Source organism: Gossypium hirsutum, chromosome D10 (assembly GCF_007990345.1).
Source record: "Gossypium hirsutum isolate 1008001.06 chromosome D10, Gossypium_hirsutum_v2.1, whole genome shotgun sequence".
Taxonomy (NCBI): domain Eukaryota; kingdom Viridiplantae; phylum Streptophyta; class Magnoliopsida; order Malvales; family Malvaceae; genus Gossypium; species Gossypium hirsutum.
In genome coordinates, this window is record NC_053446.1 from 3,667,542 (window position 1) to 3,737,562 (window position 70,021).

Here is a 70,021-nt window from a genome sequence, read left to right on the forward strand (position 1 = left end):
ATACATTATTTCTTTTTTATATAAAAAATCATCAATTTCCTATTTTCTTATTTTCACCCATCATTCACATAAACTAAGATATAATTATTACATTTTTAAAGCTTCGTACTTGAACTTGACCTTTTTTCTTAATTTGGTACTTAAATTTAATATTTTTTTTCTTAATTTGGTACTTTAGTTTTTTTTTAGGTTCAATTTAGTACCTAAATTTATTAAATGTTATACAAATTACGCAAAACACTAATAGTGTTTTTTTTGTTATGCTACAAAAATATTGTCAGTGTTAAGAGGAAATTCGTGTTAAAAAAATAAGTACTGAGCTATACTTAACAAATTAATATTAAATAATAAAAAATATTTTTAAAACCTCGAATTAAATTCATTTTCAATTTGATTTGATTTTGATTTGATTTGATTCCAACCAAATTCATTTTCAATTTGATTTGATTTTATTCAAATTAGTTTAAAGGCTCTTTTAATACAGATTTGTATCTTTATACATGAAAATTTCTAAAATTCCTCCATATTGATTGCCTATAAAAGCTTAAAAAATACTGCAGAACCATTCAGAGACGCAACGAATTTGCCTTTCCAAATTTTCAAACGTTTCAGTGATAAAAGAAGATAAGGTTTGTTCGTTGATCACTGTAGAGGTACTACTGCCGCGATCATTTTGTTGTTGTATCTTGGGAGACAGACGACCAACGTTTTTCCAAGTATCATAGGAGCGACCAAATTTGTATTAAGAAAACTGTGAAAACAGGCCTCAACATTTAGTAAAACTCAATTCCCTTGTTCGATTTTTGGTTTTTCAAGATCTTGTTTATTTATATTTTTTTCATATTTGATGTTTTAAATAAATAAATAAATAAATTTAATTAATTTGTTTTGTTTAGATTTGACATTTTTTACATAAATATAAATATTTGTTTGTTTGATCAGATCTTGTATTTAATATAAATATTTATATATTTATATTTGTTAGCTAACGTGTTTTGTTGAACACCAAATTAGGAAAAAGAGTTAAGTTCAAGTTCTGATACCAAATTAGACCCCCCCAAAAGTTTATGTACCAAATTAAGAAAAAAATGTCAAATTTAGATACCAAATTAGGAAAAAAAAGTGTCTAGTTTGGGAATCAAATTGGGCCAAAAAAATTAAATACCAAATTAAAAAAATATCAAGTTCAGATACCAAATATTATATTAAGCCTTTTCTAAAATTCAAAAATTATCGCAAAGGATCGAAATACTTAAATTACACCTTAATTACCTTATTTTATATTCAAGAAAGTCCAAAAGATAAAATTTATGAAGCAATTGACAAATATCATAAATTCTAAATGAACTATAGATGGCCTCAAACTTTTTTTTTAAGTAAAAAAAGTGAAACATACGCTATTTGTCCTTTTTACAATAAAACTTGAGACTCTGATTAAATTTAACAAATGTCTAATCAATATTTGTCTAATAAATATTTTAGAATTTTAAGAAAAAATTTGAGGAACCCAAGACCCCTAGTATTATTAATGTAGCTCCATAATGGTCTAGAAAAGGCTTTAGTTGTTTGTTCTGGAACAATTAGGAGATTCTCTAAAAGAAATATGGGGTTCTGCTTTTGGCGGCAACATGCTATGAGGTGGTGGTCCTGCTTATGGGGTCAAATCAATATGTTCTAAGAAGAAATATTTGAATATTAATCTCATCGATATCATCAATCTCATAAGTATCATACCAAATCCCATCAATCGAATCATTATTTCGAGAAATACGAAACATCTAAGTCATACAAGTAAAGAGATCTATTCATTGATAAGAAAAAGAAAAAACGTGAGCGGTGATTGGATTGATGAGAAAATAGAATCCTGGGTCGCGAACAGTGATTCGATTGATGATAAAGAAAGAGAATTATTGGTTTAGTTCTCTACCTTAACGACAGAAAAAAGGATTGATCAAATTCTATTGAGTCTGACTCATAGTGATCATTTATCAAAGAATGACTCTGGTTATCAAATGATTGAACAACCGGGACCAATTTACTTATGATACTTAGTTGACATTCATAAAAAGTATCGTATGGAAGAACATGCATATTTACATCTTTAATGAGATATCATGGAGTGTAAAGGAGATTGTCAAAATTTTGCATAAGCTTGCAAGGGAGGCATTGTTGTGAGATCTACATCGAGAGCAGAGACGGTGGAAACAGAAAGGTGGATCTAAATAAGATTCGATGGAGCTGTTAAATCCAACACAGGTTACGTTGCGACGGGTGGCGCATTGAGAAATCATAATGGAAATTGGATACTCAGATACAATCGCAATTTAGGGAAATATTTTGTTTTTTAAGTTGAATTACGAGGCATACTCGGTGGTATGACTCTGGCACAAAGAAGACAACATGATAGAATTTTAATGCAGACAAACAATATGAAAGTCATTGGATCTATCAAGGAGTCACTTTCGAAGGGATCAAATTATGTGCTAATCAAACATATCTTACAACTTTTGTAAAATGAAAAAGTTTGATCAATTGAAAATGTTCCTAGAGATGAAAATATATAAGTTAATAGCATCACCAAGCTGATTTTTAACAGGGAGGAGGGCTTACAGTTATATGAAACCTCTCCTCTGATGTTTTTCTAATATTTTGTAATGTTGTTCTTTTTTTTTTTAATAGAAAAGGCTTTAACTCATTGCAATTATTTAGGATGGAGAAAGCAAAAAGGATGACTACAAGCCTTATCAATGCCTTTTATTTTCATAATTGTATAAATATCAGTCTTATCAAAGTCAATGCCCTTTTATTTCCACAATTATTCAAAGATTTGCTGCTCAATTATGATATTTCTGTGATGAGACATCTACCTTACATGCTATAAATATCCACTTAATTTAGCCTCCTTAATTTACCCCTCAACGAAACAACCCTATAAATCATCATTCCAAGCTGGCTAATTGTGTTATGATAGGTAAAAGGACCTTTTTGTCCATCCCAATATCAATATTAAACAAATTGATTCTTCTCGAGTCTAAAAAAGATTAAAACAATCTAATTCCCATCAATTTTGAATTTGAACAATCAAAGATAATTAATTTCAACGTCAATATTTTTCGTCAATTGTGTTTTTTATTAGTATAGTAATAAATTTAGTCGGCAACATTTACATATTCTGTTAACACTTATTTAGAATAAATTAACATTGAGGGCTAAATTGGTTAATATACCGATCAAATTTATATACAATTCACAAAAAAACATTAATGTCATGATTAATTATTCTTAATTGCACACTTTTGAAATTGATAGAGGTTGAATTGCTCCAATTTTTTTGAGAGGAGCCAATTTGCTCAATATCAAAATTGAGAGGGACAGAAGATGTCTTTTTACCATTACAAAAAATAAAGCGAGACTGCTTTATGAATACTCTTCATTTTTCGGTTTGTTTCCTGATTTTTGGAATCGGACTAGTGGTCAAACTGGTTAGGCTATTAGTTTTTGGTTCGATCAGTCTAGTCTCACTCTGATTTTAATTAAATAAATTATTAAAAATCATAAAATTAACAAGATATAAAAATTATTTAAAAAATTATAAACTCGTTGGCTCAACTAATTTTTTATTATTATCATAATTCTCTCTTTTATTTAAGATTGGTGTGTTGACCAGTCTAATCTAATTTCAACAATTATGATTTATTTAAGATTTTAATCGCTATATTATTATTAAAAATTAAAATTTCATTGTTTTATTATAGTTTAATATAATTTATATTTTTTTTAAAAAACTACTAGTAAAATGATTTTATAGCCTTAAACATTTGATTAATGATTGATTGAAATTTCTACATTGTTGTAATTATGTGATGAAATAAGTATAAAAAGTCGACATCATTCCTTTAACCATAATAACTAACCCTTGTATAATGGAATAATGATTTTAGTAGTATGAGTATGCTAGGATGAAATGGGGGTTCAACGCTCCAATTTTGTCTATCAAAGAAGGATACAAAAGAAAGGTATCAGCTCAAAAAGTTCCATTAAAGCTGGGGGGTTAGAGTCGGACCATATAAAACAGATCTTTCAAGGGATTTGGGACCGACTGTTGGTCGATGGAAACTCAAAGCTAATACCCCAAATTTAATGCTAGTGAGTAATAATAATAGTGGCTATGGTCCTTGGGAACAATATTTAGGACCACAGTTTGCGTTATGTAATGAATACTATAAGCTGCCCCTTTCCGATGCCATCTAATATCTTACCGCGTGTCGAAATTTTATCATGTGTCCAATACTCATGTCTATAGCTTTTGCCTTCTAGACTCTAGAGAGGATCCATCCCCCCTCTTCACTTCAATCAAAAATTTTTTAAATAAATTTGTAAATATTTTTTATCCAACGACAAAAAAATATAAGAAATTCCAATGTAAACAAAAGCTATATAGTAAAATCACTTTACACTCTAAACAATCTTAACACTTCTTAGTTGCATTCAAAAATTAAATGGTTTCTAGTCTCCATCTCACCATGACAAAATAACAATCATAAACTTGCAATCCCCAAGCCAATAGTCTATCATTCGTACGTAGTCGATTAAGGGCCAATTCTTCATTACTTTGAAAAAGTATTGTAGAAAAGTGCTTTTGAGAAGTGTTTTTAAAAAGTTTGGTTTAAAATTTGAGTGTTTAGCATTGCTATCAAAAAGTGCTTTTGAGAAAGAAAATGTCCATTTTAGACATGTTATTACCAAATAACAAATATGCATTTAAATAATATTTAAATTAGTTAATATTATTATATTTTAGTAAGAATATAAAAAAATTATTATAACTTGTTGTTAATATTTTAATATATGAAATATAAATTTCAAATATTTTTAAGCAATAAATATTAATTATTTATAAATTTTAATTAGAATATATAAACTATATTTTAAATATTTAAATGTAACCATTAAATATTTGTAATTATTATTTTAAAAAATATTTTTTTTATTTTTAATTCATGATTTTAACACAATTGTAATTAAGCACCAAGAAAAAAATACCATGTTATTGGAGGGGTGAAAAAGTAATTAAGCACCAAAAATACTTTTGGGAGAGGAAAAACTAAAATTTTTAGCTTCTCCTTTTCAGCTCATTTTCAGAAGTGCTTTTCAAAAACATTTCTGAAAAGCTAAAAATTTCAGCCAAAAGCAGCTTGTTCTTCACAGCTTTTCTTTCAAAAGTACTTTTGGAGTCAGAAGTATTTTTTTTAAGCAATGAAGAACTGGCCCTAAGTATTGCCATCCAACCCATCATTGAATGCTTTGGAATATGATAAGGACCACAACAGGTTACATCAATTTACCTTGACTGCTCGACCTATAAGTTCATGTCAGATTTCACTCACAGATGTCTTGGGACAATGAGTTTGCCCATTTGAGAATTTTTCTTCACCTCCAACTACTATCTAAGAAGGAGAAACTTGCATCAAATCCCTACCCCTGATAACATAAGCTTGGATTTAAGCAACCCAAAGAGACCCTGCTTGAATCAAAATAGACCACAAATTTTACATAATGCAAGTTTGGTTCCAACTATCAAGCTCCTTCAAACCTAACCCTCTCTTTTGAACCCTTAACATCCATATTTTGCCCTTTCTGGAAAAATCTCAAGCAAAGTTGATTAATAGATTTATAAACACTTTTTGGGAGAATAAAACAAACTGAATGAGTTGAATTCTTCTAGCATAAGAAGGACGTCTAGTTGTTCATCCATTAATCATGTACTTTATCTTCTCAATCAATGGAGAGCAATCAACCACTGTTTATTTTCTAGTTATTAATGGAACTCTTCAATACCTTACTGGAAGCATTCCTCTTTTAAACCCAGTAAGACTACAGATATGTTGAAGATCCACTTCTAAGATTCCTCAAGAAAAAATCTCACTCTTGGCTGGATTTAATTATAGGCCTGAGAAGAAATAAGTCTGCTGCAAAACACATTGTATGCCCACTACTGACTCCAAATTTGCTTTAGAGAAAATTAACAAGTCATCAGCAAAACTAAAATGAGACAACCTAAGCTTATGGCATTTTGGATGGCAGCTAAACAACCCAAAATTGCAGCAACATTAAGTAATTTTGACAAAACATGCATGGCAATCACAAAAAGGTAAGGGGAAAGTGGATCCCCTTATCTTACTCCCCTAACACATCTAAAATAGCCAACCAAACCCCCATTTACTGAAATTGAAAATTGAGGCTTAGTGATGCACCTCTCTATCCAACTAATAAATTGACTAGGGAATTCCAAAACAACCAAAACAAAAAGTTTAAATTGAAAATTAAGAGAGTTAATGGCTTTTTGGAGATCAATTTTCAAAGTACATCTAGGTGATAAGGTGTATCTGTGATAACTCCTAACAAGCTTTTCGGCCAACCGTATATTGTCATTAATACTTCTCCCAAGAACAAAAAGCACTTTGGTTTCTAATAATCATACTAGGAAGAAATTTGGTGAGCCTCTCAACCATTACCTAGGTGATGCATTTAGAAAAAACAGTGCAACACGAAATATGTCTATAATTCTTAATGCTGCTAGCATTTTGCTTCTTTGGGACCAAAACAACCACAATGGAATTGAAAGTTGGAATCATGTTCCCAGTTTGAAAAAAAATGCAACCTTGCTACAATAACATCATTCCTTGCCAAATCCCAAGAAACTTTAAAGAAATGTTGTAACACCCCTTGCCTAACCGATCATCGGGTCCAAGCTACAAAATGCTACATCTGTTGTCGAAGCAACTACAGTCAAGTTCACAGTAAAATAATCATTCACACATGTAATTCACACATTAGTCATGATCAAATTACAATAACAAATCATTTTCAAGTCTTATTCGAGCTTACGAAAGCTCTTTTATCAATTAGAGCATGAATCAGGACCAAATTGCAAAGTTTTAAAAGTTCAGGACCAATATCATGATGTCACCTCTTCCACATCATGATATTGTCAACCAGTATGTCACGCCACAACCTCAGGCCACTTGACGCCGCGATGTGACTCATTGTCAGTCGACGTTGCGACGAGGTAAATTGGTCGTCAAGACTTGGACCCTATTTTTGGCAAAATAAATGTACAAGTTGGTACCTAATTCATAGTTTCCAATTGCAATCAATCAATATATGCATCAAAAATTAACTTCAGCTTATTCAAAACATGCCAAAATCATGCCAAACAAGCTCAATACTCATGTTCAACTTTTTAGCAAGGGATTCACTACTTAAACATCAATTAAACTTAAACATTTCCATATCATTAGGGCATACCAACCAAATCATTCAAACATCAATCTTTACCTAATGCCTTACCATATTGAAACATACCATTTCATTTCATTTACATACACTTTGGAACATTATGCACATCTATGGCTTATAGGCCTCAAACATAACAAAAAAAATATCCAAATTAGGCCACATTTCTTCACCATTCATCATCTAAAACATATTTGATCCCAATTTTCCATCCAACTATGTCAATCATGTTTAGTCTAACTCACATTTGCATGCATACACAATTCAACATCAATTCATGACTTTAACTATGAACTAAGATAACCATTCATTAACACATACCTCAAGTATGGAAATCAAACATACCATGTCCAACATTCAAAATCATCACCATGTACCATATTCATCACAAGATACTAACGCATCAAGAATTTTATACATTAAGGCATGTACCAAGACACATATATTCATGCCACAACCCTTGACTCAAAATGATTAAATAACTACCAATTCGATGATAAGATACTAGGAGCGAGCTTCTAGACAATCTGGCTTGACGTGTTCCGCAAGGTGACAATTTACAAAGAAAAGGAAAACAAACTAGGTAGGCATATAAGATGCTTAGTAAGTTCATAGGCATTAAACAAAACTTATCTTATCTTTTATCTAACTACAATATGCTACCATAACTTGACATAGTTTGGCAAGACATGGCAATTCAAAACAACATTTATCCATTTGAACATCAAGCTCATATCATTCCTTTTCAATTTTTCATTTTCACATTAGTTGTTACGCCCGATGAACCTTAGTAAATGAATTCGGATACACAAGTATCTACATTACACCATTTGCTCGTCCGAGCTGAATATATATTTGTGCCATGTTACTCGTCCGGGATAAACTTTTATAACGACACATCCGGTTGTTTGTCCAAGTTGAATATATATACATGTCAGGTTCCCTATTCGGGCTAAACCTTTAAAATGACATCAGGTTACTCGTTTGAGTTAAACTTGTGTCACATGTATTTGAGTATTCGCAACAAATACTTGACATCGATAACATCTGTAATCAATCTCGTACAAGCGCGCACAAAATGTTATTGGAATTTCAATCGTATCCTAACCTTTACTAAGTTCACAAAGGCATGTATTACAATAAAATCATCACTTTTCAATTTAGTCCATTTCTCACATTTTGTACCAATTTACAACCAATTTAATTTACAATCAAGTATACATATATATAACTCAAATGCATGCAATATAAGTTATAAATACCATATGAACTTACCTGATCAAAACAACAAACAAGTTGAATCTTTAAGGACTAATCGATAATTTTGGCTTTTCCTCGATTATCTTCGATTTGATCCAATTCTCGATCTATACAATTATTCCTTTCTATCCATCAATACTAAACATTTATACATTATGCAATGCCATGAATGACCCTATGAAATTTCATTTTTCGATACCCTTAAAGTTTTACATTTTATTCAATTTAGCCCCTAAAATCGAAATAGTCATAATTTTCAATCTTAAGCCTCGGTATATAAGGTAACTTCAACTACATCCCTTATGGACTCTCTACTTACTATTTATATTGAAGTTTCACAACTACATCTCAAAATTATTTGCAGCAACTATTGGTCTGAAAATACTCGATTCGGCCCCAACCAGAGTAGGCTTAGCATAGCCATACATAGTACAAGGAGCAAGAGGTGTAATAGGGTTGATTATTTTGATTATCATCCATCTCCATAGTAATATCATTTTCCTCTTGATCATTTATTAAAACTTGTTGACCTTGCCTTGCTTCTCTAACCTCTCTACGATTTCTGCAGGTAGTTCTTTCAATCTCACTGTAAAAACTATTGGTTCTAACGAGTTGCCTCTAGTCATAAACTAAAAGAACCTATAAGAATCAAAGAAAAGAAAATTTAAAATGTAAAAATTAAATTAAAAATAAAAAATATTAAAATAAAAATAAAAATTGGCTAAATTAATAGAAATAAATTTTCTTCATATTTTAGTCCCCAACAATGACGCCAAAAACTTGATGCGTTGTAACCAACTAAAAATTTGACTAAGACAAGTGCACCTATCAATTAATAGTTAGCTATAGTAAGTAAAGATATCGTTCTCACGAATACTAAAAGTATAGTAATTATTGTCTTTATATTATTTAACTGAATAAATTGAATAATTGATTAAAAACTAAAATTACTAGGTTTTTAGGTTCATTCAAATTAGTCCAATTTATTACGATTTGGTCATTTATCCAAAAAATTAGCTCACCACATCTTCTTCCACCAACCCCCTTAAAGGTTTAGCTACTCATGCTAAAAATAAAACTAATAAATATGAAAATGAAAAGCAAGGAAGCCATTAAAGAAAAACTTAAAAAAAAGTTAAAAGTTGAGATTTTTTTGCAAGAAAATTTAAAAGGGCATGTAAAGAAAAGCATGTAAAGTAAAGCATTCAACAAGAAAATCTAAAGCAATAAATATAAAAGGAATAAACTTTAACAGGTGCAAAGTAAAAGAAACTGAAACACGTTAAGCTAAAGCTGAAAATGTCTTACAACCAAAGTACATTGACTAAAAGTGCAAATAACCCTAAGAACAACTAAAACAAGAAGAAAATTTGCAAAGAAATTTTAAATCTACAACTAAGGAAATGAAAATAAGAAACCCTAAAAGAAGAGAATGAAAAGCTAGGAGAAAACCTAGAGAAAACTAAACTTAAACTAAGCTAATGTGGCCCTCTTTTTTTGTCTCAGTCAAATTTTGATTGATATAACAGTTATTCTGACCCAATTCTTATGCCTAAAATACCCTTGAACGAGCATTCAATGATTGGTGCTTCGGGGGACAAAGATTACCCTTTTTGTTAATTTTTGTCCCCACACGATATCGGTATCACGATAACTCAAACACTCTTGATCTTAGGGTGCTTCTTGGCAAATGGATATTGCGATACCCAAAGTGGATATCGCGATACCATTGAAGATTGGTCTCTAATCTCGGGTCTATTGGAGGTATCGCAATTCCAATGTTTAGATATCGCAATACCCTCTTCTTTGATGTTGTTCTTGCTCGATTTCATCTTCCAACACATCCTTACATCACTTAACCATACGTTAGGGCCCCTAATGGCACAATTGGTCAATTTGGGTTTCAAAATAAGTAACAACAAGGCATTTACACTTATTAACTTAAAACCTAAAAAATACAAAAAAAAACTACGAAAAAGACGCTACTTTGCTTAAGAATAAGCTCCTCAAGTGTATCGGGAAAGCCTAATTTACCATATCAAATTACGGCAGATCACACTTCACACAAAACAACTCATGATGTAGAGTTAGATGGTAAACTTCCATAGGCAGCTAGTACTACCTTATTTCCTTTTTTACTCCTTTGAAATTTGCACATTTCTTTTACTCTTTAAGCTTTTTACTGAGTTAACTACCCCAACAACTGCAGCTCTAGGTTTCTTATTAGAAACACCCATATCAATAATATTTATAGACTCTCATTCCCCATGGCCAATTTTCCCAATCTCAGTATGTTCAAATCTCTCTATTTCGACTTTATCGATAATTTGATCTTCCACCAAATTTACAGTTTCAAGAATCGCAAATCTATTAGAAGAACCAGTCAAGACTTGCTTCCCCTTATTACTGCTCTTTTTAGTCTTCAAACTCCCATAGTCCTTAAACCTATTAGCTTCAAGTACAACTTCTTTTCCACATGCCACAATAGAGCCAACGTCAGTTCTTCTCACTGATTCTTCAGTCAATTTATTTTATCCATCGTTATTACTCACATTTGGAACCCACTTCTTAACTTGTTCTTCAACCTGTTTTATACATCCCTTATCCTCGTGCCCAAATATGCAACATTCGGAACATCGTTGTGGAATCCAAGGAAAACCAATAGAAGTAGTGGCAATAAAGTTATCCCTCAACTTAACATCAATTGACCTAGGTAAAACTAAGTTTGCGGCCATCTTAACATATACTTTCACATAAGAAATTCTTTGTTGCCCAGCTGTAATGCTATCCATGTATAGAGGAATCCCTAATGCACTAGCTATGTAACTCAGACCAATTGTAGTATACAATTCAAGCAACACATGACTAAGATGGATCCGAACAGGAAGTTTCTTCAAATCAAATTTCAGAGATTTTATACCTGGCTCCCATCTCCGAACGATAACAGGCTTGTTTTGATATGCCAAGGTCCATGTTCACGCACCTAACCCCTCACCTCAGTACTAGTCGAGAATTGAATTATGAAAACATTTTCCCCTGTTGATTTAACATCCACCAAACCATTTTTCCCTCAAAGCAATGAGATAAGCTTCTACATGTGACTGAAATTTGGTGGTTTGCCCAAACATAATCACTGATTCCAACATCAAATAACTCCCTCCAATCCATCAAAAGTTTATAATCTGAAAAATCACAGCTTAAACCCCTAAAAGAAACACAAATAGACATGCTAATTTGCGCCAAGAGCGTTTCCAAGCGTTTTCCAAGACATTCTTTCAAATAGACATTTTCTAATATTTATAGTCTTTAAACTATCAAGTATGGATGTAGAAATGATGTCATGCTCTTTATTCCCTTTTTCCTTTATCAATAATTTTAAAAGTAATTTTTTTTAAAAGATTATAATTATTATGTAGTATTTTAGTTTTTAAAATCGAATTGAATTTAAATAAAATATTAAAGATAATTGAATCAAATTAACTGCTTGAATTTTTATTTTTCTAAAATATTTTTATGTAGTCTTTTAGAGTTATTTTCTTTGATTTACATATAAAAATATAAATGTTTGTCTTTAAATTATAAATTAATAAAATCTAATTATGAATTAAATAGAAAATATAATTCAATTTGACTAAACTAATCGCAGCTTTTGACTTGTGAATTTGAATTGAAAGGAATGTATTTAAGTTGTAAATAATCAATCTAAAATTTAACTGAATAAATAAATTTGAATCACAATCAAACTGACATAATGCCGTTCAAATCAATTTCTAGTTTCTCTTTTTTCTAATTGAGTAGTGTTACTATATGGGCACAGACGCGTAAGTTCGGGTCGAATATATGTGTACGGTTAATATATTTTATATTTATTTAAGCGCTTCACGTCATAAAATATAGGTCTCAACAATTTTTAAATCTACTCAATTCTATAAATAGTTAATCTATACTCAATTATTATTTCTATTTTTTAAAATTATCCTTAATTTTATATTTGACAATTTAATTTTTAAATGTTAATAATTTATTTTTTTCCTTTTATTAAAATTTTAAAAATTAACAAATCAATAATTAAAGGCCTTCGAAGGAAATCAATTGCAACAGCTATCAAACTAAAGAAAAATAATACATTTCCTAACTTTTAATTTCTGTGTTTTCTGTTTCCTTTAATTTTCTTTCTTTTTCCCTAATCCAATTAAGGATTTGTTAGTGTGGTTCAAACCAATAATTATTTTTTCAAAATTCCAGTGTTGTATAATTTAATTTAATAGTCGAATATTTCACTTTGGAAAAATACACATAATATATAATATAATATAATTTATGCAACATATTATAAAATTAATAAATGATTAAAATCCACCTTAAATATTAGAATTTAAGTCTACTTTATATTTTAAACATGATTAATTTTTTTACACAAATCTAATATTTTAAATTCAACTCGGAATTATATCTTATAATTGAGATTTCAGAATTAAGTTATAAAGGTACAATCATGAGTTAAGAAAAATAATATCACTTTTAATCTTTTCTAATTTTCAAGCTTTTTTAAAATAAAGCTTTTGCCTTTAATGTCCCGAAATTTTGATATTTTCAATATCCAATCTTCACTTGAGTTTGGTTACAAATTCTGGAGGAAAAATGTGGTTCCCTTGTGTGCCCTTTAAAAACAAAACGAGCCCCTCAATTTTGGGGCCTTGTGAGATCAATGTTTGGGCCCATAAAAAAGTTAATTTCGAAACTAAAATAATCCATCATATAAATGGAGAATTCGGATATTAAAATTATTATCCGCTGTCAATTTAGAATAGATGCAAATAGATTCCCTCGAATATTTAACATATGAATTTATTAGTTATACATAAAATTAAGTTTTTTACCGGGTAATTTATCAAAAAAAAGCCCTTTTTTTTAAAAATTTACCGAAATGGGCCGATTTTTTTATTATTTACCGGAATGGTCCATTTTTCGGGAAATCGCGTCCACATCAGCGCGATGTCAGGGTACGTGTCAGGACATCGTGACGTGGACGCGATTTTCCGGAAAATGGACCATTCCAATAAATAATCAAAAAATCGGCCCATTTCGGTAAATTTTGAAAAAAATGGCTCTTTTTTTTGGTAAATTAGCCTTTTTCACCATCCATACTTCCTTTAAATATTAATTATAATTCACACAAACTAATAAGTGAAATATATAATAAAAAATATTCCCTAAATTAAATGTAATAATTAATAATAAAATTAAATATAATAATTTTATTAGAAAAAGATATCTTCCTTGACATATCATTTTTCTTAAAATCTCATTTAGGTTCTCTTGAACTATATTCTTTTGTATTTGTAAACCTAACCGAACAATAAGAAGAGATCATCGAAATCCCTAAATTTAAATTTTTTAATTAATATTTTTTAATAATGTTGAATATAATTATATTTAGTACATATTATATTTTAAAAAAAGTATACATATGCACTTAACTACATATAATATATAAGTAAATTACAAATGTATAATAATTAAACAATTATAATATTATAATATGCATTCTTTTATTAATGATATGCAACCTAAACCTTAAATGTATAACCACTTTTATGGTAGATTATAAAATATACAATTAATATTATATAATTAAGGTAGGTTATTAACTATATGTATCTTATATATAATCCCGATAATTATATTAATGATATGTAAGCTTAAACCCTAAATGTATAACTAGCTTTATGGCAGATTATAATATATACACGGACCATTGTATAATTAAAATAGATTATTCATAATATGTAAACAATTATGATATTCTAATGCACATTATTATATTAATGGTACGTATTTTTTTTGTAGATTAATGGCACGTAACCTTAAACCGTACCTATCTATCTAAATTTATAATAGATTATAATATATACAATTAGCATGGGTTAAGTAATTAAACTATTTCGAATTGTTATGGAACTTCTAATATTTTTGGAATTATTATTTTTAAAGTATTTGATATATTTAAATTGTTTTAATATTATTATGTTTAATTTGTTTGAATTGTTATTTAACTATTTTTGTTAATTTGCATTTATTTATTGTTAGTTATGAATAAGTTTTTATTTAAAATTAATCTTTTTTGTTTGATTTTATATTATTTTGTGGATTCAAATATTCTACGTATTGATTGAAAATGTTAAATTTGGAATTTTTTTGCAGATTGTTATGGAACTTTCAATTTGTTCAAAATTCTTATGTTTAAGTTATTAAGTATATTTAAATTATTGTGAAATTATTATGCTTAATCTGTTTGGATTGTTATTTAATTATTTTTTAAATTGCATTTATTTATTATTAATTATAAATAAATTTTATTTAAAATTAATTTTATTGTTTGATTTTAGATTATTTTGCGGGTCCGAATTCGGATTTTTGCAGATTTGGATATCCGACATTTGATTGAAAATGTAAAATTTGAATTTTTTGTTGATTTAGATATTCGACGAATAATGGTATTTAATGCGGAATCAAATTTGGATAGTAATACTTGGATAATTTGCGGATTCAAATTTTTCGGCAGATTTACAGAATTGTATTAGGATAATCCAAAAATTGCATATATCTGACCCGCTACCATTCCTACTTCGAGCGTAGAAAGTTTTTAGGAATGAATCGCAAAATTATACATGACCTTAAGTTTAATGTGCAATTTTATACATGAATGTTGATTTTGTGTAATTTCATACATGAAATTTTGATTTGATTCAAATCTCACAAATTATTAACACAATTGTTGCTATAGCATCATTTTATATTTATATATTGCATACATAAATAATTATATTTATCCAATATATAAATAAATTGATGTATTTATTTAAATGTGAATGATTGAACCAAAATAAAGTTTCATGTGTATAATTGCACTAAATCAAAGTTCACGTATCAAATTGTTCATTAAATCAAAGTTAATGTATAATTTTAAGATTTATCCAAAAAAAAATTATTTCACTAAAATATATCCCACTCAAAAAATATTAGATTAAAATTTTTAAACAATATTTATAATAATTACATTAACAAATAAATTTAGATTTAACAATGCAATTGTTATAATAAAGGATGGATTGAGAAATCATTACCAGCATATAAAAAATAACTAGACACAATAAAAAGTGACATCAACATAACATGAATGCATGAAAATATTTAAAAAAAATACAAAAAATTTTATAATATTTTAAGCACATAAAAATAACATGAAAGATATTTATATAAACTTTTTCACAATATATTTTTATGCTTCACTAAAAAAAAGAATTCACTCAAAATAATAAAGAAGAAAAAAATTCTTATTATACAAATTTTGCTAAGTAAATTCCCTACACCTTGAAAGGAAGTAAGATTGCATCAAATCAAAGTACTTCACCTCATAAGATAATTGTTACCTGTTACTCACATACTCAGTAATCGCATCATATCAGGTTACATTGCCAAACTAACATGAAGGCTTACATTATTTTAATTTGAATGATAGCCAACTAATCAAGAGATGACAGATAATTTATAAGTGTGCCCCTTAAATATCCCTATAAAGCCAATAGAAAGGACATGATTTCGAATTGCCAACTTTCTCTAACCTCAAAGCTCAAGTCGTCCTCTCTTGTTCCTTTTCCTCTCCCTTCCAAACAACTTCCTTCTACTACTCTCAATTTTTTTAGGTGACAACTCTTTCAACTTTCTCCAACTTTCTATCATCAATAATATTATCCATGATAAATTTTTAAGTAAAGCTAACAATATTAGTTACAGCAAAAAAAAAATTTCAATGAATACAAACAATTTTTTTTTCAAATTTATATCAGTTTTTTAACTTAATGACGTTCCATGGTTGGCAAATAACTAAAACCTTAAAAAAATAAGTTATGTCTTTAAATTTAGTCAGGAATACCATTTGACATGTGCTGGAATAGCTCAGTTGGTTAGAGCGTGTGGCTGTTAACCACAAGGTCGGAGGTTCAAGCCCTCCTTCTAGCGTATTTTTCATTTTAAGTCGTCTATGAGTAGTGGGTGGGTTCAATTGGCTGCTCTCGATTCTATATCTTAATTGGAATTAATGGGTTCTTGAATCGTGTCATAATTAAAAAAAAAAAATTGTTTTCAAGCTGGAATTAATTTTTTTTGGGGGTCTTTTGGAAGTGATTTTTTTTTTCAAATTTAGCTCATTAATAATAATAATAATAATAATAAAGGTAAGACTACACCTAACCACTAGAGGTGTTCATGGGCCGGGTGGCTGGCCCGACGGCCCGCCCGAAATATGGGAGGGTTCGGGTAAAAATATAGGCCCGAAATATGGGTTTGGGCAAAAAATGAGGGCCGTTTAGAAAATGGGCCGAGCCTCGGGAACCACTTTTTTGGCCCGGGCCCGGCCCGAATATAATAAATATTTTTTTAATTTTTTTAATTTTAAAATATTTTTAAAATAATTTTTTTATTTTTTTATTTTTAAAATAAAATTTTTGGTGTTTATTAAAAAATGGGCCGGATTGGAGCTTAGGAATTTTTTCCGAGCCAGGCCTGGATAAAATTTTAGGCCCATATTTCGGGCCGGACCGAGCTTGAGCCTAGGACGCAGGTCAAATTTTTTCTAGGCCCAACCCGACCCATAAACACCTCTACTAACCACTTCGAACCTTGATATATTGTAATTTTGCCCAACAACACTAATATTACCCATTACATATCAAGAACTACGTTATGCTACTTTATTTGATCGCCAACCAATCAGGAGAGAGCATGTGCCTTACGAGTGTCTTCTTTAGTTACCCCTTTCAGTCAATGGAGAAAACATAACTTTCAATTGCCAACTTCTTTTAACCTCAAAACTCGACAGATCTTCTCTTGTTTCTTTTTCTCTCATCTTTAAACAGCCTCTTTTTATGGCTCTTGGCCTAGTGGACCCTCAAAACTTTTTATCATCAATATGCTATTGATGAAGGTTTATATAGAGAGAAGTAATATTAATTGCAACATTTAAAAAGAAAAAACTTTATCCTAGTTTTTAATTTATTCACATTTCATAGTTGGCAAATAACTAAAACCTTTTAAAAAAAATTCAATTATGCTTTTATATTTATTATCTATATTACTATATATATAAAAGCAATGTCCTAAGGCCTTCATATCTATTTTTTGGTAAATTATACAAATAGTCACTCAATTATAAAAAATTTTCATTTTAACTACTCAAAATAAAAAGTTTACAATTTAAGCACCTACCTTACATAATTTGGTCATTTTGATAATTCCCGCCAAAGTCACAAACGGAAAGTTGATGTGGCAGTTAAAAAACTGGTATAATAACAAGTTTAGCCCTCAAATTTTACATATTTTATCGATTTAGTCATAATTTTAAAAAATTAACCCTCAAAATTTACAAATTATCTCAAATTGATCCTAATTCTAAAACATTCAAAGAAATATATAAAAATAAAAAAATAGTTGTTGACAAGAAATAATAATATATAAAAATTAAAAATATATAAAAATACAAAACATTTTTGTTATGTACTTATGATCACCAACCCGAGAACCAGATAAGGTCCCGGTCGCCCACCCACAACCCGGAAGTCAGCAATGGGAGCTCGCGATCTCAAGTCGCACATGCCATGGGGTGCTCGCAAGGGGAGCTCGTTGTCTCAGCTCACATATACCCAAGGAGTAGAGGTGATCATGGGTCGGGCCAGACCCAAACAAAATTTTAGGCCCGTTTTCTAGGCCCAGGCCCGACCCAAAATATGGGCCTAAAAATTTGTCCAATCCCGAGCCCAACCTTACCCATATTAAATATATATAAATATATATATTTGATTAAAAATGGAAAATATATATTTAATATATAATTCGGGCCAGTCCGGGCCAAAAAAATTTTACCCGAGGCCCGACCCGTTTTCTAAATGGGCCTAATTTTTTTACCCAAACTCATATTTTGAGCCTATATTTTTACCCGAACCTTCCCATTTTTCAGGCGGGCCGTCGGGCCGGACTGCGTAGCCCAACCCATGATCACCTCTACCAAGGAGCTCATATGTGGGGGCCACGAAGTCCAGCAGGCAGCCCAAAACAATACACGTGTCTTGCATGTATAGAGTCTACTAAGAACATCAATTCCATGAATAATAACCATGCATATAAATATTCGATTGTACGCAACAGAAAAATACTCAACAATTTTCAAAAAAAATGAAAAGAATTTATATTAATATTAAAAAAAACCTCCTCTGTCTCCCTCTCCCCATACTTCTTTAATATTACATAAAATAGTTAAATTTCAATTTTGATTTCTATATTTCACTCAAATTTGAGTTTTGATTTCTATATTTTTGACATAATTTAGACACATGTGACATTCTTTTTTCTTTTCTCTTGACATGCAAAAATAATGGCTAAATTTAAATTTTGATCTCATATTTCATTCATATTTGAGATTTAATCTCTATACTTTAAATTTGACATAATTTGGTGCCTAAACTTTTATATTGTCATTAGTTAGTTTAAATACTTTATTTCTTATTAAAATGTGGAGGTGAATTTTTAAGATTGTTAACACTATTAAATTCTCTATTAAATTCAAGTCTATTATAATGTCATTTTTTGTTACATGGATACCAAGGGAGTTTTTTTTTTTTAATTTTATAATGTCACACCAGCAAATTTAACATAAGGATTTCGACAGTGTTAACAAATAGACCTAAACTTTAAAATTCAAAAAATATAAGGATCAAAATCTTAAAAATAAGAATATGAAGATTAAATTCTAAATATATAAAGAGTGCAAAAACTTTGAGGGCACGTTTGGTTCGCTGTATTGGATTAGAGGTGTATTGGATTAGAGGTGTAATGGATTAGAGGTGTATTGGAATAGAGGTGTAATAGCAAATCAACTGTTTGGTTGAATGTAATGGAATAGAGGCGTAATAGTAATCTTGTGTTTGGTTGAATGGAATAGTAATCGAAAAAACTAAAATGACTAGAATACCCTTAGCATAAATTTGTTTTGGTAAATGATTATTGTTATTGTTATTTAAATTTTAATAAGATTATTAATATCAATAATAAATAATTTAATCATATTTAAACATAATTATTATTAAATATATTATAATTAAAATATATAATTTAATAAAATTCTTAATAATCAATATTCTTATATGAATTTACTCAAATCATAATATATGATACTATAAAATATAAATTAACATAATTATTATTAAATATATTATAATTAAAATATATAATTTAATAAAATTCTTAATAATCAATATTCTTATATGAATTTACTCAAATCATAATATATGATACTATAATTTACTCAAATTCTTATATGAATTTAATAAAATATCATTTGAAATAATTAATATTAAAATTAACATGTAACTGTTTGTTACTCATTCTTTGTTTCTTATTCTTTTTGTTTTGATCATGTATCAATCATTTAAACCAAATGCTTGGTTGTATTGGACAGTGTTTTATTACTTTATAAATTCATGATTTTATATACACAAATACATATGTATAGGAAAATTATCTGAATGAATGGTTAATATTTATTATCAGCAAAACTTAGTATATACACACATAAATTAAGGTAAGATAATTAACTCGATATCTAGCTTGAGCAGCTCGAGTTTGTCTAAACAATACATCAAAACTTTTTATTTTGAAGCTTATAAACTTAAACAGCTTAAGTGTCTTATTTTTCATTATGCTATAAAGGGAATATAAATAAATACCAGAATTTTGATACGAAAAATTGCAGCAAGCAAAGCAATATCCTGCTATTAAACTCACTATAAAATATGTAATATAGCAAACAAAGATCTCTCAACTGATCTTTAATCTTTTTAATCATTTGTAAATAAAAGAAAAAATTACAAAAAAGAACAACCTGCAGAATGTTTGATGACAAAAACTAACAAAAATCCATGATTCAATATCAAATTCAAGATGCATTCTCCTTTTTCAGCTTAGCAAGTTCTTGCTTGATGACTCCAAACCTCTGCAAAACCGTATTACAGCTCGTCAAGCTTCGATTGAAGTTTTGAGGAAGTGCTTTCAAGAAAAGAACTCTGGTATAAAACGGGTAGACACAATAGGGGGTGTATCAGAAACTGACCTTGATCTTAGCCAACATAAGCTTCTATCAAAGTCGTTGAGAGATGCTCTTCTCTTCTGGACAATCAACTTTCTACCCCACGAGCTACTTTCCCATTTGTTCTTAACATCTGTAAGTTAACATAAGAGTGATAAGAAAGAAAACATATCTTCAAGAAACAACATTACAAATGCTGGTGAAAGCTGTCGTCGTCCTTACCAGCCTTCTCCATAGCTTCGAACCTTGGCATCCTCATCCTTATGAACAACTTATGAAAATTGTTGTAAATGCCATAGCATTTATGAGTTCCTTATGAACAGATTTACAACAAGTATTACTCTTATGACCAAGAATTGGAAACCACTCTCAGTTAATCTTGGAGCTTCTTTATCTCTGTAGAAATAGACATAAATACATCATGACACCAATCGTGAGATATAGAACCCTCAATATTATTGCATAAAAGAAATGAAGCTAAAGTTCATGGCATGATATAACACCTCTGACGCAAAATACCACGCTGAAAAATTCTCATCATGGAAGAGCTGGAGCTCGTTGATTTTTCAGCTTGTCCTGAACTTATAAGTTGCAAAGAAACACTGCTTAACAAAGCTGAAGTAAGAAGCAGCTCAAACATAAAAACTAAACAGTTGAGCAAATTCAAAACTAATTGCATAATTCCGCATCACATACACTACCATTAAGAACATAAATTATGCCAATGACAGTTCTAACTTTTTCCCTATAAACATACTCATGCATATACAGTATCTCACAAAGGTTCTCTAAAAAATATTTATTGGATGGGCAAAAGCGGATAATAAGTTCTAATCCTTCCGATTAAATTTAGAAAACTTAGCAAAGAAAAAGCCTTTTGACTGATATTTATTTGACCAAGGGCAATCAATACCATTAAACCATTTATGTCTAATATATTGCAATGTAAGAAAATCTATACCCCAGCATGAAAGGCTGCATAAAATTTAAATATTTGATAAGTGAATGGCCAGTAAGACCAAATTTGAGAGGTATGTCCCCAGAACAGAAGGTGAAAAAAGAGAGAAAAAACTGACAAAACATAAGGTAACCTATTAATCGTATTGCAAGGCAACCTGGAAAACCAATGGTATGAGATGAATGAAGAAACAAAACAGAAAATACTATATGGTTTGTACTCACTCTCAAATTTGATTAGAACAGCCATTATCCACCAGTGATATCTTGAACTAAAGTAGCTCAGAAGACTACCAAACGAAGATGACAATGACAATAGAAACAAAGAATATAAAGGTAATAAAAGACATTCATGCTCGACACATTGTAACGCTGGAAAACCAAATACAGCACAAAGAAGCACTAATCAGGAAATGGAATCGCATTCCCCCTTTTTTAGAAAAGAAAAATGAATAAGATTCCTTAAACTCGTTTACAGTACAGAAACAAATTAAAGAAACAGATCTTCAACCCACAAGCATTATATTTTCTTAAAAGCACAAAAATAATTTTCCATTCTTCTTTAACAGAATCATTTCTGCAATTCCAAACATTACAACCACAAATTTATATCACATGCACAAAATCATTAAATTGTACCTGGTGCAACATTTTTATACTTGCTGCTCCACATGTATACATTAGAAATGTTCGACAACCTCCACATATGAGTTGAGCCATTTCCATCCCTGCATGCTTATTTACAAACTTGGTGATCAAGCCATAATAATTTGATTCAACTTATTTACATATCGAAACACAAGGAATATTACTGACCACCCCATTTTAATTTTTCTTTCACTTAAATTTTCTTATTTCTCTAATAAATTCTAGATAACAACACCATAATTAGCATTAACAGATGGTTTCGAACTATCTATCAACAAAGGAAACCGACATGAAAAAGGAAAAAGAAGATTCATCAATTGAATGCCGAAATAAGAGAACTTCCCAACCAAATAAAAAGAAAAGAAAAATACCTGCGTGAGTGATTTGGTGTTAGAAAATTGATGGAGGTGAGAGAAGAAGAGAGTCGTGGTGAGGCTCTCACAATTGCAACAATCCTTCCAGTCGTTGCATAATTACTGTCCAAATCAAATACCCAGAATCAATACTTTATCACTCTATCCTTAACATTAACAAAATATAAACAGATAAAAGAGTACTGAAAAAGAGAGAAAGAGGTGAAAGTAGCCATAGATTTGAGCGAAACAAAACAGCAGCCTTGAGAAGAGAAGATATGCGAGGGACAAAGCTAAGGAAAATTGGAAATAAAAGATGAAGAACGGAAGAAGTAGAAGGAGGAAAGTTACCTGGATGAAGAAGGAGAAGAAGATGAAGAACGCAATAAGGAGAATGAGGAAAAAATAAAAATTACCTTAAATATCTAGGTCTCCTCTGCAATCAATGGAAAAAAAGGGAAACGTAGAGATGGTTGGAAAGAAAGTTACAGAAGCAGAAGATGAAGCTGAGGGCAAAAATTGAAAAAGAAAATCAAAACAGAGACGTAATAGCTAATCTTTGTTTTTGGAAGGGATTAGAAATCGGCGCTGAAGCAGAGAAAATGCCGAATCCGTCTGCAACGTAATAAGCCTGTATTACGGCAATACAGCGAACCAAACGCTGTATTCAGTGGGGCCACCGATTCGGGGTGTAATGGATTAGCCATTACACCCAACCAAACAAACCCTGAATATATTGTAACTTTTAAAATTTTAATCTATGATTTAATCAAAAAATAAGTAACCAACCCAACTCGAAGCGTGGGTAGGAACCATATTAGTTATCAATTAACATAGTGGTGTAAAACTAAAATAATATTACACCCTTTTGTACCTTTATATACAATTAATATTTTAACCATCAAACCGTTGAAGTTATATATATTAATATTTATTGAATGGTTGAAAGTTTTTTTACATATAAAATTTTGAACCAATTCGATATCTCTATCACATCGATCTAAAATACTATAAAATAAATATTAGAAAATTTTAATGTACATCAAGTTTGACATGCATGATTTATATGAATGAAATATAAAATATGAGGATTAAATTGTTAAAATATTATCTATAAAACAAATACAAAAGAATGCAAATTTACTTACTTTTACACCGATGGAGGTAAGTGTATCCCACAATTAAGCTTATATCCTAAAGATTGGAAAATTGTTAGGCAGAAGCTCCACTATGACATGGTCCAGGCTCGTCTAGGACAAGCACTAGATTTAATTTTAATCGACAGGTGTTTGGCAGCACTGGATACTGCTAACTTAAGCTGTTATTTTCATTGTACGGTTGTCTGTGGAATGGGTTCAATTGGCTGCTTAGCTTTGCCTCTCTCCATACTATATCTTATATAATTTGGAAATTTATTTTATCTTATATGTAGCGACCTAAAAATTTGGTGATAGGCGCTAGTCGAAGTAATTATTAAAAACTTGAAAATCGAATCTCGATTTTATTTGTAAAAGGAGTCGCCACCGATCTTTTTTTCTAGGTGTAATCGGACACCTAATAAATTCTCTTTTTTAAAAAAAAATTTACTTTTAAATTTTTCTAAAAAAAGGTAATTTTAGGTCTACGTGAAAATCCAGAGAAAATTAGAGTTCGGGAGTCGGTTACGAACGAGGAAGGTATTAGCACCCTCGCGACGCCCAAAATTGGTATCTCGTTAAACGCATGTTGTCTTAATTTTCAAAAATACGAGTTCAATTTAATATTTAGTCGTGATCTGATTAAACACGAAAAATTTAATTAAAACACGAGAATTTTAAAGCACGATTTTTTACACGAGAATTTTTGAAAACACGAGAATTTTTAAAACACGGAAATTTTTACAAGACAGTTTTTTTTAAAAAAATAATAATAAATCACCGGAATTTTTGGAAACACGAAGATTTTTGAAAACATGAAGAGATTTTTTAAAAAACACGAAAATTTTTAAAATACGAGAAATTTATTTTTAAAAAGAACGCGAATATATTTTTTTGAAACACGAAAACCTTTGAAAATGCGAAAAGTCAAAAATTTTGAAATACGAGTAATTTTTGAAAATACGAAAATTTGAAACACGAAATTTTTTTATTTTTTTTAAAACGTACCGTATTTAACACGAGCCGATGATATTCACCCCAACATGGCAATGAAATCGACGAATTAGTGTTAAACCGATTCAATTTAATATTTAATCGATATTCTATTAAAACACGAGAAACTTTTTTTTTAAAACACGAGGATTTTTGAATATTTTTTATTTTAAAAGGGCATCCCGAATTTAACACGAGCCATCGATATCTACCCAACATAGCGATGAATTCGATGACTTAATATTAAACCGGTTCGTTGCCTTGTGCATTTAAAATAATTTTTTTATTTATTTTTTTAACATGCAAAAAAAAATCATAATAATATTTATAAAAAACTATTTTAAAAATACTAATTTAAATTAAATGAAACACCATTTAAATACATGAGCTAAATTAAAATGGATTAATAAAATTACCAAAAGCCCAAAGTTATGGGCTTGAAGAATAGGCCCTTTTCCTTTTTTTTGCTTCTGATTGGGCCTTAGTGGGCTGCTAGGGACTGGGCCGAATCTGCTGGGCTGCTGGCACCGGTCTTCTGGGCTGCTGGAAGCGTGGGCCTGCTGCTGGATTGGGCTGAACAGGCCTGCTGTGGCCTGCTTCTTTTCTTTTTTTTTTTCTGCTGTTATTTTTCTGTTTTGTTTTTTTTGGGCTGCTTTGGGCTTGGGACTGCTGCTGCTGGGTCGGGTCGGTTCACCGGGTCGTGGGTCGGGTCGCGGGTTGAATCCGGGTCGGGTCGACCCGATATATATATTTTTTATTTTTCTTTCCCTTTTTTTTCCTTCTTTCTTCTCTGTTTCTTCTTTCTTTCTTCTCCGTTCAGCCCCGACGGTGCACCCCCCAGCCTGGCGCGGCGGTCAGCGGTGGCGCACGGTGAAGCTCTCCTCTTCTCTTCTCTTTTTCTTCTTTGCTTGTTTTTTTTTTCTTTTTGCTTGCTGTTTTTTTCTTTGACTTTGCTTTTTTTTATTTATTGGCTTTCTTTGTCTTTGGTGGATGGGGAACGACGGCCGGTGGTGAGGGACGGCGGTGGACGCGGAGGCGTGGGGCTTTTTGCTGCTGTTTTTTTGCTTGATTTTGTTGTTTTTTTTTTTGCTTTCCTTGGCTGCCGAAAATCGAACCCCCCCTCTCTTCCTCTCATCTTCTTCTTTTAAATCCTTCAATTTTGTCGTTTTCCTTCTTGTTTTCAGGTGGCATGGAGGTGGGGAGCATGGATGATTGGCGGTGTCAGGCGTAGGGTGCGGTGCACGCCCGGATGCTGGTTGGGGGCAGTCTTGTCATGCCCAGAAGAACTGAATTGTAGAGTATGCAAAGTTTTTGGGGTAAAAACATAATTTTAGGAAATATGGGGCTAATATGTAATTTATAGAATGTTTAGGGGCCCAAATGAAATTTAGAAAAGTTTAGGAGTAGAAATGTAATTTTGAGAAAGTTTAAGGGTTGAAATGTAATTTTGAAAAGTTTAGGGGTTGAGATGTAATTTAGAAAAGTTCAGGGGCCAAAATGTAATTTATATTTTTGTATTTTTTCAAAATTTCATTATGACTATTTTATTAATATTTAAAACAAAAATTTAAAATGGGCTAAAACAATTCCAAAATTAAATCTTAATGGGCCCGATCATTGGGCCCATACGAGATCAACCCGGCTCAAAACCCTAATCGGGTAAAATTCAGTGATGACATTATATTCAACCTTAAATTAATTATTTTATTTCGAGGCTATTTGAAAGTGAAGCAAATAAAGTTTTGTTCGAATCTAGTTCATCAATATTTTTCTTCCTTTTTATATAAAATTTAGTGTTAAGTTTGGATGATTGTAAATGATTCAACTAAAAAAGTCGATATGCGTATTGTTGTCAATGTAGGAGGACGTGAGTTTGAGTGTGCTGAAGCGTATTATCTTCTTATTTATAGGTTGAAAAAGAGTTATGAATGATTTTAGACACTAGGTTAAAAAGAACAAATATGATCACGATAAAATTATTTTAAGAAAATTAAAAGCTAAAAAAACAAAAGAGGTTTGGCAATGTTTCAATTACTTAGCTACACCGCCTTAAACTTCAACTGGATTTATGATTAATAATGGAGAATATTTTTAATTAATTAATTAAATTTATTTTAATATTATATTATCTTATAAAGACTTTACATTTAAATTTTGATTTTTATTTAGAATAAAGTGAAGTGTTTAAAATTTAAGTATAAAATGCAGAATTTTATTTTATTTCTATAATTTGTAATTTATATTTATCAAACAATCTAATTATATTTCATAATTAATTTTAAGTAATATATTAAAAATATTTATAATTTAAATTCAGTAGTTAAATTACTTAATTTTTCAAGTTATCAACAGTAGCTTGGACTGTTAAATGGATGAAAATACATGTAAAAATGATGTACGAAGAAGATTTTAGATTTAAAATAACTTGGAGGGTAGAAATATAAGTTTTATTTGGAAATTTATGTTTTAACGTATTGTGATTTTTTAAGAATTCATTTGTTAGAAATGTAATATAAAATAGGTTAAATTTTGTTATTAGTCCATGTACTTTGTAAAAGTTATAGATTTAGTCCTTGTACTTTTAATTGATCACTTTTAGTCTTTGTATTTTTCAAGTCGGTCACTTTTAGTCCCAATACTTTTTAATTTTTGAAAATTTAGTCTCGACACAAACAATAGCAATTAAATCTGTTTCGTTAAATTTAATTCATATAGTTATAGATTTAATCCATTTTCTCGAATTAGATCATTATAAGTCCCGATACTTTTCGAATTTTGAAATTTCAGTCTTCACGCAAATGATAGTTGCTAGTCCATTAACTGTATTTTTAGTGAGTGATATGTGAAAATAATAAACCGACATGGTATTACACATGATAATATGTTTGGCACATCATATTTTAGAAATAGTAGAATTTTATTTAATGAATTTAACAGTTACTGTTTGGTTTGGAAAGTATAATGACTAAAAATGACTAAATAAAAATGCAGGGATTAAATCCACAATTTGACAAAAATTGACAAAAAATATAAAAATTGAGGACTAAAAATATTATTATACCAACTAAAAAAATTGCCACAGCGGACTGAGAAGAACAATTTTGAAATGTTTAATGATTAAATTGTAACTTGTTTTAATTAAGTGACCAAAACTAGAATATACCCATAGTTTAGTGACTAATGTTGTAGTTTACCCTCAATTTTATTTAATTTATTTTCCCATTTTGTCTCATGAGCAGAGTTTTTAAAGCATGTGCTCAGTAAACTGTTCTTCTGCACCCTACTTCCAGTCTTTTGGAAGTTTATAATTTACATCAACAAAAGATATGAGATCTTAGTGAAAATTTAATTTTCGTAAATCTCTCCTTTTCTGGTACTCGCTTCTTCTTCTTCTTCTTCTTCTTCTGCTATTATCCAAAGCTCAGATTTTAATTTTACTTCAACAATGACCGATGAACCTTTGCCCTCTCGCTGGTCTTTTCTGGTACTCGATCTCTTTCTTTCATTTTTCCTGTTTGTTTGCAGTAACGAATTTGAAAATGAAAACTCACTGAACTGAACTGCATGAAGTTTATTTGACTTGCTTCGATTGACTTTACTCTTTTAATAAAATTTTACTCATTTCTTTAGCTTAAATTGCTTTGGATTTTATAAACTTTTTTTTGTTGTTGTTGTTTCCTTTTCTTTTCTTTATGCTCTTTGAATTTTTGAACCGTGATCTATCTGTATGAAGCAATGTGGAGAAGAATAAGGGGAAAAAAGAGAGAGAGAGTAAAGTTCAAAGCATTTTATTGAAGTGATAATATGATTATTTACTGGATTTTAAAATGTTCTACGATGCCAAGTTTGGGAGAAAGAGATTAGCTGAGCCACAAGATGATCAAGCTGCTGATGCGCTCGTTTCCAATGGCACTGATTTGAACGTGACCTCTAATGGAAACCATTCTGTCAAGAACACGTCTGAAATGGCTATTTACGAGCAGTACCGAAAACAGGTATATTTTTTTAGCTTTTTAAATGTAAAAAAAAAGGAAGCATTTTTGTGTATTTCTTAATTGATTTGCTTCTTTATTGTTCTGTTTTGTCTTCAGGACGCGAACGGGGTGCACTCTAATGGTGCGGTGTCTAATGGATTTGATTCTAGACCGTATGTTCATTTCTTCCTCTGATTCGCAACTTAACAAATTTGTTTATTTACACTTTAGAATATAAATATTTCTCAACATTGATAACTCCGATTAACATTCTTATGGTTAATGAGAATCAAGATATGATTCTCCAGTTCTTAAGAAAATGACGATTTTGATGTTTCCGTTTCTTTTGTCAAGGCAAAGGTCTCTTCTTCCTGCTTTTGAAACTGCAGAAATGCGTGCTTTAGGGGAGAGTTTGAGTAGGTAATTATAAAAACCAGGAACTTCATTGGTGGTAGAAATGAAGTTTTAGCTCTGGTGGTTTATTCTTTGACATTGAAAATTTTGTCTACTTCATATCATCTTACATCATCCCTTTCAGGGACATTGTTCGAGGAAATCCAGATGTTAAGTGGGAAAGCATAAAGGGATTAGAGAGCGCTAAACGTTTGCTTAAAGAAGCTGTCGTTATGCCAATAAAATATCCCAAGTAAGTGTTTTTATTCTTAGAAAAGGATTACGGGTGTAAAACTCTGGTAGTCATCTGTTTTTTCTCGACTGCTTGATTATTTTTTCTGAGTCTATAATAATCTGTCATTTTGTGAATTTTTGTTATCTGTGTTGTATTTAAACCTACCATTGTGCAGTTTTCCCATTATTTAAGTTTCATTTTGTCATATGAAGTGAATAAAGTGGGCAACGTGTTTGCCCAATTGAGTAGAAATTTTTCATATGAAAATTTTCAAGGCACTCTGTGCGAGAATCCTACATTTAGCGTAAAGCTTAATAGAACTGCAAAGGGCTACGGCTTCCATTCTATTACAATGTTATCAAGTTGATAAGATTCCAAAGCTAGTACTCTCAAAAGTACAAGGAATAATTCTTTTAATTTTTTATCTTGATTGAAAAGAAAAGCAGATGTGGGACTTTTGAGGGCTTAAATCCTACCTAAGTTGGTTCTCTTGAAAGTGGACGGAGTGTATTACCAAGAGATTCAAACTTCTTTTCAGAATGTATAGATGTTCACCTTTATAATATTAGTTCATTTGCTGCTTCCCTCTTACATACTTGAGAGTTGAGATCAATGAAAATATTCTGTAAAGCACCATGGGGGCTTTTGTCTTGTGTATTTGTTTCAGTAAATGTTGATGAATCGTTCAATAATCTTTTACGAATGACTTTGAAGCTTCCATTTCACAATTGGAATGATCTCTTGTAGGTACTTTACAGGTCTTCTTTCACCATGGAAGGGTATTCTCCTTTTTGGCCCCCCAGGGACGGGAAAGGTCTGTATTTCTTCGATTGTTTCCAATAAATTGATTTTGTCTTATACAACCCATCTTCATAATACGGTAGAAATGCAAGATATTTGGTTAATATGAAAGAAACATATCTTCCATAATCACAATTGAAAGTAGGTCGCAATCGCCTCAATGTTGGAAGAAAAAAAATTCATCTGGGAAGATTTTGCTATATCTTAGTAGTGCTTATATTTGATGTTAGTTTCGATTTGAATCACCGATGTGGTTGCAGACAATGCTAGCAAAGGCTGTTGCAACTGAATGCAAGACAACATTTTTCAATATTTCAGCATCATCTGTAGTCAGCAAATGGCGTGGTATGTTAAGCACATGATTTCCAATATCTTAATTGATTTGTAGAGGGACTTGGTCCTAGGTATGAAATTTATATAGAATTGTTTCCAAAATGGAAATGGCAAGATATCATTTTATACTCTGTTCCATTGTGATTTCTTACTTAGAAGCAGAGGAAAAAAATACTATTGTTTAAGTTCTTTGATAAGCTATTGAAGATCATGATATCAATATGAAGCAAAGGACCTGTCTGAACACAACCCAATAACTTTAAGTGATTCTCAGAAGAATTGGTCAATTATCTCTAACTGTGGGGCTTATAACATTTCAGGTGATTCTGAGAAGTTAATAAAAGTACTTTTTGACCTAGCTAGGCACCATGCACCGTCTACCATATTTCTTGATGAAATTGATGCCATTATAAGTCAGCGTGGAGGTGAAGGGCGCAGCGAGCATGAAGCAAGTAGACGTTTGAAAACAGAGCTACTTATACAGGTGATGTCTGTTTTCAAGATGTGTTCTTACTTTTACAGGCATAAATATTTTTTCTATTGCCGTATTAGTAATGATAATTCAAGCACATCATTTAGATACCTTGTAGCACTATCACTGGTTATTTTAGTTGAAATCTTGCACTCCAGAATCAAGAGACAAACATCTGGAGAAACTAAGCTATAAGCTTGTTATATTCCAACTGTACTCTCAAAAATCTGATCAGTAGTATTTAATTGCAGATGGATGGTTTGACGCGGTCAGATGAGCTTGTGTTTGTCTTGGCAGCAACAAATCTCCCCTGGGAATTGGATGCAGCCATGCTCCGTCGTCTCGAGAAGCGGGTATCCTTTGACACGTAAATTTATCATAAATTTTGGAAGCAAATATTAATAATTAGCCTAAAGGGTCCTATATATACATAATTTTGAATGGATAAAGAAATTTACTCACAGAACCATCGCAGCACTAACTTTTATGGCAACATAATCACATTGTGGTGTAAACCATTACAGCATCTTCTACAAGATTAACCCTCCATTCTTTGAAGTTCAAGCCATGCTATTGATAAAGCGGTTGCCTTTAACCACATTAAAAACCAGATCCTTGTTCCACTCCCAGAACCAGAAGCAAGAAGAGCAATGTTTGAAGAACTTCTGCCCGAGCAGCATGGTGAGAAAGCTCTTCCTTATGATACATTAGTGGAAAGGTCAGAAGGTTATTCGGGTTCGGATATTCGATTAGTCTGCAAAGAAGCAGCCATGCAACCTTTGAGACGTTTAATGTCAGTCCTTGAAAGTAGCCTGGAACAATTGCCCGACAATGGTACGTCTTTCTTATATTTTAACTAAAATATTTCATTAAACAAGATAAAATCACTCGAATTTTTAATGTTAATAATTGAACAACTCAAAAGCTGGTTTTTGGTTTGCAGAGCTGCCTAAGGTTGGGCCAATTACACCTGATGATATAGAAATTGCCTTGAAGAACACAAGACCATCAGCTCATTTACATGCTCATCGCTACGAGAAGTTCAATACAGACTATGGCAGTCAAATACTGGGATGATGGCTGCCACCGCCAAGATACTTCTTAATTTTTCAGATTTTCTAGTCTTATCAATGCCTACTACTTAGTACTTGGAGTGAGTTTAGACTACGGAAATTAGAATATTACTCATTCACAAATAATATGTCCGAGAAACATTGGTTAAACATAGAGAAAGAAATCCAACTATTTCCAAATTGCAGTTATACTTTATAGCAATAACAAAAATATCCTGAAACAAATCTTTCTGTAACTTCAATACAACTTCAAACAAAGAAGCATAAAAAATAGGACCATTGTGCTAAAATACCCAAAACGAGCCCCATTTCATCTCAGTTTTCAAATGGGATTCAACGATAACCCTTAAAAGGATCATTTGTTTTGCCAGATCTTCCATCAGTCCATGCTTTAGCAATTGTTCTTTTCATTTCATCATCTCCTTCCTCGTGCATGTTCTGTAATTTACACATTTGAACGTCGTTAAAACCGGCACTAATTAGACATTACAACTTTGTAATAATTCATGAAATAAAATAACCTTCATCAAGTCCATGATTCCAGCCATGGGATCTCTCTCTTTATCCAATTTTGGCTTCAGCTGTGAAAAAAGAAGGTATTATTAGCATAGTTTTAATAGCAAACGAAGCATGATAAGTAAGCTTCAATAGGTAATTTATGCTATTATTATTACTAATTTCAAACCACTATTTAATGTTATTTTTAAAAGCATAAATATATTTTAAAAACTTAATTTCCACTCATATAGGTATGTGATAAAATTAGTAAGAAAAAATATTTTATGCACACTAATAGAATTACAAAAACTCCATGAACCGACATAAAGGTTGTGATGTATCCTTATACTGTATCAACCATAACATCACCAATGGATAGAGAGAAATTTGAAATCCTCATGGCAAGAAATGGATTAGATTGGATTGCAACAACAAGAATTAAAGGGTATTATTTTAAGAAATCAATGTAGAAGAAAGTATCAACGAAAGTTGCGTCAACATGAACACGTCAAAGCTTTAGAACTCGTTGACAAATTGAAGTAAACTAAAAGACAGATTCAGAAACCAAACCAATTGAACCCACCATGACAATGATTGAAGTCTACCAAACAAAAGCTGAAAATTTGACAAAAGCACCATCTTTTTTTTTTGGGTTCATAAACCACGACAGATTATTTCACTCAAAGCTTGAGCGGAAAAGAGCCAACCCGCATTAAGGATATCACAATTACATGCATATTCGCATGATGGAACCTTTAAGAAACCTAGCATTGTTCTTAACAAAGACAATAATAACTCCTAAAATGAGCTCTTTACGTCCTTATAAAAGTACCAAAATATAAGCTGCTACGTTTAGAATTGAGAGGAAGAAACCATCTCAATCAAGTCCATCTCTTTCCTTCCATCTGAAGAAGCCTGCCCCGAGAGAAGGTTAGTGTTCACGTCGCCATTGTAGTAGCCGTCGCCATTTGGAAATGAGGAAGTGGTGGCTCCATTCAAGAGGCGAGACAAGTAGAGATCGGAAAACAAATAGGTGGTTCGAGGTTCGGTTTTTGGCTCCTGAATAGAAGAAGAGAAGCCAAAACGAGTATCAGCAAATGTGGGGCAGTCAATGGTGGATGAACTTTTGCTCAAGTTATGATCAACAACATGGACGGACTTGAACACCTCAGTTGGATTTCCGGTTTGGGAATAATCAAGGGAGGGATGAATAGTATTATTGTTATTTGCAAAGAAGTTTTGCATGAACATAAGTTCATCAACATATGTTTGAACAACCAAAGGGTGAGAATCATCGGATTCGGATGGTTCAGGGAGGAAATTCTTGAATTGAGTTGACAAGTCTTCAGAGAAGGTGGAGCTAGAAGGGGTGGCGGAAGTGGTGGAACTGTTGGTTGGGGTATTCAGATTTTGGCTTCGAATGTAGTCTTGAAGAATAGAGGATTGAGGTTTGCCATTTTGGTTATCATTTTGTTTGTTCTTCTTCCTTGAGTTTTGCCTCCTTTTTGTAGCATTCCAATGGTTCTTGATGGCATTTTCAGTTCTTCCAGGGATGAACTTTGCAATCTCAGCCCACCGGTTCCCAACTTTGGCATGAGCTTCAATTAGGATCCTCTCTTCTTCTTCACTCCAGCTATCTTTCTGCAACGACATCTCACGTAACTACCGAATATGAGGTGATGACGATTTTATTTCCAAAAAAATAATACATATATATGTACATATGCGTGTGTATAATTATTATAGAATTAAGTACGATTTTTTTTTTTAAGAAAAAGAGAGTTAATTTTGTTATAGAAAGACTAAAAGGGAAGCCTTTTTTTTAATGACGAAATTACTTCTTTGTTAGCTTAAAAAAGTTTCCAAATTTCACATGAAAATCAACACTGAAATAAAGTTTTAAAGTTAAAACTGCAAAGGTGGAACAAATGAGGGGAAGATACATGCGGAGAAACGGCTACTGAAACCCCAGCCATATGTTTTGCATGTCAAGGTAATTATAGTTATACAAAAAAACAAAACCCCTTTAGACCTTTCCAACTCAAGAATTAACAACACATTATTAAAGATGGGGGAAAGGAGTTTTCTTACTCCTTTTTCTTTTTTAAAGTCATGAAAGAAAACCCTAAATATATATAAATGGAGGAGGAAATATAGTAGTAGATAGCTATATATCCTCCAGGGTTAGATCCTTTTTGTGTCCTAAATGGGTGTCTTTAGCATATATTTCGGGCTTGATGAGATGCACAGACTTCAAGACAAAATTAATATCAATTAAGACAAAGTCCCAGGATTTTGTTTCTTAGTCAACTTTAATACTAATATTCACGAAAAACATCCAAGTTGGTAGATTCCGGGTAGTCTGTATTTTGAAGAATGGATATGGAGACAACAAAACCAGGTAAAGTAATGAAGAACCTCTGTTTGATTTCATCATTCAAAACAGATATATATAGAAAAGTATAAAACTTGGAAACATAGAGAAACCTTGATATCAGGGCGCAAATGATTATGCCACCTTTCTCGACACTGTTTTCCTGCTCTACCAACCAAACTCTCTGCAATCTGTGCCCATTTCCTTACTCCATATTGCTTCACCAATCTTATCAGTTTCCTATAAATAGATAATATATATCAACAGTAAGAAAAACCCTAGGAAAAACCCATTAAAGAAGAAGAAAAACAATATCTAAATCTTATAAAAGAAAATGAAGAAAATGCATTGTTTTATATATCACCTGTCTTCATCATCTGTCCATTGACCCTTGATCAAAGCTGCAGAAGCAACTTTCTTGTTTCTCTTCAATACCCCTTTAGGGAAATCACCTTTCATTGATGCCTTCATTTCCGTGTTAGGGTTTTTATCCTCTGTCAAAGCAAGGATCTCACCATCTACAAAAAGCCCATCAAGGAAGCTTTCCTCAAGGTTGGTTTGCCTTGGTAAATAGCCACCAATTGCATCACTGGGGAAGGAGAAACCCCGGAGCAAAGCATCAGCAGTTGAACCAAGCACTGTTCCTTTGTTGATCTTCACGTTGTTTTGTACTGGATACGGTGGCTGATGAGCAGCCTGAGAATGAGATGAGAGGCTTTGAGTTTGACCCCATAAAAACCTGTCTATAGCAGATAATGGAGGACTGGACTTACATGGGGAAGGCTTACAATTATTATTACACAGTAAATTCCCATAACCAAAAGCTACCCTTCTCCCTCTTACTTCTTCCATGAAAAGTGACCTAAACCAAAATATTTAAAAAGGAAGAGAAAGAAAATCCCATGACAGAAGCTTAAAACTGAAGAGAATATAGCTTATTTAGCTTAAAGCAAGGCTTGAGAAAGGCCACATGTTGAAATAAGATAACTCCTTAGCTTCCTCTCTCAGACAAAATTGTTAAAGGAGAGAGAGAGATGGAGAGATTAGTGGGTTCGTTATTAAACCGAAAATTAATTGCATAATTAATTATTTAATCAATCATTTCTTTTTTTTCTTAAATTTTTTGCAAAATACTTTTTGATGTTTCCGTTTCTTTTGTCAAGGCAAAGATCTCTTCTTCCTGCTTTTGAAAGTGCAGAAATGCGTGCTTTAAGGGAGAGTTTGAGAAGGGGGTGGAAGATGTGGCTTTTATATGTAGATTTCTCAACACTGATAACTCCGATTATTAACATTCTTATGGTTACTTAGAATCAAGATATGATTCTCCAGTTCTTCAGAAAAAGTTTCCGTTTCTTTTGTCCTTCCTGCTTTTAAAACTGCAGAATACGTGCTTTAGGGGAGAGTTTGAGTAGGTAATTATAAAAACCAGGAACTTCATTGGGTGGTAGAAATGAAGTTTTAGCTCTACTGGTTTATTCTTTGACATTGAAATATCCCTTTTAATATAAATATTACCCAAAACAATGGTCGGTGATAAAAGTGTTTGCTTGAGTTTTAAAAAAAAGAAAAACCCAGAAAGCAGACGTCTGGGCTGGATTTAGAGAATATGTGAGACCAAAGTAGGACCATGAAAGTAAGAAGCCAATGATCCATATTGGGACATCAAAGAGCACCAACTTATAAAACCCATATTAGAATGACTCTCCATGCAATAGATGGAAGATTCAACCTCTATAATTTGTTTTTTAATTTTACTCATTTAATAATAATTTCTACGAATTTGAGTAAAAAGGACAGAATTTAGGTGTTGAAGGATCAATATTTGATAATGGGGGATTTAGAAAAAGAGAGCTCCAATGAACTCAGGTATGTGAGAAGAACAAAGATGTACAGGCAAATAGAATTTATGGGTATTTTTTAAAAATAAAATCAGCTCTTTGAGTGTGATTAGGAATAAATAAAGTTATTGTAGCAATTGTTGAGAGTACTATGTAATACCCAACTGTGTCCAAAATTGTGATTTCAAAATTTCATTCATAAATAAAATTAAAAGATGTACTTAAAAACCGGTTAAATAATTTAATTAAAAAATTAAAGATAAATTATAAATGTCTAATGGCTATTGAGTTCTACTGCCTTAAGGTTGGGCTAATTACACCTGATGATATAGAAATTGCCTTGAAGAACACAAGACCATCAGCTCATTTACATGCTCATCGCTACGAGAAGTTCAATACAGACCTTGGCAGTCAAATACCGGGATGATGGCTGCCGCCGCCAAGATAGTTCTTAATTTTCCAGATTTTCTAGTCTTATCAATGCCGACTTAGTACTTGGAGTGAGTTTAGACTACGGAAACTATAATATGTCCGACAAACATTGGCTTAACATAGAGAAAGAAATCCAACCATCTCCAAATTTCAATTATACTTTTTATAGCGAGAACAAAAATATCCAGAAACAAATCTTTCTGCAACTTCAGTACAAGTCCAAACAAAAAAAGCATAAAAACAAGACCATTGTGCTAAAATACCCAAAACGAACCCCATTTCATCTCAGTTTTCAAATGGGATTCAACGATAACCCTTCAAAGGATCATTTGTTTTGCCAGACCTTGCATCAGTCCATGCTTTAGCAATTGTTCTTTTCATTTCCTCATCTCCTTCCTCGTACATGTTCTGTATTTTACACATTTGAATGTCGATAAAACCGGCATTAATTAGACATTACAACTTTGTAATAATTCATGAAATAAACTAACCTTCATCAAGTCCATGATTCCAGCCATGGGATCTCCCTCTTTATCCAAATTTGGTTTCAGCTGTGAAAAAAATAAGGTACTATTAGCATAGTTTAATAGTAAACGAAGCATGATAAGTAAGCTTTAATCATGGTAATCTAGGTAATTACCTTGTCCTCTTTGAACTGCAGGTCAGTCCAATTCCCTTTAGAAGCTTTGAACAATGTGATGATGACTCTTGTTGGCTTAACCATCACCTTGCACTTCTCTGGTTCAATTTCCTTGTTCAATTTTGGAACAGCACATCTGTAGTTTTTGCCTTGAACGTCATGGAATTTAACATCGAATGACATTGGCTTGAACTCTGTCTGAATTTTTTCCTGTTCAACTCCTTCCAGAGAGACATATATCTATCATATAAACACAACATTAGCCAAAAAATAAAAGTTGAGATTACTGCTCATAAGTTTGAAGACAAATATAAGAAGCTACTAACTATGGGTGTTATGAAGCTGAGATTAAGTCGAAACTTGAGACACAAAACTCGGTCTAGTTTCACTTGTAAAGTTCGAATTCAACTTGAAATAATAATCAATCTCACTTGATTAAACCGTTCTTATCAACACATATTTCAAGCTAATTAGGGGTGTTATCAAGCCGAGCTCGAGTTGAAAGTCTTAAAAGTTTAAGCTTGTTTCACTTTCAAAGTTCAAATTCGATATGAAGTAATAATCGAACTCAAATAGCCTACTGCTAACCTTGTCTTAGAGAACATAATTTATGGTGTCAAAATCCAATGATGAAAGAAATAAATAATAGATTTTGTGCTTAGGTGAGAAACGAAAAATTTTCTAAATCTCTAAGAACATAAATTTCATACCTTGACTTTATCGTTATCTTGATCCCAGCTGAAGGAGGCAAGTGTAACATAACTCAGTGCAGGGTTAACGGGAGCCTTAACTGAGGTTGAAACGGGGGTTGGAATTTGTGGAACAGTAACAGGAGAAGCCCCATTTTCATTCTCTTTCAAGGTCTGCAACTCAATAACTCGTTAGAAAAACAAGATAAAAAAAACACCATTGAATTTCAAAGTAGGAAAAATAAGAAAACTTAAATTCCCACGAAAGATCCTCTAAAAAACAGGGAAAAAGTTAGAAATTATCAGACTAGCTATAGTGGCTTCAACAAGAACACTAGAATAAAAAAAATAAGGACACCCCATTTAATCTAAAACATTAAAATTTCAATATTCAAGAAAAAAATTATACCTTCTCCAAGTTGCGAATCTCAGAGGAAATAAGAGATAGAGTGCGTGGTCTCTTTGCGATGCTTTGAAGTTGCCTAAGCTCTTCCAAATCCAACGTCAATTCTTCTGCCATTTTTCCTTAAAATCACTTCTCTTTGGGTCTTTTCTTTTCTTTTCTTTTTTTCTTTAATCGGAGGGATTTAAGATAAACGATTATGCGAGGCTGTAAGTACTAGAACCTTCCAGTTTGAAAGTTTTGGAATTTTCAAGAACATGGTTTTTTTTTTTAAATATTGATTAGGGTTTTGGAAAAAGGAAAGAATTTTCTTTTGGGCTCAGTCCAGTGATTTTTGGTCCAAAAGGTTATGAAATTAGGGTTTTAAACCCAATTTCTACATTAACAGTGTGAAAACGAATTAACCCTCATTTTCTGTCTTGTTCTTTGTATGTCCAATTGCGTAAACGGATGAAAAACAGATTATTTATATAAAAAATTGGATTTGGATATATAACAATTATAATCTCAATTCACAAAGACGAATGAATCATGTGAATCAGGACATGCAAAGCATAGTCGAATGCTGGAAAAAGAAATGATTAAAATCATAGTGGGTTTAACGTTGATAGCTTAAAATATAGTAAACGCTGCTGTCCTTCAAGATCTGAATCATATATTAACTATGTTATCATCTACTGTTCTATTCTAACTAGAAAAATAAATAAATAACAAGAATGGGTACTGTACAGTGAAGATGGTGATTTAATGCACCTCATTAATAAGGAAGAAAAAACAGTCTCAAGTGATCACAGAAAAGTTGACTTTGTAGAGCAGCAATATGTGGAAGCTGGAGATAGCTGAAGGCAATGGTCCATGGCTGCTTAGCACTAACAATTTCGTCGGCAGACAGATTTGGAAGTTCGACAATGAAGCTTCCCCAGTATCAAATGGACAAGGAGCCCAAACCCAATATTTTCATCCCAATTTCAACTCACATCGGCATCATGTTAGACCAAGCAGCGACGGACTTAAGAATTTTCAGGTCAAGTTTCTTAGCTTTCCATGTGTTTGGTATTTTGCTTACATCAAACTGTTTTTCTTACTATTAGTCTTGATTGAAAATACAGCTGATTAAAGAAAACAACGTAGATTTAAGCATTGGACCAGTGAGATTTGAAGAAGATGAAGAAGTGAAAAATGAAAAAGTCGAAATTGCTTTAAGGAAAGCATTTCGATTCCTTTCAGCTACCCAAGCTTCGGATGGACATTGGCCTTCAGAAAATTCAGGCCCATTGTTTTGCTTACCTCCTTTGGTATGTTTTAAAAGTACAGTAGCCATTGGAAAATGGTCAAATTCTGGGTTCTTACGGCTTTTAAAACTTTTTTTTTTCAGGTTATGGTGTTGTACCTTACTGGAACAACTGATATAGTTCTATCTTCAGAACACAAGAGGGAGATTCTACGTTATATTTATAATCATCAAGTAATAAATTTATGAAAGATTTCTGTAAATGAAAATCGTCTTTAATTTGTTGGAGATACTTAGTAGTCCTATTTTTTTTTGGGTTCACCTGGCCAGAATAAAGATGGAGGATGGGGTTTCCATATAGAAGGACATAGCATCATGATGAACACGACCCTGAATTATGTTGCTCTCCGTTTGCTTGGAGAAGGAACTGATGGCGGCAAAGATAGAGCTGTCGAGAAGGCTCGGAATTGGATTCTTGATCATGGTGGCGCAACGATGGTACCCTCATGGGGCAAAGCTTATCTTTCGGTACTAGGATTATATGAATGGTCAGGGTGCAACCCAATGCCCCCAGAACTATGGCTTCTCCCTTCATATCTTCCTTTGGGACCAGGTAAGTCCCGAACACTAACAGGAATAGTTTTAGACTGTAAAATGGATGAGAGCACCAATAATTATATCAAAAGAAAACAAAAAGCTAAACTGTTTTTTTCTTCTATAAGCTGACAGTTGATTATATATATCTTACCATTGATGTGCATTCAGCGAGGCTATGGTCTTACATGCGCAATTTTTTTGCACCATTGTCTTACTTGTATGGGAAGAAATTCGTGGGTCCGATAAGTGAGCTAATTGTGTCATTGAGGGATGAAATTTATAATCAATCATATGATACGATAGATTGGAATAAAGCTCGCCATTTGTGTTCAGAGGTTAGTATTGTTTGTAATATTCAATGGGTTAGAGCTTCCTAAAGGCATACAAGTCTTATTTGTTTTTGTTTTGAAACTATATATATGTAGGAAGACGTGTATTTGCCATTTCCCAGGGTGCAAATTCTTCTTTGGGACTATCTTTATTACATTGTCGAGCCGGTTCTAAATTGCTGGCCATTCTCCATGTTAAGAGAGAAAGCTCTTCAGATAGCTATGAAAGTAGTTCACTATGAGGATGAAAATACTCGATTCTTAACTCAAGGAAGCACCCAAAAGGTATCTCTATATATACTAGTAATTTCTCACTCAAACTTGAAAATTTGATCCGATCCAAACCCTGAATAACTTGAAGCCGAAATCCCCAGAATTTGGAATGACCAGAATAAATAACCAAAGGAAAAACCTGACTGTCAAATTGAATGACTTAAGCCCCAAGCAACCTGAAACCGAAACTAACTCGTACATAAAATGATCCAAAAAAAATTAAATATAAATTAACTCAATTCAAAGTGAACCGATTCAAAACCAACCTGACTTGCCGAATTGATGGGTCTAGCCCTATGCCAGTGCTGACATTGGAGAAGGCCAACTGGTTCCAAAATACTGATAATCCAAAATGCTACAAAATGTAGGTTCTGAATATGATGGCCCGTTGGGCAGAGGATCCAAATCCAACTTCAGATTCACTACAATTTCACCTGGCAAGAATTCCAGATTTCTTATGGTTAGCTGAAGATGGAATGAAAATGCAGGTTTGGTGATAAATTTGATAATAAATTTTCATTTTACAACCTGCACCTATTGAACTGCTGATTAAATTTTGCTAATTCCATTGCATTCGTGAAGTTAAACGGTGGTAGCCAGTTCTGGGATGCCGTTTTGGCTACTCAAGCAATCATCTCAAGTAATCTAACCGATGAATATGGTTCAACTCTCAGAAAAGCGCATGAGTTCATAAAAATGTCACAGGTTTCTGCCTATTTCATCCCCTAGTTTTTTTATTTCTTAATAAACTAACCTGTATTAGATGTCTAAATCAGCTGACTTTGTTTCTTGCATAGATTCTAGAAAATCCATCAGGTGACTTTCGAAGTATGTACCGCCATGCAAGTAAAGGAGGTTGGCCTTTCTCCATTCCAGATGAGGGGTGGCAAACCTCAGATGGCATAGCTGAAGCTTTGAAGGTAAATTATCTCCTGCATCAAGGTCTGAAAATAGAAAAAGGAAGTTACAGATGTTAAGATCCAATTATTGTACTTGTTGGATTCAATTTTTGTTGGTCTGACTTGAAATACCCGAGTCTGGCACCTGCATGTAATACATATCCTTACATGGATACAAGGATTGTTCCTCCAAGAAAAAAAGTTTACATACCCGTGTAGGACGCATACCTGTGACAAAACACTCAAACCTGAGTCCAAGCATGATTCTTTGCAGGCAATACTCTTACTCTCACAGATGCCACCAGAAATCGTAGGCGAAACAATTGAAGTAGAGCGGTTGTATGATGCTGTAAATGCCCTCTTGTCATTACAGGTACGAAAAATATCTAAAAGAAAAACCTTTCTGCATATTCATGTATTCTTGGCTTTGATTTTCCATTTTCATTTGTTCTCATCAGAGCAAAAATGGTGGTTTTACTGCTTGGGAGCCAGTAAGAGGACCTCAATGGATGCAGGTAAAAGTTATCAAAATGTACATGTCCTTTTTCCAGTTCATGCTCAATTCATGCTCTGCTGCTTCATTCTATTATTCTAATCTATATTGCTCTGAATTTTCATTTTTCTTGATCTCGACACTCCTGTCCAACACATTCAAATATGGGTATAAAGTTATAACTAATACGTCAAAACTTTTTTAAAAATTGAACATACCCATGTCCCACACATTCATACTCTAGTCCGAATAACATAGATTCTTACGCGGAGTAATTTTTTTTAAATTTGTGGGATCTTTTTCATTTTTCAGAAGATAAATCCGACTGAACTATTTGCTGCTGCAGCAATTGAGCGTGAGTATGTATCATCAGTGATTGCATTTTTATGTTATTATTGATGCATCATATTAGAAATTTTCTATAACATTAGCCATTTGGTGATCATAGGTATGTTGAGTGCACTTCATCAGCCATCCAAGCTCTTGTGTTGCTCTCTCATTTATATCCTCAATACCAAAAGAAAGAAATCAAAACTGCTGTGGCTAAGGCAGTACAATTTGTTGAAGGTTCACAAATGGAAGACGGTTCTTGGTGATTTTCCGTTCCTTTCTCGTAGTTGATTTTAAGCAAAATCATGAATGGATAATGGGAAAGAAAGTTAAAATAGATATTTAAGCTAAGATTATCATTATTGTGTATGCAGGTATGGAAACTGGGGGATTTGCTATACATATGGCACATATTTTGCTTTAGCAGGGCTAGCAGCTGTCGGTAAGACTTGTCAGAACAGCCAAATTGTCCGTAGAGCTTGTCAATTTTTGCTTTCAAAACAGCAAGAGTCTGGTGGATGGGGAGAAAGCTACTCATCATGCCTTAATATGGTAACTGTCACCTTATTCCTATGTTGCATACTCAAATCTATGTCTAAGCTAGGGAGCATGAATTATGTGAGGTTCAAGTAGATATTGCTGTAATTGTTGCTTTGTTGGACATATAATTAGCAGTTTTCCTTAAGAAACTATGGTGTTTTCTAAAACAAAACCGATATTTAATATTTCTAAGTGTTTTCCCCTCAATATGAACAGGAATATAGATATTTAGCTGAAGGGAGCTGCTCACATCTTGTGCAAACTTCATGGGCAATGATGGGTCTGATTCATGGAGGACAGGTAGGGTTATGGGAAATAAATTATGCTGATATTAGTGGTTAAAGAAACATGATACCAACCCTTAAACATAAGAAATTCAAAGCAAACCTCAATTCCTGCTCCGTATGTTTCTTTCTAACTAGGCTGATGTCGATCCGGAACCTTTACATAAAGCAGCAAGACTATTGATTAACTCACAAATGGAAAGTGGTGAATTTCCTCAACAGGTATGCCAGACATAAATCAGATCCTTCTTGCAAATTAATGCATCCATTGCCAAAAGATTTGGCGTCCTTTCTTATCTAAATGATCAATATCTAAATCGAACACTAATTAATAGTGCTTTTCTCTAACCTACAATATTGGTTTTCACAGGAACTTACAGGGGTCTGCTTGAGGACTTGTATGATACATTATGCTGCGTATAGAAATATATTCCCATTATGGGCTCTAGGCGAATATCGAAGGCATGTGCTCTTGCCTTCATAAGCGATATAGGTTCTCACAGGATCTAGGAATTATCAGTACCGTTAATTGATGCTTACTTAGTATTTTTTCTCTAATCAAATCAAAAAGTTTTCAGCCCTTTCGATGTTGTATATATGATTCCTCCAATAAACTTGTAAACATTATGCTGATGTCAGTAACTCAGGCTTATTTAAGGGGTATAAGAAAGAAACAAAGTGAGCAGATATTGTAAAAGGAAATACCATATTCAAGGTGTAAAACTCGCAGACAAATGAAAATATATGCATGGTTCAATTGACTTGTTTTCAGCTTTTACTCCTGATGACTCCTTTGATACGGATTATAAATCCACAACATAGATTTAATTCCAAGTTACAGTTCATTACTACCAAAAACAACAATGAATTCAATCCTATTGCATGAGAACTCAAAAACTGACCCGGAATTATGGTAGAAATTTGATTCGACAACATGACTCATTCTCATGAATCTGCTATATTGTTATCAGACACCTTTGCTATTGCCAGACTGGATTGGTTTCCATCTCTCTGGACTTCGTGCAACCAGCATATTCTCAACCTGCTTTTGCAACTCTGCTCTTCTTTGGTGATTTGAAGCTAAGGTTTTTGTTAAACTCTCTTTCATAGCCAACAGTTCAGCCCTTTTCATCTCTGCCTCAGCTATCTCAGAACTACTCATATAACCATTGTTGCCTGGAAGTTCCATAAAAGTTGACTTCAGCTGCAAGAAACATCGGTTAAAATTGACAAATTCCATGAAACCAAGTTAGGAAATCGAATGGATACATTGCTCAATTTGATCAATTAAAAATGAGATTATATTTGTAACTTCAACAAGCTTCTTAGTAGTTCAAATTTAAGATTCTTAATTTGAAAGTCTCAAATTCAAACATTTCAATTTACCTCGTTTACACTGTTCCTCAATTCTTGCACTCGAGTTCGAGTTTCCGTCAAAAACCTCTTCACATTCTCTCTAAACTCATTCATTTCTGAAATTTTCAATTCGTAAAACTTATCTCTCTCCTTCTCCACCTCTTCAAGCTCCTCAATCTCACTTTTCACAGCCCTAAGTTTCAACGCAATGCATTTCAGTTCAAAATTTAAACTATAAATCTACACCGCTAAACACATAAAAAAATTTACTTCAATTTTCGAGAACTAGAATCATATTTGGTGTCGAGATTTTCGATTTCAGATTTGAGAGCAGAGATTCTAAAGTTTTGTGATGCGATCTTTTGATCAAGAAACAAGCAACTTCGTTCCATGGAACCAATACGAGCCAGCTTCGATTCCAAAACCTGAGATTTGTGCGCTTGCAGCTCTTTCTCCGCCTGTGTATTAACAAGAAGAGACACAAAATTACGACTTTCTGGCTCTGATTTTACCGGGAACCAAACAAAAAAAAAAGTGAAGTTCAGATTTTACCAGGAGGAGCATTAGACGTTGGTTTCTAGAATGTTCCATGTGTTCTAGTCTTTCTCGAAACGCAGAGGAAAGCGCCATCATCGCCTATTGGAAAGTCCTAATGTTCTAAGTATCTTCTAAGCTGCAGCGTTTGAATTTGTTTGTTTATATAGGGGTCTAAAATTGGGTCGCTGTGCACATTGGTCCGGCCCGGTTCCAGGAGCAAAATTTGTTTGTTTGTTTGTTTCATTGCCCCTCAGTAGTTTGGTTGGACAAGCCTGTTCATTCTCCTCCTAAGTCTTTTAACTTTTGAGCTAAACATAGTAATATTTTGAAGATTGTTGTTGATTCTTGGCAGGAAAGAGTCACTGGTGATCCTATGTTGCGTCGTCTTTTCATCAAGTTGAAAAGGTTAAAGAAGCTTTTAAGAGCTATAAGTTCTAAAGCTTTTGGTAATATTTCTTGTTGGGTGAAAGAGAAGCAAGTTGAATTAGAAATATTGCAGTTAGCTGAGTTGAGTGAGGAAGCTATTTGTGGGGATATTGGGCAAGTACAAGTTGAACTAAAAAACCTGAAGGACGCTAAGGAAGGGTTCTTTCGGCAAAAAGCTAAAGTTCTTTGGCTTAGGGACGGGAACCAAAGTACCTGGTCTTTTTCATAATGCAATTGCTGTTAAGAGGAATAAGTTCACTAACAAAGTCCTGTTTGATGATGCAAGGAATAAGTTGGAGACTCATGAGATGATTTCCTCTAAGATTATAGAGTTTTATAAAGGTCTCGTTGGTGCTGCTGTGTCACTGACTGTCCTGATCAATTCCTTGATGAGCTCTTTCCATGTTCTTTATCTCTGGATGCTCAAACTAAACTTATTAAGCTTGTTACAAGAGATGAAATTAAGGTTGCTATATTTGAGCAAGGGAATGACAAAGCCCCTAATCTTGATGGCCACACAGCATTTTTCTTCAAATCAACATGGAGCATTGTAGGTGAGGACTTTCTTACTGCTGTTCAACATTTTCTCAATACTTTAGAGTTATTAACTGCTTTTAATGCCACTATTATTACTTTGGTTCCTCAATGTGAGAATCCAAGTCATATCAAGGAGTTTAGGCCTATTTCTTGTTGTAGTTCTGTCTACAAGTGTATTTCTAAGGTTTTTGTGAATAGGATTACTCGATATTTGCCTGAGTTAATTTCTAAGAGTAAGAGTGCTTTCATCAAGGGTAGAAATATTGTTGACAATACTTTGCTGCCTCATGAGTTTATGAGGGGGTATTGTAGAAAGCACATTTCTCTTAGATGCACTCTTAATGTGGATCTTCAGAAGGCCTTCGATTCTTTGAGCTGGGAATTTAATTTTTCTGTTTAAGAGCTATGGGGTTTCCTACACAGTTGGTTCAATGGATTTCTGTATGCATCACTTCTCCTAGATTTTCTATCTCTCTTAATGGGGGTCTCAATGGTTTCTTTAGAGGGAGAAGGGGAATCAGGCAGGGAGACCCACTGTCTCCCTACCTCTTTGTTATTGCAATGAATGTTTTTGTCTAGGCTTTCTTGAAGTGGCAGCCAAGCATGGAGTCTTCAAGTATCATCCAAAGTATGTTAGAATGCAACTTTCACACTTATCTTTTGCAAATGACCTTCTTATGTTTGCAAAAGGTAATGTTGATTCTGTTGTGAGCATTTGGTGCATTTTGCAAGAGTTTTATTGATTCTCTGATCTACAACTCAATGCTTCTTAAGAGTGAGTTGTTTGTTGCTAGTGTGTCTGAAGAGAAACTGGGGGTAATCACAAGTATCATTGGTTTCAAGATTGGCAAATTACTTGTGAGGTATCTGGAAGTGCCTCTTGTGTCTAGGAAGTTGTCTTTTTCTGATTGCGGTCCTTTGATTGAAAATTTTGGCTAAGGTTAATGGTTGGTCCACTAGACATTTGAGTTATGCTGGTAGGCTTCAACTCATCAAAGCTGTTCTTTTTAGTATTCAAGCTTACTGGTGCATGCGATTTCTTTTGCCCAAAGCTGTCCTTAAAAAGGTTTCTCAGATTTGTGTTAGATTCTTTTGGGAGGTAGGGACTGCTGCAACAGGTGCAAGAGTTTTTGGCAACTGATATGTTCTCCTAAGTCAGAAAGAGGATTAGGTTTGAAAAACCTAAAGTGTGGAATAGGGCTTGTATTTTGTAGCAAGTTTGGAGTATTCTTGCTGGAGAAGGCTCTCTTTGAATTGCATGGATCAAAGAGTACATTTTGAAGGGGAGAAGCTTTTGGGATATCAGTCCTAATTCTGTTAGTAGTTGGAATTGGAGAAGAATGCTCAAATTGAAGGAAGTAGCTGCTTGTAATGTCCATAATTTCCCTGTTGATATTGTAAAATTATGGGAGGACATTAGAGTGAAAGGTAGGAAAGTTTCTTGGCATAGGCTACTATGGTTCCCACTGCATATCCCTAAACACTCCATTATTGCTTGGATGGCAATACTTAACAGACTTCCCACTAGAGACAGTTTAGTTTCTATGGGTCTTACTGTTGATGCTGGTTGTTTACTCTGCTCCAGGTTTTCCCTAGAAGTCGTATTTCTTTGACTGTGGATTCTCTAAGAAGGTTTGGAAACTAAAATTGCAACTATGCAATGTTCTATATGTTCGTAGAACTGTAGGTTCTTGGAATCAGGAATTAACTTCGGCATTATCTAAGTTCAAAGGAATATTCTATATTGTTGCAGTCTTGAAGTTGGCCTAAAATGGTGATGGAAAGTTTATATTTATAAACATAAAAAAGTATAAATATTTCCAACTCATAAATAAGAGAATAATACGCTCTAGCGTATTCGAACCTACGTCCTCCTACGTTGCCAACAATATTTATACCAATTAAATTAAGACTCAATCAGCATGATTATACTATTATTAAATTTACTAATCATACTCAAACATTTTATTCACATGTTATATATATTCTTAGAACTCAAGCTTTTTGTTTTCTTAAAAGGGAAAAAATACACTCATGACCATTATTAATCTATGTAGGCATTAATATTAATATTTTATTTATGACCAGAAGTAAAAAGAAAAAAAAAAGAATTTATTCAACTCAGTAATCAATTTGGTTGAATTTGTCACTCTTAAATTGGAATTAGAATGAAATAAAGGGGATTCCGCCCCTTCTTGGATCAATGGTATAATTCCTTTTTAGTACTTCTTAAACATTACTAATTTAAGTTCTAATATTTTTTAGCTGTTGTTTTAAATGAGAAAATTGCATATTAGCTCCTCTCATAAATTAACAGTATAGTTTAATACTTTTTAGCCATTGGTTAAGGGCTAGTTTAGTATTACTTTTAAGAAGTGCTTTGAAAAAATTAGGTTTAAAATTTAAGTATTTAGTATTGCTATCAAAAAGTGCTTTTGAGAAATAAAATGTTCATTTGAGTCATGGTGTTGTAAAGTAACAACTAAGCATTTAAATAATGTTCAAATTAGTTAATATTATGATATTTTAATAAGAATATAAAAAATAAATTATTATAATTTGTTGTTAATATGTTAATATATGAAAAATAAATTCTAAATATTTTTTAAGCAATTAATCAGAGAAGGGAAAGTACCTTGTATTGAAGGGGTAAAAATGTAATTAAACTGTCAAAAGTACTTTTAGAGGAGGAAAACTAAAAATTTTAACTTTTCCATTGGGGGATGCTTTCGAAAAGCCAATAATTTCTTTCTTTTGCTTCAAAAGTGTTTTTCATGTCAAAATACTTTTAAAAAGTACTACAAAACACAGCTTAAGTAATAAAATTACATTGTTAATCCTTCAAATATTAATAATTCAATTTAAGCTATTTTAATACATAACTTTTAACTTTTTAACTCTTAATTTCCTTTTTCATTTTATCTCCTCCTCCAATACAAAATTTTTTACTTCATCTCCGACAAATAAACTCTCTAAACTTAACAAATTTAAAATTATAAAATCAAACCCATTAAACTAAATAAAGGTGGCTTTGGATGGGCTGTACGTTTGCTTACTGTTAGTATAAAAATAGCAGTGGCGATGAAATTAAATACTGAGACGATATTGTAATGTAAGACAAAAAGTAAGCTAAATACACGACACCCACCCAACTGTCCATTCAAACTCAAACTAAAAGTTTGCCCTAAACAAAGTATCTAAACCTAGCAAATAGTGTCCTATTAGACCCAAGTAAGAAGTAGCAGAAAAAAACCTACCCTAACTGTAGAAAGAACTTCCATTTCCATAGCACCAAAACTACCAAATCCATGTAGAAAAGGAGCGAATCTTACATTTATAAGAGCATCTTCCTCCTATAAAGTTCATCTTTAAGAAAAAGTAAACACAAATCATGACTCAGGATTTTTTATTTTTATTTACTTTTAATTTAAACATGCAATGTGACCCGTTTTTAGACATGAAAAGAGTGGATGAAACCCTATCTTTTTGCTGCCATTGTTTAAATAAATAAATAAAAACCCTTTTGCTTTAACCATTTAATTCCATTATTAGAAATTTAGTACTATAAAAGAAACATCATATGGAAATCCACCTCATTCAAAGCAATGGTAATGTCCTTAAAATTGCAACTATGGTTTTTATGATGCGGTTGTTGGTCATAAAAGATCTTCATGAATAAGGAAATAGTACTTTGATTAGCATATGCGGTTGGGGTTGAATCATTCATTTTTCTATTCAATATGTATGTTCGGGTCTCATAACTAATGTTTTGGTAAATCAATCTTGAATGCATAACATAAAACAGCAGTGGCTTCAAAAATTAGGATTTAAATCCTGTTTGTTAGGGTCGTCTCGATTAAGCAACAAGTAACAAAAATAACGGAATAAATTGAGAAATTGAACATACAAATTTAACGTGAAAAAATCCCTCCAAAGAGGATAAAAAAACTACGAGCAAAGATAATTTTACTATAATGGCAAAAGAATGAATAGTACAAAAGATGAAGATAAAACTAAACCCCAAAAACCCGAAAACAAAGAACCCTCAAAATATAAACACAAAATTCTCTAAATGTGTTATGAGTTCTAATCTCTAATGGGTGTTTTTTCTAAGGTTGTAAAAGAGCCTATTTATAGGCTAAATTCATATGTCAAATAATAATAAAATAATCTAAACTAACCAGTGTTTAACTGAAATAAATAAACAGAGTTTAACTAAAAGATTATTTTTTAAATTTGACTAAAAATAGGAGTCATACTTAACACTGTTATTATCCTCGCCCTCTCTCTCTCTCTCTCTCTTTATAATGTACTAAAAAATAAAATATTTTTAGATACATATCTTCTGTTATTTACTTTATCGATATTATTCAAGGAAAAAGCTGAAAAAAATTGAAAAGTAGGCCTTTTTTTCTCTATTTTTAAGAAAATAAATCGATTTTGGAGAGAGAAACAAAGCTGATATGTTGGAAAACACTTACTTTTGACTCATCAGCTCCTATTCACATTTGTATTTTTATTTCATGTTGTTTTAAAATTTTTTAAAGTTTTTAATTAATTTTTTAGTTAATAAATATGTTATAAATAAAGGAGTTATTAATTAAGAATATTTTTAACATAATGATATATATAAAATATATTTTTTTCTTATATGATTACATATTTATTATTTCATTTATATAAATAAAAGAGTTATTAATTAAAAAGATGAATTAAAAAATTAAAAACAATATATTTATTAATTAAAAATATTAATTAAAAATTTTAAAAAAAGTTTAAAACAAGATGAAATAAAAAAAAATATCATTAACATTTAACCACCTAAGTGAAAAAGCTAATGTATAACAAGAAAACGAGTTTTGTAGAAAGTTTTTTCCGACATGTTAGCTAAAGAAGTATTTTCTTTTTCTCTCTAAATCCACTTATTTATCTAAATTTAAGAAAAATATGACCTACTTTTCTTTTCTTTTTTTAACAGAAAAACCGTTTATAGCAATTGGGCCTGAGTAGCAAACAGGAGAAGTCCATCAGCAAACAAACAAACCAAAGTAAAACAAAACTCAAAACAAATTGGAAAAAACAAAACAGCAAAAAGGAAAATTAAGAAAAAAACACCGTCTTCTCCGTCTCACAAATCCTCAGGCGCTAAGTGACTCCACTAAACCCCAATAAAATAAACGGTTAAGATCCTTCAAATCCGACAACAACCGGAAAAGAAAGCGGTCGAGAATGGTCAACTTGTATAAGTAATTCTCAACTCCATCACTGAAATAGATAAAGGGTTTATGGAGGTCGCCCACTCCGACGATCAGAATCGGCCACTTCCAGAACTTTCAAAGGCGATGCTCCACCCAAAATGAATCCCCTTCTGCTCGTATACCCTCAACAGCCAATGCATGCGCAGCTCCATTCCCTTCTCTCGCAATGACTGGAATCGACAGCATTGAAACTTTCTGACCAGATTCTTCGCGTCCCAGGTAAATGGCCTAGTCTCCGAGTAATCCTCGCTTAATTTTTTTAATATTATTTACCACCAATCTCGAATCACTCTCAAGAATCACCTTTGAAAAACCCATATCCAGGGCAAAATGGAGCCCATGAAGAACAGCAATCGCTTCAGCTATTGCCACCGAATGAACCAGATTATGTCTTTGAAAACCCGACCCCATTATAAATCCCTTATCGTTTCTAATAATAAAACCAGTCACTGCTCGATTTTTGACGATCGACAACCCTGCGTCCACGTTAATTTTTAACCATCCTTGCGGAGGAGGCGACCATTTTACCATGGATCTCGGTTGAGGGTGCTCCAACCCATAACTCCTAATGAAGGTAACAATTTCCTCTAAACTTTGCACCTATCTTTCATGAACAAATTTATTTCGAGAGAACCAAATCGCCCAAATTGTAACAGCAATTAATCATTTCTTGTTCTTTTCAGAATTTTCCAACAACCAACTCAGCCACTCATTGAAATGCACAATTGAACTCGGCCACTGGACATCTAACTTTGACCAAACTTGTGCCGCAAACAAACAATCCCGAACAGCGTGAGTAGAAGATTCACTCCCCTGACCACAACACTGACAACAATTATCAGAAGACAATATCCTATAATGTAAGTTTTGAAAAGTAGGCACATAATTTTGGGCAAATTTCCATAATAATATGCGAATTTTTGAAGGGCACTCTAAACTCCATATCTGCTTGAATCTGTTTTGCTCGTTGATGCTTACATTTGAGTTCTCCAGTAGCATTTTATATCCACTCTTCACAGAATAGATACCAGAATTTTCGCTACACCACACTACTTTATCTGATTGTTCAGTAATGGAAATAGGTAGACTCATAATCTGGTCAGCTTCCTCCACTGAAAAAATTGAGTAAATAAGATCTCTGTTCCAACGATTAGGTCCCTTCAAAATTAAATCAACCACCCAATCCAAACCATCCACCCCATCTGTAGAAATAGAACGTTGAGCTTTTCCCGGCAGCCAATAATTCTTCCAAATTGACACCGATGTTCCAGACCCGATTCTCCACTTCAAACCAGACCCTAACAGGCCTTTAGCACACCAAATACTTCTCCAAACAAAAGATGGATTCACTCCTAAAGAGGCTTCCATAAAATCTGGTCCCCTATAGTACTTCGCTTTGAGCAGACGCGCAAGTAAGGAACTCGGATTTTCTATAAGCCGCCAACCCTGTTTAGCAAGTAGTGCAATATTGAACTTTGCCAAATCTCGGAAACCCATCCCGCCCTCCTCTTTCGGTACCGCCAACTTCTTCCACGAACACCAATGAAGTCCTTTTTTCCCTACTTTCTTTTGCCACTAGAATCGAGCCATAATCGCTTCTAAGTCCCTACAAACTGCTGTCGGTAACAGAAAACAATTCATAGCATAAAGTGGAATAGCCTGGAGTACAGCTCTGATAAGGACCTCCCTTCCCCCTATGGAAAGTAATCTCGAACTCCAGCTAGAGATTCTTTTTATAAGCTTTTCTTTAAGTTCCTTAAAAGCCCTCTATTTGTTACGCCCCACCATTGATGGAAGACCAAGGTAATTCTCCAGGTTTTGATTCCTACTAACCCCCAGAACCCTACAAACCTCCTCACTGTTTGACTGATCAACATTGGAACTGAAAAATAGCCTTGACCTGTTAAGATTGACTTCCTGACCAGAACACATCGCGTAGGCTTCTAAAATTTCTTTGATCACCATTGCTCCATTAGCAGTCGCATCTCCAAAGATAAGGCTATCATCTGCAAAAAAATAAATGTGTGATTCGTGGGGCTTGCCTACTAACCCGAAAGCCATTAAGAACTCCCCTTGACACAGCCATTATAAAAAGAGTCGACAAACCTTCACCACATATGAGGAATAAATAAGGGCTGATAGGATCCCTTTGGCGAAGGCCCCATGTCGGGAAAAATAACTCGCCCACCTCTCCATTCATAACCACAGAATACGAGACCGATGTCACACAAACCATGACTTTCTCAATCCACCTATCGAAAAACCCCATCCTTCAAGGCATAACATGCACAAAATTCCATTCAACCCGGTCATAAGCTTTGTTCATATCTAATTTTAAAGCAAATGACCCTTTCCTCCCATAACGTTTTCGCTTCATAGAATGTAAAGTTTCATGTGTAGCTATGATATTGTCCGTAATGAGTCTTCCCAGAACAAAAGCACTCTGTGCTTCATCAATACATACATGGAGTATCTTTTAAAATCTATTAACCAGCAGTTTTGAAATGATTTTATATAAAATATTACAAAGACTAATGGGTCTAAATTGAGTCATGCACCGAGGAGAACTGACCTTGGGAATTAAAACAATTCTGGTATTACTAATTTCAGCCATATTATGCACCCCCTGCAACATCTCGATGCAAAAATTAGCGACATCTTTTCCCACAATATGCCAAAACCTTTGGCAAAAAATCGCCCCTAACCCATCTTCGCCCGAAGCTTTTAATGGGCTCATAGTTTTAAGGGTTGAACACACCCCGTCGTACGTAAACCGCTTCTCAAGGTCTTCATTCATCTGTTGAGAAATACATGGCACAACACCATCCAAAATTGAGCTTGGATCCCAACACTTTTCGCTTTAAATAAATCAGTAAAATAATCGGTGGCCAGTCGTAATAAAACATCATTGTTCACATAACTATTACCCTCGCCATCCACTAATTCTTCCACCTTATTTCTCCTATACCGATCCGTTGCTGATTGGTGAAAAAAACGAGTATTCTTGTCCCCATTTTTCAACCAATTCGCTCGAGCTCTTTGTTCCCAATAGAGCTCTTCTCTGTCCACCTCAATATTAATCTGCAGTTTAGTCTCCACAATGTCCCCAAGAATCTCGTCCGTAGGGACTTCTTCATTAAGTCGGAGTAACTGTTTTTCCAACTCTTTCTTCGTGATCAATTTATTCCTTCTAATACCCTTAAACCATTCCTCAAGGCCCATCCCTATAGCCTTTATCTTATTCGGAACCGTCCCCACACTCTCAGCCCATATTCTTTTAACATCTTCTTCACACGAGTCTTCCAACAACCACGAAGCTTCAAACCTAAACTGCCACTGCTTCGAATGATGTGTCTCAAAATTTGAATTAAGCAACAGAGGGCAATGGTCTAAAAAAGCATGAGACAGATGATTTAGTTTAAAATTGGGAAATAAGTCCCACCAAGGACGATTCGCAATACCTCTATCCCAACGTTCCCGAATATTATTAGCTCTCCTACGTCCTTTTTCCCAAGTAAACCATTGGTCACTGAAACCAATATTAATTAAAGAAAAGTCATCCATCGCTTCTCGAAATCTACACATTTGTCTTTCCCTCCTTGGCAGCCCCCCTTTCTTTTCAGTTGAATACGCGATTTCGTTGAAGTCTCCAATAACTACCCAAGGAATCTGTGGGGAATCATTCAGAGTACGAAGAAAATTCCAAGATGCTTCACGTAAATTCTCCTCCGGTGCTCCATAAAATCTTGTACATCTCCAAGATCTCCCCTCCGAGTCCTCATCAATCATAACATCAATATGTCTATTCGAGAAAGAGCGAAGAGAGACTTTGCAATCATTATTCCAACCTAACGATAAACCCTCGCTTCTACCAATTGAATCGACATCAATTCCATTAAGAAAATCGCACTTACGCCTAACCTTCTCCATCTGACAGCCTTGAAGTTTTGTTTCAATTAAAAACACCACCGTGGGGCCTATATCTCTCAACTTATGCCGGAGACGATTGACAATTCGAGGTCTCCCCAAACCCCGAACATTCCCGCTTAAGAGTTTTATTTCTCTCGGCTGGCCTGTTCAGTAAGGCCTGCCGATCTTGAATTATTATGTACTTGCAAAGAAGTAACGATAGTTTCATTCGAATCATAATCAGAAACTCGTGAAACAGTAGTGTGAAATCTGGGTCTTTTGAGTCAATCACTGTACAATATTGGACTATTAACTTCTTCATGCGCGACCATCTCCTCATCAAATTCACCATTACCTAGGGTCATAACCCCCATATTAACTGGGCTTGAATTAACACCAGTTTTTGGGCTTGCATTAACAACAACCTTTCCTTTGTCTTGTGCAGAAATAGGAACATGATCTTTCTGCCAAATCCCCCCATTCACTCCATTAAATCCCATAATTGGTGACGGAATCCCTACCTTCCATCTTTCCCCCATTGACCCCGTCTTACCAAAATTAGCCTGGTTTTCTCCATCGTCCTCCACAAGCCATTTACTCTTCCATGATTGGTTTCTTCGTGATTGGGCCGTAAAGAGATATCCCACTTGAAAACGTCTACTGACTGTGGCTGCAGAACTCTTAATGGACAAAAACTCTCACCATGTCCTAATTTTCCACATAAAAAACAAAATAAAGTCAGCTTTTCATACTCAAATCTTACATAAACAGATTCGCCGTTTTTCAGCGCTATTCTCTTTTTTCTTTTAAGAGACTTCCGGATATCCACTTTCACTCTGACTCTCATAATTCGTTTATGTCCCAACTGAACAGCAGCAGAATCATACTCAATGAATTCCCCTATGAAGTTTCCCAGTTGTTGCGCCACAGCATCTGCCATAAAACCAAGAGGGAGATTATATATTAGTATCCAAAAATCCACCCAATGCAACTGAACACTTAAAGGATCCTCGCCCAGTTGCAATCGATGGATAATCAGGAGATGAGAATTGAAGTTCCATGGCCCATTCTTTATTACCTTCTCCACATCCACTTCATGATAAAATCGAAATAAATATATTTCCTGTCCCAGATCAGAGATTGAGACCCCCCTATAGGATGCCAAACACTTGCTAACGTCGATTGCATTGCTTGAAAATGAACAACACTAGAAGTAAGAAAAGCTCCCACTAAACAGTTCACATAGGAGATCTCTTGATTTGTCGCCTCCCTCTCCAAATGAATAATTTCATCTTCTTCATCATCCAGAGAAAGCCCCGCCATTGAACCTTCCATCAAAAAACAAAAACCAAAAGAGACAACCAGAAAAACCAAAAGAGCGTGTCAACAAGACAGAGAAAAAAGCGTGTCAAAAGACAGATCTAAGTAATTCTAAAGATAAATTCACTATATACTGTTATATTAGCTTAATAATGTGATATAAATATTTAGCATTTGGGATCTGGTTTTCATCTTTTTGCTCAGTTTCAGGCGTATTATCTTTCGTTTTAAGGGTTTGCTGAGCTTATAATATGACCTACTTTTCTAAATATGTTTTAAAACAGACATTTTTTTCTTCTAATTTACCCTATTATTAAGTGCTAAAGAAATTAATGAAGAATAATTCTAGTAAAGCTTGATTAGCTTTGTCCAGAGGCTAGATTACTTATCTAAACTTGAAGTTGATATGATATTTAAGAGGATTCAAGTAAAAATATTAGATTCGGAAAATAGATTTAGCAAAAAAAATTTTGCTTGTTTTAAATATGGATTGAAATTTTCTAATATTCAAAGCTCGAGCTTGACTCAACTTATTTTCAAGTTTATAATACTTTGTTTTTCCTTTAATATAATGTATTATATATTTTATATCACATGAAAATTTAAATATATTATATTATTATATTTATTAAAAATATGTTATATTAATAAAAAGAAAATAATACAATGATGATAAAATAAATGAATATATAATTATTGATGATTAAACAAAATATTTTTAATAAAAATAATATGAATGTGATCTAAATAAAATCAAATTTGAGAAACTATGTATATATTAATACAATGCATAAAGGACCCACTTCAATCTAATATATATAATAATGATTATTCTTGAAAATTAATAATTATTTTTATTATCTCTTCCTTTAATGTGTGTATTAATAATGATAATAGAGGCTCTGATTAGCTTATAAAAGAATCAAAATTCAAGCCTATCTGGGTCATGATTAAATCTTCCCTTTTGTAACAAGCAAATTACCAATTAATTAATTAATTATGATTACATCCCCACATTTAGGATAATATAAAAAAAAAGTCGCCGCTACCTATTAAATTATACATAAATTATGATTTAATATATAATTGTATACATAAAATTTTGATTTGATCCAATTTTTATAAATTATTAACCTAATTAGTGATATAATATAATTTTATGTTTATATATTGCATACATAAATAATTATATTTATTTAATATAAAAATGAATTAATGTATTTATTTCTTTAAATGTGGATGATTAAATCAAAATTAGAATTTTAAATATATATTTGGACCACAATTAAAGTTTCACATGTATAATTGTACCAAACTAAAATTTATGTATACAATTCTACGCTAATTTTGAGATTTTTTTAAATTTTTTTATGGCGAAACCTTTATTTACTCTGCCCACAAGTATATAAACGCTAAAAGTGATTTCTTTCCTTTTTTTACCCTTATGGACTTTGGTTTGAATGTTTGTAATTAACTTAACTTAGGGTACCCAAATAATTCTGCTGTCAGCATCCAAAGGAATTTTAATCCCTTTTGAAATTGATAATAAGCTTAATCTTTTCTAAATTAAGTGCTAAAGGACAATACAATAAGGAATTCTAATCTTTTGTGGATTGATTTGCTTTAATCTACATGCTTCCAACTTCTTTTTTGTAATTAAACCATATTGAATGTAAACCTCGGAATAATAATTTATTTGAACTTTTAATTTTACAAAAAAAATTATTATTATTATTATTATTTTTAGTTTTTAATCTTTAAATTTGTATTATTTATCAAATCACTCAAAATGGAAAGAAAAGTTAGCGTTGTTAACTTTAAATATGTTAGTAATTAATTATTTTTTTAAAATTAAAAATATTAAAAATATTTTTAAAAATAAAATGTATAAAATTATTTTAAAAATTAATTAATTGCTAACATGGCATACACATGGATGGTCACATTGATGCCACGTCAACAAAGTTAATATAAGTTAATTTTTCCATCCATTTTGGGGTGATTTGACAAACAATGTAAGTTCAAAGGTTGAATGAGGTGAAAAACTAAATGGGGGATAAAATGATTGGTTTTTTTTATAAAATTAAAGAGCCGAATAAATGATTATGTCAAAATTAATAACATATTGTGAAAAATATTTTTTTATAATTTAAAAATAAAATTTTAAAATTTTTTATAATACATAAAATTATTCATAGTCATTCTTCTACCTATAAATAGAAAAATAATACGTTTAAACACACTTAAATCCACATTCTGTTAATAATAATGTTCATACCAATCGAGTTAAGACTCAATCAACTTTTCCTACCTTTATTTCAACAGCCTATTTTTTAATTTTTAATAGTGGGGGTGCATCTAGACCATGTTCGGTGATGTAAGGATGAGAAGACCATGGATCCCCATCAACATTAACTCAGCCTTAGCAGACGTTGTCTCCATATATCTTGATAGATATAAAGACCATATAAAAAAAAGCTCCTTTTGGGAGAAAAAGGAGGATGGCATATTATGACCAATGCTGACGGTTTATTTGGCCAAAAGGGAATAAAGCTGCCTCCCCCTCTATTTTCGTGTTCGGGATTCATAAAAACAACCAAACAAAGCTTCATCTTTTCATTATCCCATATATTCTTTTCTTATTATATGCTTAAATTAATCTTTGTTTATACCATTTGGCCAGAGAAAAAGTTTAATTAAAAGCACATTTCTTGAGAAAGCTAACAGTTATGGATTCCACGTCCAAAAGTGTACAACAAAGTTAATTTTTTGGTGTAAAATTTTTTTGTCTTAATTAGATTGGTATGAATATTGTTGTCAATACAGAAATACGTGGAATTGAGTGTGCTGAAGTGCACTATCCCCTTATTTATGGGTTAAAAAGAAACTATGAATAATTTTAAGTATTGTATAAAAAAACATATATAATCAGAATTTCTCTTGAATCTAGAAAATAATATATATATAATCCTTCTCTTGAATGGCGAAGATAATTCTTCTACAACGTCTAGAACAACTACAATAAAAAAGAAAGAAAATATATAGCTTCTCTTTTTCTTGAATCAGCTCTATTAATCTTCAACATGACGAATGAGTATCAACACAATTCACAAAAAGAGTATGTTTTGAAATTATACCCATTTTGATCATAATGGTCGATTTGATCCATTGTTGAACTTGGTATCTTCAAAATATGTTGTTCATGAAATAACCATATAAGCTTGGTAGGGTTCTTTCTTTTTTATCCAGACCAAAATGTAATATTTACATGCTGTCACCATTTTTGCTTAATGTTGCCTTAGTAAAACTTGGAAAGCTAGCAAATACACAAACATCCAATACACCAAGCTTTGATATCCCGTTTTTGCTGCCTGTAAAACACAATAAATGCCATTTAAAAAGAAATGCAATAATAATTATAAGAAGAAGTTTATATTATATTGAAGCAACAATTTTATATTATATTATATTATTGAGTTAATGTGACAATGCATGCGAAGTTTAACTTCGTATATCAATGTAGGCCAAATGGATTTAAAAAAAAAAACTCGCATCTTTTAATAAACTATCCAAATTTGCTTATGTGGCATTGTTTTTCTAATCATGATATTTGTTTTCCAAATTTCTTTTTAAAAGGAAACAGGGAAAAAATTGTTTTTAAACTTATATATTTAAAAATGACCTTAGGGAAATTTTAGGTAAGCAAATTGCTTGATGATTGGACTTTACTAATAGATGCAACGATATTATAGGCTTTAAATCTATAAAAAAAAGGTTAAATTAATCTCTATCAAAGAGTAAAATAGTCTTTTCTATTAAAAATTTTATTTATTTATACTGTTAAAAATAACGTAATTAATAGAATAATTAGACAATAACAGTGGCATGCCATATGTATATTATGTTGAAGTACAGGGATAAATTTTTAACCGTAGAAATAAAAAAAATTTTAATATAATGGTTAGTTTACTTTTTTATTCAATATACATGGATTAATTTATCTATTTTTTTAATATAGAGAGCAAAATGCAAACCAATTCTTATTATCTCATACGGTATTAAATCACACATTTTTTAAAAACAATTACTTGCGTCACTTTGCATATTTCTACAATTATACCGCTATAATTACAGCTATGATTTTACCTTATCCGCAGAGGACGTAAGGAAAATGGAAGCAGATGATGAAGATGACGATGTTGATGAAGTTGTTGTTGCGTAAAGGATCGATTCGAGAACTCCGATATGACTACAAGTAAATTGACCGGAACGAAAAATAAAGTGAACACAAGGATTTACGTGGTTCGGCTTTAATGCCTACGTCCACGGGCAGAGGCGAAAAGAAATTTCACTATAACAAGATGAAGATTACAAGTGTTTTACACTCAAGACACAACCCGAGAACCTCACAACTCTCAACCCCTATAGAAAACCCGAAAGCTAAAATCCTAGCTTTCAAAGAACAAGCTTTGCTCTCTCTTGGTTTGGGATGATGAATATGGCTAATGAACCTCTCTATTTATAAGAGAGTTCAAGGACATAATTGTCCAAAACTTTGGCAAAGATTTGTGGTTGAAAATGGACACCAACAACCATCCACTAATCCACTACCACCAACAACCCACTACCAACAACAACAATCCACTACCAATTTTAAGCCATTTCTTAACAAATCTCCACCTTGGCTTGAAATTTACCAAGCTGAACATCATAGTGAATTCCTCGAACTGGATCACCTCTTCCAAAACGCCTCTCTGGCGCTAATCAATCCCGAATACCTATCAAGTCCAAGCAATGCTTGAACTTATATGCAGGGATCACCTTAGTTAACATATCTGCAGGATTCTTCTCGGTAGCAACCTTGCTGATAACAATGTCACCTTGCGTAACATGTTCCCGAACAAAATGATATCTGACATCAATGTGTTTGGTCCGTTCATGAAACATCTGATTTTTAGTCAGATGTATGGCACTCTGGCTATCGCAAAATACAACAGTGAAATCCTGTTGTAAACCCAAACTGCTTACTAGACCTTTCATCCACAATGCTTCTTTCACTGCTTCTGCTAACGCCATATATTCCGCCTCAGTCGTAGATAAGGCTACGGTAGACTGTAACACAGCTTTCCAACTAATGGCTCCTCCAGAATAAGTGAAAACATAACCCGTCAGAGATCTTCTTTTGTCCAGATCTCCAGCATAATCAGAGTCCACATAGCCCGTGACACTGCTAGTGCAGTCACTCTGATCATATACCAAGCATAAATCTGCAGAACCTCTCAAGTACCTGAGAATCCATTTCACGGCCTGCCAGTGTTCCTTGCCAGGACAACTCATGTATCTGCTGACCACACTAACTGCATGTGAAATGTCTGGACGAGTGCAAACCATTGCATACATCACGCTTCCAACTGCACTCGAGTATGGAATGTGAGACATTTGCTGCTTTTCTTCATCAGATTGTGGTGACAACTCTGCAGAGAGTTTGAAATGTGGTGCCAACGGAGTACTCACAGTTTTCGCTTTATCCATGCCGAAGCGTTGAAGAACCTTTTCAATGTAGTTCTTCTGCGACACACGAAGCTTGCCCGCCTTGCGATCTCTGTGAATATCCATGCCCAAAATTTTCTTGGCAGCACCCAGATCCTTCATCTCGAACTCACCACTCAACTGCGACTTTAACTTGTTGATTTCCGACATGTTTTTGGAAGCAATTAACATGTCATCAACATACAGCAACAAATAAATGTGCGAACCATCTGAGAGCTTCCGATGATAGACACAAGCATCATAGTCACATCTTGTGTAACCATGCTGAATCATGAAGCTATCAAACCGCTTGTACCACTGCCTTGGGGATTGTTTCAATCCATATAAAGACTTCTTTAATAGACAGACATGGTCTTCTTTACCAGGAACTGTAAAACCCTCTGGTTGACGCATGTAGATTGTTTCCTCGAGCTCACCATGCAAGAACGCCGTTTTTACGTCAAGCTGCTCAAGTTCTAGATCAGACTTGGCCACCATGGCAAGTAATACACGAATGGAAGAATGCTTTACGACTGGGGAGAAAACTTCATTGTAGTCAATCCCCTCTTTCTGAGTGAAGCCTTTAGCAACCAATCGTGCCTTGAATCTAGTTGCTTCAACCCCTAGGATGCCTTCCTTTTTCTTGAAGACCCATTTGCAACCAACTATCTTCTGGTTACTTGGCGGCTTAACCAACTCCCAAGTATGGTTCTTGTGAAGAGATTCTATCTCCTCACTCATAGCAATTGCCCACTGTGCCGACTCATCACACGTGACAGCCTCATTATAACTGGAAGGTTCTATACCAATGGACTCCGCCACACTGAGCGCGAAAGACACCAGATTAGCGTAACGCGGATTTGGTTTGATTTGTCTCTTCGTTCTTCCAGTGGCAATGCTATATGGTTTTTCTTGAGGTGACTCATCTTCATCGGAATCTTGCACCTCAACTTGATCATCCTGGACTGAAGTACCTTCCGTAGGAATTGGAGCGTCCACCTGACACTCCACCTGCTTCTCAACACCGTGATCTCCCATTCTATCTGACTCCTCCTTTTCCCGGGAATTTGTGGTGGATCGAAGCATGGATGACTCATCAAAAGTCACATCTCTGCTGATGATGAACTTGGACGAAACCGGATCAGGACACCACAACCTGTATCCTTTCACCCCTTGGCCGTATCCAAGAAATATGCATTTCTTCGCCCTCGGTTTGAGTTTTCCCTCATTTACATGAGCATACGCAGGGCAGCCAAACACTCTTAAACCAGAGTAATCAGCAGGAGAACCAGACCATACTTCCTCAGGAGTCTTCAGCTCAATAGCTGTTGACGGAGATCTGTTAACCAAATAACAAGCAGTATTAACAGCTTCAGCCCAAAATTCTTCACCGAGCCCAGCATTTGATCGCATGCAACGAGCTCGCTCCAAGAGAGTTCTATTCATGCGTTCTGCAACTCCATTTTGTTGTGGTGTTCGACGAACAGTGCGGTGTCTCACTATTCCTTCATTTTTGCAGAACTCATTGAATTCACCTGAGCAAAACTCCAAGCCATTATCCGTCCGGAATCGCTTGATCTTCTTTCCTGTTTGATTTTCGATCAAAGCTTTAAATTGCTTGAAGTTGATGAGAACCTCATACTTGCTCTTCAGAAAATACACCCAAACCTTTCTCGAGTAATCATCGATAAAGGTAAGCAGATATCTGTAACCACCTTTAGAAATTGTCGGAGAAGGCCCCCAAAGGTCAGAATGGAAGTAATCCACTGTGCCTTTTGTCTTGTGAATCCCAGTGCTGAACTTTACCCGAGTCTGCTTACCGAAGACGCAGTGCTCACAGAAATTCAACTTTCCTGTACACTGCCCAGACAATAATCCTCGTTTGCTTAGCACCGATAAGCCTCTCTCGCTCATATGCCCGAGCCGCATATGCCATAACTTCGTGGTGTCAGAATCTAGATCATCTGATGATGACACTCCCGCAACACCTGTAACCGAGGAACCATCGAGGAAGTAAAGGCCCCGCTCCAAATTACCACGTATCACAGTCAAAGCACCCGAGAATACCTTGAGAACTCCACCTTCAGCAGAGTACCGAAAGCCTTTCTTGTCCAACGTACTCAAAGAGATCAAATTTTTCTTCATTTCTGGAATGTGCCGAACATCAGTTAGAGTTCTAACAATACCGTCAAACATCTTTATACGAACTGTGCCAATCCCCATGACTTGACATGCGTGGTCATTTCCCATTAGTACTGAACCAGAATGCTTCTCGTATGTTGAGAATGCATCTTTCGAAGTACTTATATGAAATGTAGCTCCCGTATCAAGAATCCATCTCCCACCAGCGTAAGAGTCGGATACTGCAAGAACGATCTCGGCATCACTTGAAGAATCTGCATCAGCTACATTCGCACGATCATTTTGTTGCTCCTGTGATTCTGATTTCTCCTTCCTTTTCGGACAATCTACCTTCATGTGCCCGTACTTCTTACAGTAGTAGCACTGTATTCTCTTCTTGGACTGCGATCTAGGATGGCTTTTACTTGAACTTCCACCCTTTGCCTTGGATCTTCCTCGAGCAACCAAGCCTTCGCCTTCATTGTTTTCGACCACCTTACCAGTGATTTTCTTCCTCAACTCACTGGAACTTAAGGCATTTTTCACCTCCTCTAGAGTCAGGTCATCACGACCGTACATCATTGTATCAACAAAATTCTCATACGAGGGAGGCAAAGAACACAAAACAATTATTGCTTGGTCCTCATCATCGATTTTGTTATCGATATTATTCAAATCCATGATAATGGAATTGAATTTATCCAGGTGCTGGGAAACAGGTGTACCTTCCTCCATCTTCAGGGCATAGAGTCTTTGCTTGAGGTAGAGCCGGTTCGTCAATGACTTCGTCATGTACTTGCTCTCTAACCGGAGCCACAAACCGGACGCGGTTTTCTCATCCGCTACTTCTCGTAGCACTTCATCTCCTAGACATAGCAGAATAGCACTATGTGCTCTTTCTAGCATGTCATCCTTTTGCTCTTCCGAAAGCGTGCTTGGTAATTTATCTTTACCAGACAATGCTTTTAGCAATCCTTGTTGAACCAGCACTGCCCGCATCTTGATGCGCCATAAACTGAAACTATTTTTCCCGGTAAATTTCTCGACATCATACTTAGTCGATGAAACACTTGTAGCCATAATTTGGAACCTTTGAATGAATGATAATATTTTCTTCCTGATGTGAAAGATCAGACAAAGCTGCAGTCACAGGGCAATTCAGAAAATATTATCACTCCTTCAACTACGCTCTGATACCAATTTGTTGCGTAAAGGATCGATTCGAGAACTCCGATATGACTACAAGTAAATTGACCGGAACGAAAAATAAAGTGAACACAAGGATTTACGTGGTTCGGCTTTAATGCCTACGTCCACGGGCAGAGGCGAAAAGAAATTTCACTATAACAAGATGAAGATTACAAGTGTTTTACACTCAAGACACAACCCGAGAACCTCACAACTCTCAACCCCTATAGAAAACCCGAAAGCTAAAATCCTAGCTTTCAAAGAACAAGCTTTGCTCTCTCTTGGTTTGGGATGATGAATATGGCTAATGAACCTCTCTATTTATAAGAGAGTTCAAGGACATAATTGTCCAAAACTTTGGCAAAGATTTGTGGTTGAAAATGGACACCAACAACCATCCACTAATCCACTACCACCAACAACCCACTACCAACAACAACAATCCACTACCAATTTTAAGCCATTTCTTAACAGTTGTGGACAAGGCAGAGAGTCCGACATTATAAGCAATGGTTCCATCAGGTTGAAACAGACCGTAGTTCCTTTCAGATGTCGGTCCAGGCTTCATATCTTCATTGAACAAAGCAAACAAGTACACTTCAAGCTTCGTGTTTGGTCTCAAAGGTGTCCCTTCATTACGCATCTGCCTTCTCAACAAATTCCTGTTATAAACAGCCGCATTCGCCGGAGTCGCTCCGGTTTCATCAGGGTCCCCTTTTGACGGCCAACCCGTCTCTGAAACCCGTACCTCGATCCCACTATAACCCAACCTAAACATGGCGTACACAACAGCATCTACTTGGGCGTACAACATGTTGTCGTAGTGTAGTTTAGTGTAAGGATCGACCATTCCTGGGTTTTTGTTGAGAAGAACATAGTCTAATGACACATTGTTTGGGGCACCTTTGTAAGCAAAATATGGGTAGGCATTGATCCAAAATGGGGAACCAGTGTTGGCCAAGAACTGAAGATACTGTGACATGGTAGCCGACACTTGGCTCTTGAAACTGCCAGCTGAAGGTGGGAAAGATTCTTGAAGAATTGCTAATGAATTGGGTGTTGAAACATGAATGTACTTGTCTAAGCCTAATTGAACTAAAGCACCATGGATACTAACCATGGCAGGGACAAGGTACCCGATTAACGACGTGTCGTCGTCGGTGAATACTTCGTTTCCGACGGAGATCTCGGTGATCTTAGTGGCCGGAAAATAAGGCTTGATGTGAGTAGTAACCCATTGAAGTGCTTGTTGAGGATCCATTACCACGGCAAGCATTTGGTTCTCAACCGTGACAATGAGCTCAACATTGGAGTTGGCAAATGTTGTAAGAATTTGAGGATTGGTGTCATAGATTTTTGCTTTTGTGATCTTAAGGGAACTCAACAGATCCAGAACCTTATCGGGTGGAGGCAAATTGCTGCCAACTTGACCATAGTTGATGCCTAAAGAAGCAACTGGTAAGAAACCATAATCTAAAAAAAAAAGAAAAAGAAAAAAAAAGACAAGAAATACATTAGATTAGAGACAACATGGCATTGGTATAGAAAAGAAGGAAATTAAAAGAAAAATAGAAACAGGGGGTACCTGAAAAACAGAGAGAAAGGAGAAGGAAAACATGGATCATCATGAAAATCCTTGTTGAAAGTGTTACTATGGAAGAATGAGAGGAATGTGACTTGTTTTTTTGAAGTTTCGCAGATGTCTCAGGTTTTCTTGTTTGGTTTTTTGTTTGTTTGTTTTTTTTTGTTACTGCCTTAAATGGGTTTTTAAAACACTTGGTTTGGTTTTTTGGCATGTCCTTTATTTAAAAAAAGATTATTTCGGCTTTGGAGTTGGACTAGATTGTCTCTTTCCAACGCACGCCAACTTCTCCAAATTTTCTTACGGGGTTTACTATTATTATGACTTAATTGCCCCTACCACTTGCTTCACACAAAAGGAAACCCATAATCCCACTAATCATGATTAATTAATTAAATATATTACTTTCTACCATATCCTTTTTAATTAGTAGTAGATTATGTTTATGTAACAATTTTAAAAAATAAAGGAATAATATTAAATTTAACCTTCAACTTTTATATTTTTATCAATTTGGTTCTTTTTTTAGTTATATTTAGCCTTAAACTTTTTTTCTTAAAAAGTATCATCAACCTTTCAAATAAAGTTGAATTGTTGTTGTTTTTAACGAGAATAATGACTAAAATATTAAATTTTTAAAAATGGTAGCCCGCTTAGCAATCCATATGTACTTCATGCTATTTTTTTGAATTTTTAAAATTTTAAATTTATTTATTGGCATGACAAGATAAATATTACCATATCAACATGACGTATACGTGAAGTGCCATGTAAGTTGTCACACCAATATTATAAAAAAATAATGTTTTAGTCTGTATTTTCCTTTAAAAAGATGTAAATTTTAAGGCCTAAATTTAATATTATGCCAAAAAATTGATATAAAACAAATATGAGTTTGGATGAAATGATAAAATTAATGTAGTAAATACCATAATGTTTAGGGTTCAATTCTCATAATTTTCTTTATGTGTATGTTTTTTCCCCTATATTTATCAAAATATAAAACGATTAAAATAATATTCTTTTAAGTGAACGATTTAATATAATATAAATAATTTAATTTTTTTATGTTCTTTTAACTTTCGAAAAACATAGAAAAGATACGTTAATTAAAAGAAATGAAGAAGGGAGGAAAACAGAGGGAGAAGCAGAAGAGAATGGAAAATAAAGAAAAAAAAAGAAAGTTAAAAGAACATAAAAGAAAAAATTTAAATTGCTCAAAATGAAAAAATATAGGGACCAATTATAGAATTTAACTTAAAATTTTCGTTTAAAATGATAATTTAACGTGCCACTCCAGCTTATCGTTACATCATTAATAGTAATTAATGGCTCAATGACTCAAATATTACAATACGATAACGCAAGTGACTAAAACATAACGTTTCAAGTATAAATAACTAAAATATAACCCGAGTCAAACAAAAGTTACTATTTTAATAGTTTATTTTTTTACTAACTTCGTGAAATAATTTGATGTGGTTTATTTTTTAAAAATACGTGCTAACGAAACATATACATATTGATATTTTATGTATAATTTGGCAAAATTTTTGCATATTTAGAAAAGAAAGAGAAAAAAAATAGAAAACGAAAAATATCAACGTGTTTATATCACATTACATGTTTTAAAAATAAGTCGTATCAAATTATTTAACAAAATCAATAAGAAGAACTCGGGACTTGAAATACATGTTTTAAAAAGTTGAGGGCTAGAAATGAATGTACCAAAAACTCAATACAAATTCTCTGTGTACGAAGCCAAAAGTTTTCCTTAGGATAAATCCATTTTACAAGAAAAGGTATAGCAAAGCTTTTTTTTTTTTTTGTGAATTGACCAATGTATATGTGTATTCTTATTATAATAATATTTACGTTGGATAATTTAAATGTTAGGACATCTGAATGAAGTAGTGCACCATGAGTGTGATCAGTTAATTACTAGCTAGTTGTGGCTCTCCTTCAAAGATACAAAGTGATTATATATATATATATATATGAAACTTATGACTTGTGAGAAACAAAAAGGCAGGAAATAGAAGAGGCATTATGGTCAAGTTGAATAAAGTTGGAATACTGCTTTGTGACAAAGGTGACAAATAGGTAACTGTGGTTTTTATTACCTTTATTTAATTTTCTGGGAAATTTTCATTCAAAAAAACCACAAATTTAAGTAATTTCTTAAAGAAACTCATTATCTTTTGGAAAAAAAAAAGAAAAGGGAATTGGTTGTTTTCAAGTATAAAAAATATGTATAGAAATCTATTTGACTTTTTGATATAAATTTATATATATTATATTATAAATATATTTTTAAAAAATTAAAAATAATATATATTAAAAGT

At 33.1% G+C, this 70,021-nt stretch overlaps 7 protein-coding genes, 2 long non-coding RNA genes and 1 other non-coding gene across 18 annotated transcripts; 5 read left to right on the forward strand and 5 right to left on the reverse strand.

Annotated features, from left to right (window-relative positions):
* Positions 1-16,504: 16,504 nt before the first annotated feature.
* Positions 16,505-16,578, forward strand: TRNAN-GUU (transfer RNA asparagine (anticodon GUU)). Its single transcript has one exon. It is a non-coding gene; the product is annotated as a tRNA-Asn (tRNA).
* A 4,158-nt stretch (positions 16,579-20,736) lies between these two features.
* LOC107913796 (uncharacterized) lies at positions 20,737-23,294 on the reverse strand. 6 transcript variants are annotated; one of them, XR_005919563.1, is made up of 5 exons: positions 23,070-23,291; positions 22,672-22,776; positions 21,199-22,380; positions 20,918-21,091; positions 20,737-20,828 (listed from the first exon to the last, which is right to left on the reverse strand). It is a non-coding gene; the product is annotated as an uncharacterized lncRNA (long non-coding RNA). The 6 variants fall into 6 exon arrangements; XR_001688641.2 differs by having other exon boundaries at positions 23,005-23,291; XR_005919562.1 differs by having other exon boundaries at positions 21,199-22,776; positions 23,070-23,294.
* A 2,272-nt stretch (positions 23,295-25,566) lies between these two features.
* On the forward strand, positions 25,567-26,299 carry LOC121222320 (uncharacterized). The gene is made up of 2 exons (XR_005919564.1): positions 25,567-25,652; positions 25,967-26,299. It is a non-coding gene; the product is annotated as an uncharacterized lncRNA (long non-coding RNA).
* Positions 26,300-28,013: 1,714 nt separating this feature from the next.
* LOC107913789 (katanin p60 ATPase-containing subunit A-like 2) lies at positions 28,014-32,252 on the forward strand. 2 transcript variants are annotated; one of them, XM_016842422.2, is made up of 11 exons: positions 28,014-28,266; positions 28,628-28,777; positions 28,874-28,929; positions 29,111-29,176; positions 29,295-29,402; positions 30,132-30,198; positions 30,446-30,530; positions 30,839-31,002; positions 31,242-31,343; positions 31,602-31,824; positions 31,934-32,252. In XM_016842422.2, exons 1-11 carry the CDS (start codon positions 28,228-28,230, stop codon positions 32,065-32,067), a joined length of 1,194 nt encoding a protein of 397 aa, XP_016697911.1. In that variant the 5' UTR covers positions 28,014-28,227; the 3' UTR covers positions 32,068-32,252. The 2 variants fall into 2 exon arrangements, with proteins under 2 accessions (XP_016697911.1, XP_040958768.1); XM_041102834.1 differs by lacking the exons at positions 28,628-28,777; positions 28,874-28,929 and having other exon boundaries at positions 28,034-28,266.
* LOC107913788 (transcription factor MYB64) lies at positions 32,205-36,258 on the reverse strand. Of its 3 annotated transcripts, XR_001688637.2 has the most exons (5): positions 35,300-36,079; positions 35,049-35,175; positions 33,394-34,202; positions 32,585-32,644; positions 32,429-32,501 (listed from the first exon to the last, which is right to left on the reverse strand). XR_001688637.2 is itself a non-coding variant. In XM_016842421.2 (4 exons), the coding sequence occupies exons 1-4, from the start codon at positions 35,785-35,787 to the stop codon at positions 32,397-32,399; spliced, it is 780 nt and encodes a 259-aa protein (XP_016697910.1). In that variant the 5' UTR covers positions 35,788-36,258; the 3' UTR covers positions 32,205-32,396. The 3 variants fall into 3 exon arrangements, 2 of the variants coding, with proteins under 2 accessions (XP_016697910.1, XP_016697909.1); XM_016842421.2 differs by lacking the exon at positions 33,394-34,202 and having other exon boundaries at positions 32,205-32,501; positions 35,300-36,258; XM_016842420.2 differs by lacking the exons at positions 32,429-32,501; positions 32,585-32,644 and having other exon boundaries at positions 32,685-34,202; positions 35,300-36,077.
* Positions 36,259-37,347: 1,089 nt separating this feature from the next.
* Positions 37,348-39,167, reverse strand: LOC107913790 (calcyclin-binding protein). The gene is made up of 5 exons (XM_016842424.2): positions 38,944-39,167; positions 38,556-38,708; positions 37,846-38,085; positions 37,697-37,756; positions 37,348-37,613 (listed from the first exon to the last, which is right to left on the reverse strand). The coding sequence occupies exons 1-5, from the start codon at positions 39,052-39,054 to the stop codon at positions 37,509-37,511; spliced, it is 669 nt and encodes a 222-aa protein (XP_016697913.1). The 5' UTR covers positions 39,055-39,167; the 3' UTR covers positions 37,348-37,508.
* A 560-nt stretch (positions 39,168-39,727) lies between these two features.
* LOC107913787 (beta-amyrin synthase) lies at positions 39,728-44,691 on the forward strand. Its single transcript, XM_016842419.2, has 17 exons — positions 39,728-39,961; positions 40,047-40,232; positions 40,313-40,402; positions 40,499-40,781; positions 40,934-41,100; positions 41,191-41,379; positions 41,736-41,855; positions 41,950-42,072; positions 42,165-42,287; positions 42,541-42,639; positions 42,725-42,781; positions 43,072-43,118; positions 43,208-43,351; positions 43,464-43,641; positions 43,846-43,929; positions 44,052-44,135; positions 44,284-44,691. Exons 1-17 carry the CDS (start codon positions 39,758-39,760, stop codon positions 44,395-44,397), a joined length of 2,292 nt encoding a protein of 763 aa, XP_016697908.1. The 5' UTR covers positions 39,728-39,757; the 3' UTR covers positions 44,398-44,691.
* Positions 44,601-46,290, reverse strand: LOC107913792 (uncharacterized). The gene is made up of 4 exons (XM_016842425.2): positions 45,822-46,290; positions 45,540-45,727; positions 45,300-45,462; positions 44,601-45,117 (listed from the first exon to the last, which is right to left on the reverse strand). The coding sequence occupies exons 1-4, from the start codon at positions 45,900-45,902 to the stop codon at positions 44,881-44,883; spliced, it is 669 nt and encodes a 222-aa protein (XP_016697914.1). The 5' UTR covers positions 45,903-46,290; the 3' UTR covers positions 44,601-44,880.
* Positions 46,291-47,174: 884 nt separating this feature from the next.
* Positions 47,175-48,382, forward strand: LOC107915214 (uncharacterized). The gene is made up of 5 exons (XM_016844379.1): positions 47,175-47,262; positions 47,349-47,476; positions 47,544-47,632; positions 47,751-47,887; positions 48,039-48,382. The coding sequence occupies exons 1-5, from the start codon at positions 47,175-47,177 to the stop codon at positions 48,380-48,382; spliced, it is 786 nt and encodes a 261-aa protein (XP_016699868.1).
* A 12,948-nt stretch (positions 48,383-61,330) lies between these two features.
* On the reverse strand, positions 61,331-67,890 carry LOC107915215 (glucan endo-1,3-beta-glucosidase 14). Its single transcript, XM_041103210.1, has 3 exons — positions 67,680-67,890; positions 66,569-67,567; positions 61,331-61,464 (listed from the first exon to the last, which is right to left on the reverse strand). Exons 1-3 carry the CDS (start codon positions 67,888-67,890, stop codon positions 61,391-61,393), a joined length of 1,284 nt encoding a protein of 427 aa, XP_040959144.1. The 3' UTR covers positions 61,331-61,390.
* Positions 67,891-70,021: the final 2,131 nt, after the last annotated feature.

Coding starts and splice junctions, on each gene's coding strand:
- LOC107913792 (XM_016842425.2), bottom strand. CDS start 45,902: ATGATGGCGCTTTCCTCTGCGTTTCGAGAAAGACTAGAACACATGGAA. Junction 45,463..45,539: donor TCTAGTTCTCGAAAATTGAA/GTAAATTTTTTT, acceptor GTTGAAACTTAG/GGCTGTGAAAAGTGAGATTG. Junction 45,118..45,299: donor TGAGGAACAGTGTAAACGAG/GTAAATTGAAAT, acceptor TGTTTCTTGCAG/CTGAAGTCAACTTTTATGGA.
- LOC107915215 (XM_041103210.1), bottom strand. CDS start 67,890: ATGCCAAAAAACCAAACCAAGTGTTTTAAAAACCCATTTAAGGCAGTA. Junction 67,568..67,679: donor CCTTTCTCTCTGTTTTTCAG/GTACCCCCTGTT, acceptor TTTTTTTTTTAG/ATTATGGTTTCTTACCAGTT. Junction 61,465..66,568: donor ACTCTCTGCCTTGTCCACAA/CTGTTAAGAAAT, acceptor ACGCAACAACAA/CTTCATCAACATCGTCATCT.
- LOC107915214 (XM_016844379.1), top strand. CDS start 47,175: ATGGGGTTTCCTACACAGTTGGTTCAATGGATTTCTGTATGCATCACT. Junction 47,633..47,750: donor ATTGGCAAATTACTTGTGAG/GTATCTGGAAGT, acceptor TTATGCTGGTAG/GCTTCAACTCATCAAAGCTG. Junction 47,888..48,038: donor GGTAGGGACTGCTGCAACAG/GTGCAAGAGTTT, acceptor CATGGATCAAAG/AGTACATTTTGAAGGGGAGA.
- LOC107913790 (XM_016842424.2), bottom strand. CDS start 39,054: ATGGCAGAAGAATTGACGTTGGATTTGGAAGAGCTTAGGCAACTTCAA. Junction 38,709..38,943: donor AGATTCGCAACTTGGAGAAG/GTATAATTTTTT, acceptor ATTGAGTTGCAG/ACCTTGAAAGAGAATGAAAA. Junction 38,086..38,555: donor AAGATAACGATAAAGTCAAG/GTATGAAATTTA, acceptor TTTATATGATAG/ATATATGTCTCTCTGGAAGG.
- LOC107913789 (XM_016842422.2), top strand. CDS start 28,228: ATGACCGATGAACCTTTGCCCTCTCGCTGGTCTTTTCTG. Junction 28,778..28,873: donor ACGAGCAGTACCGAAAACAG/GTATATTTTTTT, acceptor TTTTGTCTTCAG/GACGCGAACGGGGTGCACTC. Junction 29,403..30,131: donor ATGCCAATAAAATATCCCAA/GTAAGTGTTTTT, acceptor GATCTCTTGTAG/GTACTTTACAGGTCTTCTTT.
- LOC107913787 (XM_016842419.2), top strand. CDS start 39,758: ATGTGGAAGCTGGAGATAGCTGAAGGCAATGGTCCATGGCTGCTTAGC. Junction 42,782..43,071: donor GAGGACCTCAATGGATGCAG/GTAAAAGTTATC, acceptor TTCATTTTTCAG/AAGATAAATCCGACTGAACT. Junction 44,136..44,283: donor GTGGTGAATTTCCTCAACAG/GTATGCCAGACA, acceptor TGGTTTTCACAG/GAACTTACAGGGGTCTGCTT.
- LOC107913788 (XM_016842420.2), bottom strand. CDS start 35,787: ATGGAAGAAGTAAGAGGGAGAAGGGTAGCTTTTGGTTATGGGAATTTA. Junction 35,176..35,299: donor TGGACAGATGATGAAGACAG/GTGATATATAAA, acceptor ATCTATTTATAG/GAAACTGATAAGATTGGTGA. Junction 34,203..35,048: donor ATTTGCGCCCTGATATCAAG/GTTTCTCTATGT, acceptor ATGTCGTTGCAG/AAAGATAGCTGGAGTGAAGA.